The following is a 72,089-nucleotide window of genomic DNA, read 5'->3' as shown; positions in this document are numbered from 1 at the left end:
GGAATGACGAGAATAGTTTTTCTGTTTACAATTAAGGAGGATTGGCTTTGGCGTTTTTTTGGTTGAATCAGTTAAAATGGTGACGATTCCGGTAAATAATTCTAAGCAAACTGTCTAATTGTGGTAAAACTGTTAAAATACACAATGATAGTTCACAGAAATGATTAAGAACGTGTAAGAAACACCTCAAGTACACGTAAATAGATTCTTACTACATTTACTGTCCTATTCAATCAGGGAGGTTTCCAGTGGAAAGCTGTGAAATGAGGAAAATACTGGAAATATTTACAACTCCAGGTACTTCCGGTGGCGTTTTCACGGGACTGTGCTTTGAAATATTAAGAGTTCATGCTTACAGAGCTCAGAGTTGGTGTCTAAAGCCTTGGAATGACGAGAATAGTGTTTATGTTTACAATTAATGAGGATTGGCTTTGGCGTTTTTTTGTGTGAATCAGTTAAAATGGTGACGATTCTGGTAAATACTTCTAAGCAAACTGTCTATTTCTGGTAAAACTGTTAAAATACACAATGTTAGTTCCCAGAAATGATTAAGAACGTGTAAGAAACACCTCAAGTACTCGTAAATACATTCTTACTACATTTACTGTCCTATTCAATCACGGAGGTTTCCAGTGGAAAACTGTGAAATGACGAAAATACTTGTAAAATTTACAATTCTGGGTACTTCCAGTGGCGTTTTCACGGGACTGTGCTTTGAAATATTAAGAGTTCATGCTTACAGGGCTCAGAATTGGTGTCTAAACCATTGGAATGACGAGAATAGTGTTTCTGTTTACAATTAAGGAGGATTGGCTTTGGCGTTTTTTTGTGTGAATCAGTTAAAATGGTGAGGATTCCAATCAATACTTCTAAGCAAACTGTCTAATTGTGGTAAAACTCTTAAAATACACAATGATAGTTCCCAGAAATGATTAAGAACGTGTAAGAAACACCTCAAGTACACGTAAATAGATTCTTACTACATTTACTGTCCTATTCAATCACGGAGGTTTCCAGTGGAAAGCTGTGAAATGACGAAAATACTGGTAATATTTACAACTCCGGGTACTTCCGGTGGCGTTTTCACGGGACTGTGCTTTGAAATATTAAGTGTTCATGCTTACAGAGCTCAGAATTGGTGCCTAAAGCCTTGGAATGATGAGAATAGTTTTTCTGTTTACAATTAAGGAGGATTGGCTTTGGCGTTTTTTTGGTTGAATCAGTTAAAATGGTGACGATTCCGGTAAATAATTCTAAGCAAACTGTCTAATTGTGGTAAAACTGTTAAAATACACAATGATAGTTCACAGAAATGATTAAGAACGTGTAAGAAACACCTCAAGTACACGTAAATAGATTCTTACTACATTTACTGTCCTATTCAATCAGGGAGGTTTCCAGTGGAAAGCTGTGAAATGACGAAAATACTGATAATATTTACAACTCCAGGTACTTCCGGTGGCGTTTTCACGGGACTGTGCTTTGAAATATTAAGAGTTCATGCTTACAGAGCTCAGAATTGGTGTCTAAAGCCTTGGAATGACGAGAATAGTGTTTATGTTTACAATTAATGAGGATTGGCTTTGGCGTTTTTTTGTGTGAATCAGTTAAAATGGTGACGATTCTGGTAAATACTTCTAAGCAAACTGTCTATTTCTGGTAAAACTGTTAAAATACACAATGTTAGTTCCCAGAAATGATTAAGAACGTGTAAGAAACACCTCAAGTACTCGTAAATACATTCTTACTACATTTACTGTCCTATTCAATCACGGAGGTTTCCAGTGGAAAACTGTGAAATGACGAAAATACTTGTAAAATTTACAATTCTGGGTACTTCCAGTGGCGTTTTCACGGGACTGTGCTTTGAAATATTAAGAGTTCATGCTTACAGGGCTCAGAATTGGTGTCTAAACCATTGGAATGACGAGAATAGTGTTTCTGTTTACAATTAAGGAGGATTGGCTTTGGCGTTTTTTTGTGTGAATCAGTTAAAATGGTGAGGATTCCAATCAATACTTCTAAGCAAACTGTCTAATTGTGGTAAAACTGTTAAAATACACAATGATAGTTCCCAGAAATGATTAAGAAAGTGTAAGAAACACCTCAAGTACACGTAAATAGATTCTTACTACATTTACTGTCCTATTCAATCACGGAGGTTTCCAGTGGAAAGCTGTGAAATGACGAAAATACTGGTAATATTTACAACTCCGGGTACTTCCGGTGGCGTTTTCACGGGACTGTGCTTTGAAATATTAAGTGTTCATGCTTACAGAGCTCAGAATTGGTGCCTAAAGCCTTGGAATGACGAGAATAGTTTTTCTGTTTACAATTAAGGAGGATTGGCTTTGGCGTTTTTTTGGTTGAATCAGTTAAAATGGTGACGATTCCGGTAAATAATTCTAAGCAAACTGTCTAATTGTGGTAAAACTGTTAAAATACACAATGATAGTTCACAGAAATGATTAAGAACGTGTAAGAAACACCTCAAGTACACGTAAATAGATTCTTACTACATTTACTGTCCTATTCAATCAGGGAGGTTTCCAGTGGAAAGCTGTGAAATGACGAAAATACTGATAATATTTACAACTCCAGGTACTTCTGGTGGCGTTTTCACGGGACTGTGCTTTGAAATATTAAGAGTTCATGCTTACAGAGCTCAGAATTGGTGTCTAAAGCCTTGGAATGACGAGAATAGTGTTTATGTTTACAATTAATGAGGATTGGCTTTGGCGTTTTTTTGTGTGAATCAGTTAAAATGGTGACGATTCCGGTAAATACTTCTAAGCAAACTGTCTAATTCTGGTAAAACTGTTACAATACACAATGTTAGTTACCAGAAATGATTAAGAACGTGTGAGAAACACCTCAATTACACGTAAATATATTCTTACTACATTTACTGTCGTATTCAATCACGGAGGTTTCCAGAGGAAAACTGTGAAATGACAAAAATACTTGTAACATTTACAACTCTGGGTACTTCCGGTGGCATTTTCACGGGACTGTGCTTTGAAATATTAAGAGTTCATGCTTACAGGGCTCAGAATTGGTGTCTAAACCCTTGGAATGACGAGAATAGTGTTTCTGTTTACAATTAAAGAGGATTGGCTTTGGCGTTTTTTTGTGTGAATCAGTTAAAATTGTGAGGATTCCAATCAATACTTCTAAGCAAACTGTCTAATTGTGGTAAAACTGTTAAAATACACAATGATAGTTCCCAGAAATGATTAAGAAAGTGTAAGAAACACCTCAAGTACACGTAAATAGATTCTTACTACATTTACTGTCCTATTCAATCACGGAGGTTTCCAGTGGAAAGCTGTGAAATGACGCAAATACTGGTAATATTTACAACTCCGGGTACTTCCGGTGGCGTTTTCACGGGACTGTGCTTTGACATCTTTAGCCTTCATGCTTACAGAGCTCAGAATTGGTGCCTAAAGCCTTGGAATGACGAGAATAGTGTTTCTGTTTACAATTAAGGAGGATTGGCTTTGGGGTTTTTTTGTGTGAATCAGTTAAAATGGTGACGATTCCGGTAAATACTTCTAAGCAAACTGTCTAATTCTGGTAAAACTGTTACAATACACAACGTTAGTTACCATAAATGATTAAGAACGTGTGAGAAACACCTCAAGTACACGTAAATATATTCTTACTACATTTACTGTCGTATTCAATCACGGAAGTTTCCAGAGGAAAACTGTGAAATGACAAAAATACTTGTAACATTTACAACTCTGGGTACTTCAGGTGGCATTTTCACGGGACTGTGCTTTGAAATATTAAGAGTTCATTCTTACAGGGCTCAGAATTGGTGTCTAAACCCTTGGAATGACGAGAATAGTATTTCTGTTTACAATTAAGGAGGATTGGCTTTGGCGTTTTTTTGTGTGAATCAGTTAAAATGGTGAGGATTCCAATCAATACTTCTAAGCAAACTGTTTAATTGTGGTAAAACTGTTAAAATACACAATGATATTTCCCAGAAATGATTAAGAACGTGTAAGAAACACCTCAAGTACACGTAAATAGATTCTTACTACATTTACTGTCCTATTCAATCACGGAGGTTTACAGTGGAAAGCAGTGAAATGACGTAAATACTGGTAATATTTACAACTCCGGGTACTTCCGGTGGCGTTTTCACGGGACTGTGCTTTCAAATATTAAGTGTTCATGCGTACAAAGCTCAGAATATGTGTCCAAATCCTTCGAATGACGAGAATATTGTTTCTGTTTACAATTAAGGAGGATTGGCTTTGGCGTTTTTTTGTGTGAATCAGTTAAAATGGTGACGATTCCGGTAAATACTTCTAAGCAAACTGTCTAATTCTGGTAAAACTGTTACAATACACAATGTTAGTTACCAGAAATGATTAAGAACGTGTGAGAAACACCTCAAGTACACGTAAATATATTCTTACTACATTTACTGTCGTATTCAATCACGGAGGTTTCCAGAGGAAAACTGTGAAATGACAAAAATACTTGTAACATTTACAACTCTGGGTACTTCCGGTGGCATTTTCACGGGACTGTGCTTTGAAATATTAAGAGTTCATGCTTACAGGGCTCAGAATTGGTGTCTAAAATCTTGGAATGACGAGAATAGTGTTTCTGTTTACAATTAAAGAGGATTGGCTTTGGCGTTTTTTTGTGTGAATCAGTTAAAATTGTGAGGATTCCAATCAATACTTCTAAGCAAACTGTCTAATTGTGGTAAAACTGTTAAAATACACAATGATAGTTCCCAGAAATGATTAAGAAAGTGTAAGAAACACCTCAAGTACACGTAAATAGATTCTTACTACATTTACTGTCCTATTCAATCACGGAGGTTTCCAGTGGAAAGCTGTGAAATGACGCAAATACTGGTAATATTTACCTCTCCGGGTACTTCCGGTGGCGTTTTCACGGGACTGTGCTTTGACATCTTTAGCCTTCATGCTTACAGAGCTCAGAATTGGTGCCTAAAGCCTTGGAATGACGAGAATAGTGTTTCTGTTTACAATTAAGGAGGATTGGCTTTGGGGTTTTTTTGTGTGAATCAGTTAAAATGGTGACGATTCCGGTAAATACTTCTAAGCAAACTGTCTAATTCTGGTAAAACTGTTACAATACACAACGTTAGTTACCATAAATGATTAAGAACGTGTGAGAAACACCTCAAGTACACGTAAATATATTCTTACTACATTTACTGTCGTATTCAATCACGGAGGTTTCCAGAGGAAAACTGTGAAATGACAAAAATACTTGTAACATTTACAACTCTGGGTACTTCCGGTGGCATTTTCACGGGACTGTGCTTTGAAATATTAAGAGTTCATTCTTACAGGGCTCAGAATTGGTGTCTAAACCCTTGGAATGACGAGAATAGTATTTCTGTTTACAATTAAGGAGGATTGGCTTTGGCGTTTTTTTGTGTGAATCAGTTAAAATGGTGAGGATTCCAATCAATACTTCTAAGCAAACTGTTTAATTGTGGTAAAACTGTTAAAATACACAATGATAGTTCCCAGAAATGATTAAGAACGTGTAAGAAACACCTCAAGTACACGTAAATAGATTCTTACTACATTTACTGTCCTATTCAATCACGGAGGTTTCCAGTGGAAAGCTGTGAAATGACGCAAATACTGGTAATATTTACCTCTCCGGGTACTTCCGGTGGCGTTTTCACGGGACTGTGCTTTCAAATATTAAGAGTTCATGCTTACAGAGCTCAGAATTGGTGTCTAAAGCCTTGGAATGACGAAAATAGTGTTTCTGTTTACAATTAAGGAGGATTGGCTTTGGCGTTTTTTTGTGTGAATCAGTTAAAATGGTGACGATTCTGGTAAATAATTCTAAGCAAACTGTCTAATTCTGGTAAAACTGTTACAATACACAATGTCAGTTCCCAGAAATGATTAAGAACGTGTGAGAAACACCTCAAGTACACGTAAATATATTCTTACTACATTTACTGTCGTATTCAATCACGGAGGTTTCCAGAGGAAAACTGTGAAATGACAAAAATACTTGTAACATTTACAACTCTGGGTACTTCCGGTGGCATTTTCACGGGACTGTGCTTTGAAATATTAAGAGTTCATGCTTACAGGGCTCAGAATTGGTGTCTAAACCCTTGGAATGACGAGAATAGTGTTTCTGTTTACAATTAAGGAGGATTGGCTTTGGCGTTTTTTTGTGTGAATCAGTTAAAATGGTGAGGATTCCAATCAATACTTCTAAGCAAACTGTCTAATTGTGGTAAAACTGTTAAAATACACAATGATAGTTCCCAGAAATGATTAAGAACGTGTAAGAAACACCTCAAGTACACGTAAATAGATTCTTACTACATTTACTGTCCTATTCAATCACGGAGGTTTACAGTGGAAAGCAGTGAAATGACGTAAATACTGGTAATATTTACAACTCCGGGTACTTCCGGTGGCGTTTTCACGGGACTGTGCTTTCAAATATTAAGTGTTCATGCGTACAAAGCTCAGAATATGTGTCCAAATCCTTCGAATGACGAGAATATTGTTTCTGTTTACAATTAAGGAGGATTGGCTTTGGCGTTTTTTTGTGTGAATCAGTTAAAATGGTGACGATTCCGGTAAATACTTCTAAGCAAACTGTCTAATTCTGGTAAAACTGTTACAATACACAATGTTAGTTACCAGAAATGATTAAGAACGTGTGAGAAACACCTCAAGTACACGTAAATATATTCTTACTACATTTACTGTCGTATTCAATCACGGAGGTTTCCAGAGGAAAACTGTGAAATGACAAAAATACTTGTAACATTTACAACTCTGGGTACTTCCGGTGGCATTTTCACGGGACTGTGCTTTGAAATATTAAGAGTTCATGCTTACAGGGCTCAGAATTGGTGTCTAAAATCTTGGAATGACGAGAATAGTGTTTCTGTTTACAATTAAAGAGGATTGGCTTTGGCGTTTTTTTGTGTGAATCAGTTAAAATTGTGAGGATTCCAATCAATACTTCTAAGCAAACTGTCTAATTGTGGTAAAACTGTTAAAATACACAATGATAGTTCCCAGAAATGATTAAGAAAGTGTAAGAAACACCTCAAGTACACGTAAATAGATTCTTACTACATTTACTGTCCTATTCAATCACGGAGGTTTCCAGTGGAAAGCTGTGAAATGACGCAAATACTGGTAATATTTACCTCTCCGGGTACTTCCGGTGGCGTTTTCACGGGACTGTGCTTTGACATCTTTAGCCTTCATGCTTACAGAGCTCAGAATTGGTGCCTAAAGCCTTGGAATGACGAGAATAGTGTTTCTGTTTACAATTAAGGAGGATTGGCTTTGGGGTTTTTTTGTGTGAATCAGTTAAAATGGTGACGATTCCGGTAAATACTTCTAAGCAAACTGTCTAATTCTGGTAAAACTGTTACAATACACAACGTTAGTTACCATAAATGATTAAGAACGTGTGAGAAACACCTCTAGTACACGTAAATATATTCTTACTACATTTACTGTCGTATTCAATCACGGAGGTTTCCAGAGGAAAACTGTGAAATGACAAAAATACTTGTAACATTTACAACTCTGGGTACTTCCGGTGGCATTTTCACGGGACTGTGCTTTGAAATATTAAGAGTTCATTCTTACAGGGCTCAGAATTGGTGTCTAAACCCTTGGAATGACGAGAATAGTATTTCTGTTTACAATTAAGGAGGATTGGCTTTGGCGTTTTTTTGTGTGAATCAGTTAAAATGGTGAGGATTCCAATCAATACTTCTAAGCAAACTGTTTAATTGTGGTAAAACTGTTAAAATACACAATGATAGTTCCCAGAAATGATTAAGAACGTGTAAGAAACACCTCAAGTACACGTAAATAGATTCTTACTACATTTACTGTCCTATTCAATCACGGAGGTTTCCAGTGGAAAGCTGTGAAATGACGCAAATACTGGTAATATTTACCTCTCCGGGTACTTCCGGTGGCGTTTTCACGGGACTGTGCTTTCAAATATTAAGAGTTCATGCTTACAGAGCTCAGAATTGGTGTCTAAAGCCTTGGAATGACGAGAATAGTGTTTCTGTTTACAATTAAGGAGGATTGGCTTTGGCGTTTTTTTGTGTGAATCAGTTAAAATGGTGACGATTCCGGTAAATAATTCTAAGCAAACTGTCTAATTCTGGTAAAACTGTTACAATACACAATGTCAGTTCCCAGAAATGATTAAGAACGTGTGAGAAACACCTCAAGTACACGTAAATATATTCTTACTACATTTACTGTCGTATTCAATCACGGAGGTTTCCAGAGGAAAACTGTGAAATGACAAAAATACTTGTAACATTTACAACTCTGGGTACTTCCGGTGGCATTTTCACGGGACTGTGCTTTGAAATATTAAGAGTTCATGCTTACAGGGCTCAGAATTGGTGTCTAAACCCTTGGAATGACGAGAATAGTGTTTCTGTTTACAATTAAGGAGGATTGGCTTTGGCGTTTTTTTGTGTGAATCAGTTAAAATGGTGAGGATTCCAATCAATACTTCTAAGCAAACTGTCTAATTGTGGTAAAACTGTTAAAATACACAATGATAGTTCCCAGAAATGATTAAGAACGTGTAAGAAACACCTCAAGTACACGTAAATAGATTCTTACTACATTTACTGTCCTATTCAATCACGGAGGTTTCCAGTGGAAAGCAGTGAAATGACGTAAATACTGGTAATATTTACAACTCCGGGTACTTCCGGTGGCGTTTTCACGGGACTGTGCTTTGAAATATTAAGAGTTCATGCTTACAGAGCTCAGAATTGGTGCCTAAAGCCTTGGAATGACGAGAATAGTGTTTCTGTTTACAATTAAGGAGGATTGGCTTTGGGGTTTTTTTGTGTGAATCAGTTAAAATGGTGACGATTCCGGTAAATAATTCTAAGCAAACTGTCTAATTGTGGTAAAACTGTTAAAATACACAATGATAGTTCCCAGAAATGATTAATAACGTGTAATAAACACCTCAAGTACTCGTAAATAGATTCTTACTACATTTACTGTCCTATTCAATCACGGAGGTTTCCAGTGGAAAGCTGTGAAATGACGCAAATACTGGTAATATTTACCTCTCCGGGTACTTCCGGTGGCGTTTTCACGGGACTGTGCTTTGACATCTTTAGCCTTCATGCTTACAGAGCTCAGAATTGTTGTCTAAAGCCTTGGAATGACGAGAATAGTGTTTCTGTTTATAATTAAGGAGGATTGGCTTTGGCGTTTTTTTGTGTGAATCAGTTAAAATGGTGACGATTCTGGTAAATACTTCTAAGCAAACTGTCTATTTCTGGTAAAACTGTTAAAATACACAATGTTAGTTCCCAGAAATGATTAAGAACGTGTAAGAAACACCTCAAGTACTCGTAAATACATTCTTACTACATTTACTGTCCTATTCAATCACGGATGTTTCCAGTAGAAAACTGTGAAATGACGAAAATACTTGTAAAATTTACAATTCTGGGTACTTCCAGTGGCGTTTTCACGGGACTGTGCTTTGAAATATTAAGAGTTCATGCTTACAGGGCTCAGAATTGGTGTCTAAACCATTGGAATGACGAGAATAGTGTTTCTGTTTACAATTAAGGAGGATTGGCTTTGGCATTTTTTTGTGTGAATCAGTTAAAATGGTGAGGATTCCAATCAATACTTCTAAGCAAACTGTCTAATTGTGGTAAAACTGTTAAAATACACAATGATAGTTCCCAGAAATGATTAAGAACGTGTAAGAAACACCTCAAGTACACGTAAATAGATTCTTACTACATTTACTGTCCTATTCAATCACGGAGGTTGCCAGTGGAAAGCTGTGAAATGACGAAAATACTGGTAATATTTGCATCTCCGGGTACTTCCGGTGGCGTTTTCACGGGACTGTGCTTTGACATCTTTAGACTTCATGCTTACAGAGCTCAGAATTGGTGTCTAAAGCCTTGGAATGACGAGAATAGTGTTTCTGTTTACAATTAAGGAGGATTGGCTTTGGCGTTTTTTTGGTTGAATCAGTTAAAATGGTGACGATTCCGGTAAATAATTCTAAGCAAACTGTCTAATTGTGGTAAAACTGTTAAAATACACACTGATAGTTCACAGAAATGATTAAGAACGTGTAAGAAACACCTCAAGTACACGTAAATAGATTCTTACTACATTTACTGTCCTATTCAATCAGGGAGGTTTCCAGTGGAAAGCTGTGAAATGACGAAAATACTGGAAATATTTACAACTCCAGGTACTTCCGGTGGCGTTTTCACGGGACTGTGCTTTGAAATATTAAGAGTTCATGCTTACAGAGCTCAGAGTTGGTGTCTAAAGCCTTGGAATGACGAGAATAGTGTTTATGTTTACAATTAATGAGGATTGGCTTTGGCGTTTTTTTGTGTGAATCAGTTAAAATGGTGACGATTCTGGTAAATACTTCTAAGCAAACTGTCTATTTCTGGTAAAACTGTTAAAATACACAATGTTAGTTCCCAGAAATGATTAAGAACGTGTAAGAAACACCTCAAGTACTCGTAAATACATTCTTACTAAATTTACTGTCTTATTCAATCACGGAGGTTTCCAGTGGAAAACTGTGAAATGACGAAAATACTTGTAAAATTTACAACTCTGGGTACTTCCAGTGGCGTTTTCACGGGACTGTGCTTTGAAATATTAAGAGTTCATGCTTACAGGGCTCAGAATTGGTGTCTAAACCATTGGAATGACGAGAATAGTGTTTCTGTTTACAATTAAGGAGGATTGGCTTTGGCGTTTTTTTGTGTGAATCAGTTAAAATGGTGACGATTCTGGTAAATACTTCTAAGCAAACTGTCTATTTCTGGTAAAACTGTTAAAATACACAATGTTAGTTCCCAGAAATGATTAAGAACGTGTAAGAAACACCTCAAGTACTCGTAAATAGATTCTTACTACATTTACTGTCCTATTCAATCACGGATGTTTCCAGTGGAAAACTGTGAAATGACGAAAATACTTGTAAAATTTACAATTCTGGGTACTTCCAGTGGCGTTTTCACGGGACTGTGCTTTGAAATATTAAGAGTTCATGCTTACAGGGCTCAGAATTGGTGTCTAAACCATTGGAATGACGAGAATAGTGTTTCTGTTTACAATTAAGGAGGATTGGCTTTGGCATTTTTTTGTGTGAATCAGTTAAAATGGTGAGGATTCCAATCAATACTTCTAAGCAAACTGTCTAATTGTGGTAAAACTGTTAAAATACACAATGATAGTTCCCAGAAATGATTAAGAACGTGTAAGAAACACCTCAAGTACACGTAAATAGATTCTTACTACATTTACTGTCCTATTCAATCACGGAGGTTTCCAGTGGAAAGCTGTGAAATGACGAAAATACTGGTAATATTTACATCTCCGGGTACTTCCGGTGGCGTTTTCACGGGACTGTGCTTTGACATCTTTAGACTTCATGCTTACAGAGCTCAGAATTGGTGTCTAAAGCCTTGGAATGACGAGAATAGTGTTTCTGTTTACAATTAAGCAGGATTGGCTTTGGCGTTTTTTTTGGTTGAATCAGTTAAAATGGTGACGATTCCGGTAAATAATTCTAAGCAAACTGTCTAATTGTGGTAAAACTGTTAAAATACACAATGATAGTTCACAGAAATGATTAAGAACGTGTAAGAAACACCTCAAGTACACGTAAATAGATTCTTACTACATTTACTGTCCTATTCAATCAGGGAGGTTTCCAGTGGAAAGCTGTGAAATGACGAAAATACTGGAAATATTTACAACTCCAGGTACTTCCGGTGGCGTTTTCACGGGACTGTGCTTTGAAATATTAAGAGTTCATGCTTACAGAGCTCAGAGTTGGTGTCTAAAGCCTTGGAATGACGAGAATAGTGTTTATGTTTACAATTAATGAGGATTGGCTTTGGCGTTTTTTTGTGTGAATCAGTTAAAATGGTGACGATTCTGGTAAATACTTCTAAGCAAACTGTCTATTTCTGGTAAAACTGTTAAAATACACAATGTTAGTTCCCAGAAATGATTAAGAACGTGTAAGAAACACCTCAAGTACTCGTAAATACATTCTTACTACATTTACTGTCTTATTCAATCACGGAGGTTTCCAGTGGAAAACTGTGAAATGACGAAAATACTTGTAAAATTTACAACTCTGGGTACTTCCAGTGGCGTTTTCACGGGACTGTGCTTTGAAATATTAAGAGTTCATGCTTACAGGGCTCAGAATTGGTGTCTAAACCATTGGAATGACGAGAATAGTGTTTCTGTTTACAATTAAGGAGGATTGGCTTTGGCGTTTTTTTGTGTGAATCAGTTAAAATGGTGAGGATTCCAATCAATACTTCTAAGCAAACTGTCTAATTGTGGTAAAACTGTTAAAATACACAATGATAGTTCCCAGAAATGATTAAGAACGTGTAAGAAACACCTCAAGTACACGTAAATAGATTCTTACTACATTTACTGTCCTATTCAATCACGGAGGTTTCCAGTGGAAAGCTGTGAAATGACAAAAATACTGGTAATATTTACAACTCCGGGTACTTCCGGTGGCGTTTTCACGGGACTGTGCTTTGAAATATTAAGAGTTCATGCTTACAGAGCTCAGAATTGGTGCCTAAAGCCTTGGAATTACGAGAATAATGTTTCTGTTTACAATTACGGAGGATTGGCTTTGGCGTATTTTTGGTTGAATCAGTTATAATGGTGACGATTCCGGTAAATAATTCTAAGCAAACTGTCTAATTGTGGTAAAACTGTTAAAATACACAATGATAGTTCCCAGAAATGATTAAGAACGTGTAAGAAACACCTCAAGTACACGTAAATAGATTCTTACTACATTTACTGTCCTATTCAATCACGGAGGTTTCCAGTGGAAAGCTGTGAAATGACGTAAATACTGGTAATATTTACAACTCCGGGTACTTCCGGTGGCGTTTTCACGGGACTGTGCTTTCAAATATTAAGAGTTCATGCTTACAGAGCTCAGAATTGGTGTCTAAAGCCTTGGAATGATGAGAATAGTGTTTCTGTTTACAATTAAGGAGGATTGGCTTTGGCGTTTTTTTGTGTGAATCAGTTAAAATGGTGACGATTCCGGTAAATAATTCTAAGCAAACTGTCTAATTTTGGTAAAACTGTTACAATACACAATGTTAGTTCCCAGAAATGAGTAAGAACGTGTAAGAAACACCTCAAGTACACGTAAATAGATTCTTACTAAATTTACTGTCGTATTCAATCACGGAGGTTTCCAGTGAAAACTGTGAAATGTTGAAAATACTTGTAAAATTTACAACTCCAGGTACTTCCGGTGGCGTTTTCACGGGACTGTGCTTTGAAATATTAAGAGTTCATGCTTACAGATCTCAGAATTGGTGTCTAAAGCCTTGGAATGACGAGAATAGTGTTTCTGTTTACAATTAAGGAGGATTGGCTTTGGCGTTTTTTTGTGTGAATCAGTTAAAATGGTGACGATTTCGGTAAATACTTCTAAGCAAACTGTCTAATTCTGGTAAAACTGTTACAATACACAATGTTAGTTACCAGAAATGATTAAGAACGTGTGAGAAACACCTCAAGTACAAGTAAATATATTCTTACTACATTTACTGTCGTATTCAATCACGGAGGTTTCCAGAGGAAAACTGTGAAATGACAAAAATACTTGTAACATTTACAACTCTGGGTACTTCCGGTGGCATTTTCACGGGACTGTGCTTTGAAATATTAAGAGTTCATGCTTACAGGGCTCAGAATTGGTGTCTAAACCCTTGGAATGACGAGAATAGTGTTTCTGTTTACAATTAAGGAGGATTGGCTTTGGCGTTTTTTTGTGTGAATCAGTTAAAATGGTGAGGATTCCAATCAATACTTCTAAGCAAACTGTCTAATTGTGGTAAAACTGTTAAAATACACAATGATAGTTCCCAGAAATGATTAAGAACGTGTAAGAAACACCTCAAGTACACGTAAATAGATTCTTACTACATTTACTGTCCTATTCAATCACGGAGGTTTCCAGTGGTAAGCTGTGAATTGACGAAAATACTGGTAATATTTACAACTCCGGGTACTTCCGGTGGCGTTTTCACGGGACTGTGCTTTGAAATATTAAGAGTTCAAGCTTACAGAGCTCAGAATTGGTGCCTAAAGCCTTGGAATGACGAGAATAGTGTTTCTGTTTACAATTAAGGAGGATTGGCTTTGGCGTTTTTTTGTGTGAATCAGTTAAAATGGTGACGATTCCGGTAAATAATTCTAAGCAAACTGTCTAATTGTGGTAAAACTGTTAAAATACACAATGATAGTTCCCGGAAATGATTAATAACATGTAAGAAACACCTCAAGTACTCGTAAATAGATTCTTACTACATTTACTGTCCTATTCAATCACGGAGGTTTCCAGTGGAAAGCTGTGAAATGACGCAAATACTGGAAATATTTACATCTCCGGGTACTTCCGGTGGCGTTTTCACGGGACTGTGCTTTGACATCTTTAGACTTCATGCTTACAGAGCTCAGAATTGGTGTCTAAAGCCTTGGAATGACGAGAATAGTGTTTCTGTTTACAATTAAGGAGGATAGGCTTTGGCGTTTTTTTGTGTGAATCAGTTAAAATGGTGACGATTCCGGTAAATAATTCTAAGCAAACTGTCTAATTGTGGTAAAACTGTTAAAATACACAATGATAGTTCCCAGAAATGATTAAGAACGTGTAAGAAACACCTCAAGTACACGTAAATAGATTCTTACTACATTTACTGTCCTATTCAATCACGGAGGTTTACAGTGGAAAGCAGTGAAATGACGTAAATACTGGTAATATTTACAACTCCGGGTACTTCCGGTGGCGTTTTTACGGGACTGTGCTTTCAAATATTAAGAGTTCATGCGTACAAAGCTCAGAATATGTGTCCAAATCCTTCGAATGACGAGAATATTGTTTCTGTTTACAATTAAGGAGGATTGGCTTTGGCGTTTTTTTGTGTGAATCAGTTAAAATGGTGACGATTCCGGTAAATACTTCTAAGCAAACTGTCTAATTCTGGTAAAACTGTTACAATACACAATGTTAGTTACCAGAAATGATTAAGAACGTGTGAGAAACACCTCAAGTACACGTAAATATATTCTTACTACATTTACTGTCGTATTCAATCACGGAGGTTTCCAGAGGAAAACTGTGAAATGACAAAAATACTTGTAACATTTACAACTCTGGGTACTTACGGTGGCATTTTCACGGGACTGTGCTTTGAAATATTAAGAGTTCATGCTTACAGGGCTCAGAATTGGTGTCTAAACCCTTGGAATGACGAGAATAGTGTTTCTGTTTACAATTAAAGAGGATTGGCTTTGGCGTTTTTTTGTGTGAATCAGTTAAAATTGTGAGGATTCCAATCAATACTTCTAAGCAAACTGTCTAATTGTGGTAAAACTGTTAAAATACACAATGATAGTTCCCAGAAATGATTAAGAAAGTGTAAGAAACACCTCAAGTACACGTAAATAGATTCTTACTACATTTACTGTCCTATTCAATCACGGAGGTTTCCAGTGGAAAGCTGTGAAATGATGAAAATACTGGTAATATTTACATCTCCGGGTACTTCCGGTGGCGTTTTCACGGGACTGTGCTTTGACATCTTATACTTCATGCTTACAGAGCTCAGAATTGGTGTCTAAAGCCTTGGAATGACGAGAATAGTGTTTCTGTTTACAATTAAGGAGGATTGGCTTTGGCGTTTTTTTGTGTGAATCAGTTAAAATGGTGACGATTCCGGTAAATAATTCTAAGCAAACTGTCTAATTGTGGTAAAGCTGTTAAAATACACAATGATAGTTCCCAGAAATGATTAAGAACGTGTAAGAAACACCTCAAGTACACGTAAATAGATTCTTACTACATTTACTGTCCTATTCAATCACGGAGGTTTCCAGTGGAAAGCTGTGAAATGACGTAAATACTGGTAATATTTACAACTCCGGGTACTTCCGGTGGCGTTTTCACGGGACTGTGCTTTCAAATATTAAGAGTTCATGCTTACAGAGCTCAGAATTGGTGTCTAAAGCCTTGGAATGATGAGAATAGTGTTTCTGTTTACAATTAAGGAGGATTGGCTTTGGCGTTTTTTTGTGTGAATCAGTTAAAATGGTGACGATTCCGGTAAATAATTCTAAGCAAACTGTCTAATTGTGGTAAAACTGTTAAAATACACAATGATAGTTCACAGAAATGATTAAGAACGTGTAAGAAACACCTCAAGTACACGTAAATAGATTCTTACTACATTTACTGTCCTATTCAATCAGGGAGGTTTCCAGTGGAAAGCTGTGAAATGACGCAAATACTGGTAATATTTACATCTCTGGGTACTTCCGGTGGCGTTTTCACGGGACTGTGCTTTGACATCTTTAGACTTCATGCTTACAGAGCTCAGAATTGGTGTCTAAAGCCTTGGAATGACGAGAATAGTGTTTCTGTTTACAATTAAGGAGGATAGGCTTTGGCGTTTTTTTGTGTGAATCAGTTAAAATGGTGACGATTCCGGTAAATAATTCTAAGCAAACTGTCTAATTGTGGTAAAACTGTTAAAATACACAATGATAGTTCCCAGAAATGATTAAGAATGTGTAAGAAACACCTCAAGTACACGTAAATAGATTCTTACTACATTTACTGTCCTATTCAATCACGGAGGTTTACAGTGGAAAGCAGTGAAATGACGTAGATACTGGTAATATTTACAACTCCGGGTACTTTCGGTGGCGTTTTCACGGGACTGTGCTTTCAAATATTAAGAGTTCATGCGTACAAAGCTCAGAATATGTGTCCAAATCCTTCGAATGACGAGAATATTGTTTCTGTTTACAATTAAGGAGGATTGGCTTTGGCGTTTTTTTGTGTGAATCAGTTAAAATGGTGACGATTCCGGTAAATACTTCTAAGCAAACTGTCTAATTCTGGTAAAACTGTTACAATACACAATGTTAGTTACTAGAAATGATTAAGAACGTGTGAGAAACACCTCAAGTACACGTAAATATATTCTTACTACATTTACTGTCGTATTCAATCACGGAGGTTTCCAGAGGAAAACTGTGAAATGACAAAAATACTTGTAACATTTACAACTCTGGGTACTTCCGGTGGCATTTTCACGGGACTGTGCTTTGACATATTAAGAGTTCATGCTTACAGGGCTCAGAATTGGTGTCTAAACCCTTGGAATGAGGAGAATAGTGTTTCTGTTTACAATTAAAGAGGATTGGCTTTGGCGTTTTTTTGTGTGAATCAGTTAAAATTGTGAGGATTCCAATCAATACTTCTAAGCAAACTGTCTAATTGTGGTAAAACTGTTAAAATACACAATGATAGTTCCCAGAAATGATTAAGAAAGTGTAAGAAACACCTCAAGTACACGTAAATAGATTCTTACTACATTTACTGTCCTATTCAATCACGGAGGTTTCCAGTGGAAAGCTGTGAAATGATGAAAATACTGGTAATATTTACATCTCCGGGTACTTCCGGTGGCGTTTTCACGGGACTGTGCTTTGACATCTTATACTTCATGCTTACAGAGCTCAGAATTGGTGTCTGAAGCCTTGGAATGACGAGAATAGTGTTTCTGTTTACAATTAAGGAGGATTGGATTTGGCGTTTTTTGTGTGAATCAGTTAAAATGGTGACGATTCCGGTAAATAATTCTAAGCAAACTGTCTAATTGTGGTAAAACTGTTAAAATACACAATGATAGTTCACAGAAATGATTAAGAACGTGTAAGAAACACCTCAAGTACACGTAAATAGATTCTTACTACATTTACTGTCCTATTCAATCAGGGAGGTTTCCAGTGGAAAGCTGTGAAATGACGAAAATACTGGAAATATTTACAACTCCAGGTACTTCCGGTGGCGTTTTCACGGGACTGTGCTTTGAAATATTAAGAGTTCATGCTTACAGAGCTCAGAATTGGTGTCTAAAGCCTTGGAATGACGAGAATAGTGTTTATGTTTACAATTAATGAGGATTGGCTTTGGCGTTTTTTTGTGTGAATCAGTTAAAATGGTGACGATTCCGGTAAATAATTCTAAGCAAACTGTCTAATTGTGGTAAAACTGTTAAAATACACAATGATAGTTCCCAGAAATGATTAAGAACGTGTAAGAAACACCTCAAGTACACGTAAATAGATTCTTACTACATTTACTGTCCTATTCAATCACGGAGGTTTACAGTGGAAAGCAGTGAAATGACGTAAATACTGGTAATATTTACAACTCCGGGTACTTCCGGTGGCGTTTTTACGGGACTGTGCTTTCAAATATTAAGAGTTCATGCGTACAAAGCTCAGAATATGTGTCCAAATCCTTCGAATGACGAGAATATTGTTTCTGTTTACAATTAAGGAGGATTGGCTTTGGCGTTTTTTTGTGTGAATCAGTTAAAATGGTGACGATTCCGGTAAATACTTCTAAGCAAACTGTCTAATTCTGGTAAAACTGTTACAATACACAATGTTAGTTACCAGAAATGATTAAGAACGTGTGAGAAACACCTCAAGTACACGTAAATATATTCTTACTACATTTACTGTCGTATTCAATCACGGAGGTTTCCAGAGGAAAACTGTGAAATGACAAAAATACTTGTAACATTTACAACTCTGGGTACTTCCGGTGGCATTTTCACGGGACTGTGCTTTGAAATATTAAGAGTTCATGCTTACAGGGCTCAGAATTGGTGTCTAAACCCTTGGAATGACGAGAATAGTGTTTCTGTTTACAATTAAAGAGGATTGGCTTTGGCGTTTTTTTGTGTGAATCAGTTAAAATTGTGAGGATTCCAATCAATACTTCTAAGCAAACTGTCTAATTGTGGTAAAACTGTTAAAATACACAATGATAGTTCCCAGAAATGATTAAGAACGTGTAAGAAACACCTCAAGTACACGGAAATAGATTCTTACTACATTTACTGTCCTATTCAATCACGGAGGTTTCCAGTGGAAAGCTGTGAAATGACGAAAATACTGGTAATATTTACATCTCCGGGTACTTCCGGTGGCGTTTTCACGGGACTGTGCTTTGACATCTTATACTTCATGCTTACAGAGCTCAGAATTGGTGTCTAAAGCCTTGGAATGACGAGAATAGTGTTTCTGTTTACAATTAAGGAGGATTGGCTTTGGCGTTTTTTTGTGTGAATCAGTTAAAATGGTGACGATTCCGGTAAATAATTCTAAGCAAACTGTCTAATTGTGGTAAAGCTGTTAAAATACACAATGATAGTTCCCAGAAATGATTAAGAACGTGTAAGAAACACCTCAAGTACACGTCAATAGATTCTTACTACATTTACTGTCCTATTCAATCACGGAGGTTTCCAGTGGAAAGCTGTGAAATGACGAAAATAATGGTAATATTTACAACTCCGGGTACTTCCGGTGGCGTTTTCACAGGACTGTGCTTTCAAATATTAAGTGTTCATGGTTACAGAGCTCAGAATTGGTGTCTAAAGCCTTGGAATGATGAGAATAGTGTTTCTGTTTACAATTAAGCAGGATTGGCTTTGGCGTTTTTTTGTGTGAATCAGTTAAAATGGTGACGATTCCGGTAAATAATTCTAAGCAAACTGTCTAATTGTGGTAAAACTGTTAAAATACACAATGATAGTTCACAGAAATGATTAAGAACGTGTAAGAAACACCTCAAGTACACGTAAATAGATTCTTACGACATTTACTGTCCTATTCAATCAGGGAGGTTTCCAGTGGAAAGCTGTGAAATGACGCAAATACTGGAAATATTTACAACTCCAGGTACTTCCGGTGGCGTTTTCACGGGACTGTGCTTTGAAATATTAAGAGTTCATGCTTACAGAGCTCAGAATTGGTGTCTAAAGCCTTGGAATGACGAGAATAGTGTTTATGTTTACAATTAATGAGGATTGGCTTTGGCGTTTTTTTGTGTGAATCAGTTAAAATGGTGACGATTCTGGTAAATACTTCTAAGCAAACTGTCTATTTCTGGTAAAACTGTTAAAATACACAATGTTAGTTCCCAGAAATGATTAGGAACGTGTAAGAAACACCTCTAGTACACGTAAATAGATTCTTACTACATTTACTGTCCTATTCAATCACGGAGGTTTCCAGTGGAAAACTGTGAAATGACGAAAATACTTGTAAAATTTACAACTCTGGGTACTTCCAGTGGCGTTTTCACGGGACTGTGCTTTGAAATATTAAGAGTTCATGCTTACAGGGCTCAGAATTGGTGTCTAAACCATTGGAATGACGAGAATAGTGTTTCTGTTTACAATTAAGGAGGATTGGCTTTGGCGTTTTTTTGTGTGAATCAGTTAAAATGGTGAGGATTCCAATCAATACTTCTAAGCAAACTGTCTAATTGTGGTAAAACTGTTAAAATACACAATGATAGTTCCCAGAAATGATTAAGAACGTGTAAGAAACACCTCAAGTACACGTAAATAGATTCCTACTAAATTTACTGTCCTATTCAATCACGGAGGTTTCCAGTGGAACGCTGTGAATTGACGAAAATACTGGTAATTTTTACAACTCCGGGTACTTCCGGTGGCGTTTTCACGGGACTGTGCTTTGAAATATTAAGAGTTCATGCTTACAGAGCTCAGAATTGGTGTCTAAAGCTTTGGAATGACGAGAATAGTGTTTCTGTTTACAATTACGGAGGATTGGCTTTGGCGTTTTTTTGTGTGAATCAGTTAAAATGGTGAGGATTCCAATCAATACTTCTAAGCAAACTGTCTAATTGTGGTAAAACTGTTAAAATACACAATGATAGTTCCCAGAAATGATTAAGAACGTGTAAGAAACACCTCAAGTACACGTAAATAGATTCTTACTACATTTACTGTCCTATTCAAGCACGGAGGTTTCCAGTGGAAAGCTGTGAAATGACGAAAATACTGGTAATATTTACAACTCCGGGTACTTCCGGTGGCGTTTTCACGGGACTGTGCTTTGAAATATTAAGTGTTCATGCTTACAGAGCTCAGAATTGGTGCCTAAAGCCTTGGAATGACGAGAATAGTTTTTCTGTTTACAATTAAGGAGGATTGGCTTTGGCGTTTTTTTGGTTGAATCAGTTAAAATGGTGACGATTCCGGTAAATAATTCTAAGCAAACTGTCTAATTGTGGTAAAACTGTTAAAATACACAATGATAGTTCACAGAAATGATTAAGAACGTGTAAGAAACACCTCAAGTACACGTAAATAGATTCTTACTACATTTACTGTCCTATTCAATCAGGGAGGTTTCCAGTGGAAAGCTGTGAAATGACGAAAATACTGGTAATATTTACAACTCCAGGTACTTCCGGTGGCGTTTTCACGTGACTGTGCTTTGAAATATTAAGAGTTCATGCTTACAGAGCTCAGAATTGGTGTCTAAAGCCTTGGAATGACGAGAATAGTGTTTATGTTTACAATTAATGAGGATTGGCTTTGGCGTTTTTTTGGGTGAATCAGTTAAAATGGTGACGATTCTGGTAAATACTTCTAAGCAAACTGTCTATTACTGGTAAAACTGTTAAAATACACAGTGTTAGTTCCCAGAAATGATTAAGAACGTGTAAGAAACACCTCAAGTACTCCTAAATACATTCTTACTACATTTACTGTCTTATTCAATCACGGAGGTTTCCAGTGGAAAACTGTGAAATGACGAAAATACTTGTAAAATTTACAACTCTGGGTACTTCCAGTGGCGTTTTCACGGGACTGTGTTTTGAAATATTAAGAGTTCATGCTTACAGGGCTCAGAATTGGTGTCTAAACCCTTGGAATGACGAGAATAGTGTTTCTGTTTACAATTAAGGAGGATTGGCTTTGGCATTTTTTTGTGTGAATCAGTTAAAATGGTGAGGATTCCAATCAATACTTCTAAGCAAACTGTCTAATTGTGGTAAAACTGTTAAAATACACAATGATAGTTCCCAGAAATGATTAAGAACGTGTAAGAAACACCTCAAGTACACGTAAATAGATTCTTTCTACATTTACTGTCCTATTCAATCACGGAGGTTTCCAGTGGAAAGCTGTGAAATGACGAAAATACTGGTAATATTTACATCTCCGGGTACATCCGGTGGCGTTTTCACGGGACTGTGCTTTGACATCTTTAGACTTCATGCTTACAGAGCTCAGAATTGGTGTCTAAAGCCTTGGAATGACGAGAATAGTGTTTCTGTTTACAATTAAGGAGGATTGGCTTTGGCGTTTTTTTGTGTGAATCAGTTAAAATGGTGACGATTCCAGTAAATAATTCTAAGCAAACTGTCTAATTGTGGTAAAACTGTTAAAATACACAATGATAGTTCCCAGAAATGATTAAGAACGTGTAAGAAACACCTCAAGTACACGTAAATAGATTCTTACTACATTTACTGTCCTATTCAATCACGGAGGTTTACAGTGGAAAGCAGTGAAATGACGTAAATACTGGTAATATTTACAACTCCGGGTACTTCCGGTGGCGTTTTCACGTGACTGTGCTTTGAAATATTAAGAGTTCATGCTTACAGAGCTCAGAATTGGTGTCTAAAGCCTTGGAATGACGAGAATAGTGTTTATGTTTACAATTAATGAGGATTGGCTTTGGCGTTTTTTTGGGTGAATCAGTTAAAATGGTGACGATTCTGGTAAATACTTCTAAGCAAACTGTCTATTACTGGTAAAACTGTTAAAATACACAGTGTTAGTTCCCAGAAATGATTAAGAACGTGTAAGAAACACCTCAAGTACTCCTAAATACATTCTTACTACATTTACTGTCTTATTCAATCACGGAGGTTTCCAGTGGAAAACTGTGAAATGACGAAAATACTTGTAAAATTTACAACTCTGGGTACTTCCAGTGGCGTTTTCACGGGACTGTGTTTTGAAATATTAAGAGTTCATGCTTACAGGGCTCAGAATTGGTGTCTAAACCCTTGGAATGACGAGAATAGTGTTTCTGTTTACAATTAAGGAGGATTGGCTTTGGCATTTTTTTGTGTGAATCAGTTAAAATGGTGAGGATTCCAATCAATACTTCTAAGCAAACTGTCTAATTGTGGTAAAACTGTTAAAATACACAATGATAGTTCCCAGAAATGATTAAGAACGTGTAAGAAACACCTCAAGTACACGTAAATAGATTCTTTCTACATTTACTGTCCTATTCAATCACGGAGGTTTCCAGTGGAAAGCTGTGAAATGACGAAAATACTGGTAATATTTACATCTCCGGGTACATCCGGTGGCGTTTTCACGGGACTGTGCTTTGACATCTTTAGACTTCATGCTTACAGAGCTCAGAATTGGTGTCTAAAGCCTTGGAATGACGAGAATAGTGTTTCTGTTTACAATTAAGGAGGATTGGCTTTGGCGTTTTTTTGTGTGAATCAGTTAAAATGGTGACGATTCCAGTAAATAATTCTAAGCAAACTGTCTAATTGTGGTAAAACTGTTAAAATACACAATGATAGTTCCCAGAAATGATTAAGAACGTGTAAGAAACACCTCAAGTACACGTAAATAGATTCTTACTACATTTACTGTCCTATTCAATCACGGAGGTTTACAGTGGAAAGCAGTGAAATGACGTAAATACTGGTAATATTTACAACTCCGGGTACTTCCGGTGGCGTTTTTACGGGACTGTGCTTTCAAATATTAAGAGTTCATGCGTACAAAGCTCAGAATATGTGTCCAAATCCTTCGAATGACGAGAATATTGTTTCTGTTTACAATTAAGGAGGATTGGCTTTGGCGTTTTTTTGTGTGAATCAGTTAAAATGGTGACGATTCCGGTAAATACTTCTAAGCAAACTGTCTAATTCTGGTAAAACTGTTACAATACACAATGTTAGTTACCAGAAATGATTAAGAACGTGTGAGAAACACCTCAAGTACACGTAAATATATTCTTACTACATTTACTGTCGTATTCAATCACGGAGGTTTCCAGAGGAAAACTGTGAAATGACAAAAATACTTGTAACATTTACAACTCTGGGTACTTCCGGTGGCATTTTCACGGGACTGTGCTTTGAAATATTAAGAGTTCATGCTTACAGGGCTCAGAATTGGTGTCTAAACCCTTGGAATGACGAGAATAGTGTTTCTGTTTACAATTAAAGAGGATTGGCTTTGGCGTTTTTTTGTGTGAATCAGTTAAAATTGTGAGGATTCCAATCAATACTTCTAAGCAAACTGTCTAATTGTGGTAAAACTGTTAAAATACACAATGATAGTTCCCAGAAATGATTAAGAAAGTGTAAGAAACACCTCAAGTACACGTAAATAGATTCTTACTACATTTACTGTCCTATTCAATCAGGGAGGTTTCCAGTGGAAAGCTGTGAAATGACGAAAATACTGGTAATATTTACATCTCCGGGTACTTCCGGTGGCGTTTTCACGGGACTGTGCTTTGACATCTTATACTTCATGCTTACAGAGCTCAGAATTGGTGTCTAAAGCCTTGGAATGACGAGAATAGTGTTTCTGTTTACAATTAAGGAGGATTGGCTTTGGCGTTTTTTTGTGTGAATCAGTTAAAATGGTGACGATTCCGGTAAATAATTCTAAGCAAACTGTCTAATTGTGGTAAAGCTGTTAAAATACACAATGATAGTTCCCAGAAATGATTAAGAACGTGTAAGAAACACCTCAAGTACACGTCAATAGATTCTTACTACATTTACTGTCCTATTCAATCACGGAGGTTTCCAGTGGAAAGCTGTGAAATGACGAAAATAATGGTAATATTTACAACTCCGGGTACTTCCGGTGGCGTTTTCACGGGACTGTGCTTTCAAATATTAAGAGTTCATGCTTACAGAGCTCAGAATTGGTGTCTAAAGCCTTGGAATGATGAGAATAGTGTTTCTGTTTACAATTAAGGAGGATTGGCTTTGGCGTTTTTTTGTGTGAATCAGTTAAAATGGTGACGATTCCGGTAAATAATTCTAAGCAAACTGTCTAATTGTGGTAAAACTGTTAAAATACACAATGATAGTTCACAGAAATGATTAAGAACGTGTAAGAAACACCTCAAGTACACGTAAATAGATTCTTACTACATTTACTGTCCTATTCAATCAGGGAGGTTCCAAGTGGAAAGCTGTGAAATGACGCAAATACTGGTAATATTTACATCTCTGGGTACTTCCGGTGGCGTTTTCACGGGACTGTGCTTTGACATCTTTAGACTTCATGCTTACAGAGCTCAGAATTGGTGTCTAAAGCCTTGGAATGACGAGAATAGTGTTTCTGTTTACAATTAAGGAGGATAGGCTTTGGCGTTTTTTTGTGTGAATCAGTTAAAATGGTGACGATTCCGGTAAATAATTCTAAGCAAACTGTCTAATTGTGGTAAAACTGTTAAAATACACAATGATAGTTCCCAGAAATGATTAAGAACGTGTAAGAAACACCTCAAGTACACGTAAATAGATTCTTACTACATTTACTGTCCTATTCAATCACGGAGGTTTACAGTGGAAAGCAGTGAAATGACGTAGATACTGGTAATATTTACAACTCCGGGTACTTCCGGTGGCGTTTTCACGGGACTGTGCTTTCAAATATTAAGAGTTCATGCGTACAAAGCTCAGAATATGTGTCCAAATCCTTCGAATGACGAGAATATTGTTTCTGTTTACAATTAAGGAGGATTGGCTTTGGCGTTTTTTTGTGTGAATCAGTGAAAATGGTGACGATTCCGGTAAATACTTCTAAGCAAACTGTCTAATTCTGGTAAAACTGTTACAATACACAATGTTAGTTACCAGAAATGATTAAGAACGTGTGAGAAACACCTCAAGTACACGTAAATATATTCTTACTACATTTACTGTCGTATTCAATCACGGAGGTTTCCAGAGGAAAACTGTGAAATGACAAAAATACTTGTAACATTTACAACTCTGGGTACTTCCGGTGGCATTTTCACGGGACTGTGCTTTGACATCTTATACTTCATGCTTACAGAGCTCAGAATTGGTGTCTAAAGCCTTGGAATGACGAGAATAGTGTTTCTGTTTACAATTAAGGAGGATTGGCTTTGGCGTTTTTTTGTGTGAATCAGTTAAAATGGTGAGGATTCCAATCAATACTTCTAAGCAAACTGTCTAATTGTGGTAAAACTGTTAAAATACACAATGATAGTTCCCAGAAATGATTAAGAACGTGTAAGAAACACCTCAAGTACACGTAAATAGATTCCTACTAAATTTACTGTCCTATTCAATCACGGAGGTTTCCAGTGGAACGCTGTGAATTGACGAAAATACTGGTAATTTTTACAACTCCGGGTACTTCCGGTGGCGTTTTCACGGGACTGTGCTTTGAAATATTAAGAGTTCATGCTTACAGAGCTCAGAATTGGTGTCTAAAGCTTTGGAATGACGAGAATAGTGTTTCTGTTTACAATTACGGAGGATTGGCTTTGGCGTTTTTTTGTGTGAATCAGTTAAAATGGTGAGGATTCCAATCAATACTTCTAAGCAAACTGTCTAATTGTGGTAAAACTGCTAAAATACACAATGATAGTTCCCAGAAATGATTAAGAACGTGTAAGAAACACCTCAAGTACACGTAAATAGATTCTTACTACATTTACTGTCCTATTCAAGCACGGAGGTTTCCAGTGGAAAGCTGTGAAATGACGAAAATACTGGTAATATTTACAACTCCGGGTACTTCCGGTGGCGTTTTCACGGGACTGTGCTTTGAAATATTAAGTGTTCATGCTTACAGAGCTCAGAATTGGTGCCTAAAGCCTTGGAATGACGAGAATAGTTTTTCTGTTTACAATTAAGGAGGATTGGCTTTGGCGTTTTTTTGGTTGAATCAGTTAAAATGGTGACGATTCCGGTAAATAATTCTAAGCAAACTGTCTAATTGTGGTAAAACTGTTAAAATACACAATGATAGTTCACAGAAATGATTAAGAAAGTGTAAGAAACACCTCAAGTACACGTAAATAGATTCTTACTACATTTACTGTCCTATTCAATCAGGGAGGTTTCCAGTGGAAAGCTGTGAAATGACGAAAATACTGGTAATATTTACAACTCCAGGTACTTCCGGTGGCGTTTTCACGTGACTGTGCTTTGAAATATTAAGAGTTCATGCTTACAGAGCTCAGAATTGGTGTCTAAAGCCTTGGAATGACGAGAATAGTGTTTATGTTTACAATTAATGAGGATTGGCTTTGGCGTTTTTTTGGGTGAATCAGTTAAAATGGTGACGATTCTGGTAAATACTTCTAAGCAAACTGTCTATTACTGGTAAAACTGTTAAAATACACAGTGTTAGTTCCCAGAAATGATTAAGAACGTGTAAGAAACACCTCAAGTACTCCTAAATACATTCTTACTACATTTACTGTCTTATTCAATCACGGAGGTTTCCAGTGGAAAACTGTGAAATGACGAAAATACTTGTAAAATTTACAACTCTGGGTACTTCCAGTGGCGTTTTCACGGGACTGTGTTTTGAAATATTAAGAGTTCATGCTTACAGGGCTCAGAATTGGTGTCTAAACCCTTGGAATGACGAGAATAGTGTTTCTGTTTACAATTAAGGAGGATTGGCTTTGGCATTTTTTTGTGTGAATCAGTTAAAATGGTGAGGATTCCAATCAATACTTCTAAGCAAACTGTCTAATTGTGGTAAAACTGTTAAAATACACAATGATAGTTCCCAGAAATGATTAAGAACGTGTAAGAAACACCTCAAGTACACGTAAATAGATTCTTTCTACATTTACTGTCCTATTCAATCACGGAGGTTTCCAGTGGAAAGCTGTGAAATGACGAAAATACTGGTAATATTTACATCTCCGGGTACATCCGGTGGCGTTTTCACGGGACTGTGCTTTGACATCTTTAGACTTCATGCTTACAGAGCTCAGAATTGGTGTCTAAAGCCTTGGAATGACGAGAATAGTGTTTCTGTTTACAATTAAGGAGGATTGGCTTTGGCGTTTTTTTGTGTGAATCAGTTAAAATGGTGACGATTCCAGTAAATAATTCTAAGCAAACTGTCTAATTGTGGTAAAACTGTTAAAATACACAATGATAGTTCCCAGAAATGATTAAGAACGTGTAAGAAACACCTCAAGTACACGTAAATAGATTCTTACTACATTTACTGTCCTATTCAATCACGGAGGTTTACAGTGGAAAGCAGTGAAATGACGTAAATACTGGTAATATTTACAACTCCGGGTACTTCCGGTGGCGTTTTTACGGGACTGTGCTTTCAAATATTAAGAGTTCATGCGTACAAAGCTCAGAATATGTGTCCAAATCCTTCGAATGACGAGAATATTGTTTCTGTTTACAATTAAGGAGGATTGGCTTTGGCGTTTTTTTGTGTGAATCAGTTAAAATGGTGACGATTCCGGTAAATACTTCTAAGCAAACTGTCTAATTCTGGTAAAACTGTTACAATACACAATGTTAGTTACCAGAAATGATTAAGAACGTGTGAGAAACACCTCAAGTACACGTAAATATATTCTTACTACATTTACTGTCGTATTCAATCACGGAGGTTTCCAGAGGAAAACTGTGAAATGACAAAAATACTTGTAACATTTACAACTCTGGGTACTTCCGGTGGCATTTTCACGGGACTGTGCTTTGAAATATTAAGAGTTCATGCTTACAGGGCTCAGAATTGGTGTCTAAACCCTTGGAATGACGAGAATAGTGTTTCTGTTTACAATTAAAGAGGATTGGCTTTGGCGTTTTTTTGTGTGAATCAGTTAAAATTGTGAGGATTCCAATCAATACTTCTAAGCAAACTGTCTAATTGTGGTAAAACTGTTAAAATACACAATGATAGTTCCCAGAAATGATTAAGAAAGTGTAAGAAACACCTCAAGTACACGTAAATAGATTCTTACTACATTTACTGTCCTATTCAATCAGGGAGGTTTCCAGTGGAAAGCTGTGAAATGACGAAAATACTGGTAATATTTACATCTCCGGGTACTTCCGGTGGCGTTTTCACGGGACTGTGCTTTGACATCTTATACTTCATGCTTACAGAGCTCAGAATTGGTGTCTAAAGCCTTGGAATGACGAGAATAGTGTTTCTGTTTACAATTAAGGAGGATTGGCTTTGGCGTTTTTTTGTGTGAATCAGTTAAAATGGTGACGATTCCGGTAAATAATTCTAAGCAAACTGTCTAATTGTGGTAAAGCTGTTAAAATACACAATGATAGTTCCCAGAAATGATTAAGAACGTGTAAGAAACACCTCAAGTACACGTCAATAGATTCTTACTACATTTACTGTCCTATTCAATCACGGAGGTTTCCAGTGGAAAGCTGTGAAATGACGAAAATAATGGTAATATTTACAACTCCGGGTACTTCCGGTGGCGTTTTCACGGGACTGTGCTTTCAAATATTAAGAGTTCATGCTTACAGAGCTCAGAATTGGTGTCTAAAGCCTTGGAATGATGAGAATAGTGTTTCTGTTTACAATTAAGGAGGATTGGCTTTGGCGTTTTTTTGTGTGAATCAGTTAAAATGGTGACGATTCCGGTAAATAATTCTAAGCAAACTGTCTAATTGTGGTAAAACTGTTAAAATACACAATGATAGTTCACAGAAATGATTAAGAACGTGTAAGAAACACCTCAAGTACACGTAAATAGATTCTTACTACATTTACTGTCCTATTCAATCAGGGAGGTTTCCAGTGGAAAGCTGTGAAATGACGCAAATACTGGTAATATTTACATCTCTGGGTACTTCCGGTGGCGTTTTCACGGGACTGTGCTTTGACATCTTTAGACTTCATGCTTACAGAGCTCAGAATTGGTGTCTAAAGCCTTGGAATGACGAGAATAGTGTTTCTGTTTACAATTAAGGAGGATAGGCTTTGGCGTTTTTTTGTGTGAATCAGTTAAAATGGTGACGATTCCGGTAAATAATTCTAAGCAAACTGTCTAATTGTGGTAAAACTGTTAAAATACACAATGATAGTTCCCAGAAATGATTAAGAACGTGTAAGAAACACCTCAAGTACACGTAAATAGATTCTTACTACATTTACTGTCCTATTCAATCACGGAGGTTTACAGTGGAAAGCAGTGAAATGACGTAGATACTGGTAATATTTACAACTCCGGGTACTTCCGGTGGCGTTTTCACGGGACTGTGCTTTCAAATATTAAGAGTTCATGCGTACAAAGCTCAGAATATGTGTCCAAATCCTTCGAATGACGAGAATATTGTTTCTGTTTACAATTAAGGAGGATTGGCTTTGGCGTTTTTTTGTGTGAATCAGTGAAAATGGTGACGATTCCGGTAAATACTTCTAAGCAAACTGTCTAATTCTGGTAAAACTGTTACAATACACAATGTTAGTTACCAGAAATGATTAAGAACGTGTGAGAAACACCTCAAGTACACGTAAATATATTCTTACTACATTTACTGTCGTATTCAATCACGGAGGTTTCCAGAGGAAAACTGTGAAATGACAAAAATACTTGTAACATTTACAACTCTGGGTACTTCCGGTGGCATTTTCACGGGACTGTGCTTTGACATCTTATACTTCATGCTTACAGAGCTCAGAATTGGTGTCTAAAGCCTTGGAATGACGAGAATAGTGTTTCTGTTTACAATTAAGGAGGATTGGCTTTGGCGTTTTTTGTGTGAATCAGTTAAAATGGTGACGATTCCGGTAAATAATTCTAAGCAAACTGTCTAATTGTGGTAAAACTGTTAAAATACACAATGATAGTTCACAGAAATGATTAAGAACGTGTAAGAAACACCTCAAGTACACGTAAATAGATTCTTACTACATTTACTGTCCTATTCAATCAGGGAGGTTTCCAGTGGAAAGCTGTGAAATGACGAAAATACTGGAAATATTTACAACTCCAGGTACTTCCGGTGGCGTTTTCACGGGACTGTGCTTTGAAATATTAAGAGTTCATGCTTACAGAGCTCAGAATTGGTGTCTAAAGCCTTGGAATGACGAGAATAGTGTTTATGTTTACAATTAATGAGGATTGGCTTTGGCGTTTTTTTGTGTGAATCAGTTAAAATGGTGACGATTCTGGTAAATACTTCTAAGCAAACTGTCTATTTCTGGTAAAACTGTTAAAATACACAATGTTAGTTCCCAGAAATGATTAAGAACGTGTAAGAAACAACTCAAGTACTCGTAAATACATTCTTAGTACATTTACTGTCCTATTCAATCACGGAGGTTTCCAGTGGAAAACTGTGAAATGACGAAAATACTTGTAAAATTTACAACTCTGGGTACTTCCAGTGGCGTTTTCACGGGACTGTGCTTTGAAATATTAAGAGTTCATGCTTACAGGGCTCAGAATTGGTGTCTAAACCATTGGAATGACGAGAATAGTGTTTCTGTTTACAATTAAGGAGGATTGGCTTTGGCGTTTTTTTGTGTGAATCAGTTAAAATGGTGAGGATTCCAATCAATACTTCTAAGCAAACTGTCTAATTGTGGTAAAACTGTTAAAATACACAATGATAGTTCCCAGAAATGATTAAGAACGTGTAAGAAACACCTCAAGTACACGTAAATAGATTCCTACTAAATTTACTGTCCTATTCAATCACGGAGGTTTCCAGTGGAACGCTGTGAATTGACGAAAATACTGGTAATATTTACAACTCCGGGTACTTCCGGTGGCGTTTTCACGGGACTGTGCTTTGAAATATTAAGAGTTCATGCTTACAGAGCTCAGAATTGGTGTCTAAAGCTTTGGAATGACGAGAATAGTGTTTCTGTTTACAATTACGGAGGATTGGCTTTGGCGTTTTTTTGTGTGAATCAGTTAAAATGGTGAGGATTCCAATCAATACTTCTAAGCAAACTGTCTAATTGTGGTAAAACTGTTAAAATACACAATGAGAGTTCCCAGAAATGATTAAGAACGTGTAAGAAACACCTCAAGTACACGTAAATAGATTCTTACTACATTTACTGTCCTATTCAAGCACGGAGGTTTCCAGTGGAAAGCTGTGAAATGACGAAAATACTGGTAATATTTACAACTCCGGGTACTTCCGGTGGCGTTTTCACGGGACTGTGCTTTGAAATATTAAGTGTTCATGCTTACAGAGCTCAGAATTGGTGCCTAAAGCCTTGGAATGACGAGAATAGTTTTTCTGTTTACAATTAAGGAGGATTGGCTTTGGCGTTTTTTTGGTTGAATCAGTTAAAATGGTGACGATTCCGGTAAATAATTCTAAGCAAACTGTCTAATTGTGGTAAAACTGTTAAAATACACAATGATAGTTCACAGAAATGATTAAGAACGTGTAAGAAACACCTCAAGTACACGTAAATAGATTCTTACTACATTTACTGTCCTATTCAATCAGGGAGGTTTCCAGTGGAAAGCTGTGAAATGACGAAAATACTGGTAATATTTACAACTCCAGGTACTTCCGGTGGCGTTTTCACGTGACTGTGCTTTGAAATATTAAGAGTTCATGCTTACAGAGCTCAGAATTGGTGTCTAAAGCCTTGGAATGACGAGAATAGTGTTTATGTTTACAATTAATGAGGATTGGCTTTGGCGTTTTTTTGGGTGAATCAGTTAAAATGGTGACGATTCTGGTAAATACTTCTAAGCAAACTGTCTATTACTGGTAAAACTGTTAAAATACACAATGTTAGTTCCCAGAAATGATTAAGAACGTGTAAGAAACACCTCAAGTACTCCTAAATACATTCTTACTACATTTACTGTCTTATTCAATCACGGAGGTTTCCAGTGGAAAACTGTGAAATGACGAAAATACTTGTAAAATTTACAACTCTGGGTACTTCCAGTGGCGTTTTCACGGGACTGTGTTTTGAAATATTAAGAGTTCATGCTTACAGGGCTCAGAATTGGTGTCTAAACCCTTGGAATGACGAGAATAGTGTTTCTGTTTACAATTAAGGAGGATTGGCTTTGGCATTTTTTTGTGTGAATCAGTTAAAATGGTGAGGATTCCAATCAATACTTCTAAGCAAACTGTCTAATTGTGGTAAAACTGTTAAAATACACAATGATAGTTCCCAGAAATGATTAAGAACGTGTAAGAAACACCTCAAGTACACGTAAATAGATTCTTTCTACATTTACTGTCCTATTCAATCACGGAGGTTTCCAGTGGAAAGCTGTGAAATGACGAAAATACTGGTAATATTTACATCTCCGGGTACATCCGGTGGCGTTTTCACGGGACTGTGCTTTGACATCTTTAGACTTCATGCTTACAGAGCTCAGAATTGGTGTCTAAAGCCTTGGAATGACGAGAATAGTGTTTCTGTTTACAATTAAGGAGGATTGGCTTTGGCGTTTTTTTGTGTGAATCAGTTAAAATGGTGACGATTCCAGTAAATAATTCTAAGCAAACTGTCTAATTGTGGTAAAACTGTTAAAATACACAATGATAGTTCCCAGAAATGATTAAGAACGTGTAAGAAACAGCTCAAGTACACGTAAATAGATTCTTACTACATTTACTGTCCTATTCAATCACGGAGGTTTCCAGTGGAAAGCTGTGAAATGACAAAAATACTGGTAATATTTACAACTCCGGGTACTTCCGGTGGCGTTTTCACGGGAATGTGCTTTGAAATATTAAGAGTTCATGCTTACAGAGCTCAGAATTTGTGCCTAAAGCCTTCGAATCACGAGAATAATGTTTCTGTTTACAATTAAGGAGGATTGGCTTTGGCGTTTTTTTGGTTGAATCAGTTATAATGGTGACGATTCCGGTAAATAATTCTAAGCAAACTGTCTAATTCTGGTAAAACGGTTAAAATACACAATGATAGTTCCCAGAAATGATTAAGAACGTGTAAGAAACACCTCAAGTACACGTAAATAGATTCTTACTACATTTACTGTCCTATTCAATCACGGAGGTTTCCAGTGGAAAGCTGTGAAATGACGAAAATACTGGTAATATTTACATCTCCGGGTACTTCCGGTGGCGTATTCACGGGACTGTGCTTTGACATCTTTAGACTTCATGCTTAAAGAGCTCAGAATTGGTGTCTAAAGCTTTGGAATGACGAGAATAGTGTTTCTGTTTACAATTACGGAGGATTGGCTTTGGCGTTTTTTTGTGTGAATCAGTTAAAATGGTGAGGATTCCAATCAATACTTCTAAGCAAACTGTCTAATTGTGGTAAAACTGTTAAAATACACAATGATAGTTCCCAGAAATGATTAAGAACGTGTAAGAAACACCTCAAGTACACGTAAATAGATTCTTACTACATTTACTGTCCTATTCAATCACGGAGGTTTCCAGTGGAAAGCTGTGAAATGACGAAAATACTGGAAATATTTACAACTCCAGGTACTTCCGGTGGCGTTTTCACGGTACTGTGCTTTGAAATATTAAGAGTTCATGCTTACAGAGCTCAGAGTTGGTGTCTAAAGCCTTGGAATGACGAGAATAGTGTTTATGTTTACAATTAATGAGGATTGGCTTTGGCGTTTTTTTGTGTGAATCAGTTAAAATGGTGACGATTCTGGTAAATACTTCTAAGCAAACTGTCTATTTCTGGTAAAACTGTTAAAATACACAATGATAGTTCACAGAAATGATTAAGAACGTGTAAGAAACACCTCAAGTACACGTAAATAGATTCTTACTACATTTACTGTCCTATTCAATCAGGGAGATTTCCAGTGGAAAGCTGTGAAATGACGAAAATACTGGAAATATTTACAACTCCAGGTACTTCCGGTGGCGTTTTCACGGGACTGTGCTTTGAAATATTAAGAGTTCATGCTTACAGAGCTCAGAATTGGTGTCTAAAGCCTTGGAATGACGAGAATAGTGTTTCTGTTTACAATTAATGAGGATTGGCTTTGGCGTTTTTTTGTGTGAATCAGTTAAAATGGTGACGATTCTGGTAAATACTTCTAAGCAAACTGTCTATTTCTGGTAAAACTGTTAAAATACACAATGTTAGTTCCCAGAAATGATTAAGAACGTGTAAGAAACAACTCAAGTACTCGTAAATACATTCTTAGTACATTTACTGTCCTATTCAATCACGGAGGTTTCCAGTGGAAAACTGTGAAATGACGAAAATACTTGTAAAATTTACAACTCTGGGTACTTCCAGTGGCGTTTTCACGGGACTATGCTTTGAAATATTAAGAGTTCATGCTTACAGGGCTCAGAATTGGTGTCTAAACCATTGGAATGACGAGAATAGTGTTTCTGTTTACAATTAAGGAGGATTGGCTTTGGCGTTTTTTTGTGTGAATCAGTTAAAATGGTGAGGATTCCAATCAATACTTCTAAGCAAACTGTCTAATTGTGGTAAAACTGTTAAAATACACAATGATAGTTCCCAGAAATGATTAAGAACGTGTAAGAAACACCTCAAGTACACGTAAATAGATTCCTACTAAATTTACTGTCCTATTCAATCACGGAGGTTTCCAGTGGAAAGCTGTGAATTGACGAAAATACTGGTAATATTTACAACTCCGGGTACTTCCGGTGGCGTTTTCACGGGACTGTGCTTTGAAATATTAAGAGTTCATGCTTACAGAGCTCAGAATTGGTGTCTAAAGCTTTGGAATGACGAGAATAGTGTTTCTGTTTACAATTACGGAGGATTGGCTTTGGCGTTTTTTTGTGTGAATCAGTTAAAATGGTGAGGATTCCAATCAATACTTCTAAGCAAACTGTCTAATTGTGGTAAAACTGTTAAAATACACAATGATAGTTCCCAGAAATGATTAAGAACGTGTAAGAAACACCTCAAGTACACGTAAATAGATTCTTACTACATTTACTGTCCTATTCAAGCACGGAGGTTTCCAGTGGAAAGCTGTGAAATGACGAAAATACTGGTAATATTTACAACTCCGGGTACTTCCGGTGGCGTTTTCACGGGACTGTGCTTTGAAATATTAAGTGTTCATGCTTACAGAGCTCAGAATTGGTGCCTAAAGCCTTGGAATGACGAGAATAGTTTTTCTGTTTACAATTAAGGAGGATTGGCTTTGGCGTTTTTTTGGTTGAATCAGTTAAAATGGTGACGATTCCGGTAAATAATTCTAAGCAAACTGTCTAATTGTGGTAAAACTGTTAAAATACACAATGATAGTTCACAGAAATGATTAAGAACGTGTAAGAAACACCTCAAGTACACGTAAATAGATTCTTACTACATTTACTGTCCTATTCAATCAGGGAGGTTTCCAGTGGAAAGCTGTGAAATGACGAAAATACTGGTAATATTTACAACTCCAGGTACTTCCGGTGGCGTTTTCACGGGACTGTGCTTTGAAATATTAAGAGTTCATGCTTACAGAGCTCAGAATTGGTGTCTAAAGCCTTGGAATGACGAGAATAGTGTTTATGTTTACAATTAATGAGGATTGGCTTTGGCGTTTTTTTGGGTGAATCAGTTAAAATGGTGACGATTCTGGTAAATACTTCTAAGCAAACTGTCTATTACTGGTAAAACTGTTAAAATACACAATGTTAGTTCCCAGAAATGATTAAGAACGTGTAAGAAACACCTCAAGTACTCCTAAATACATTCTTACTACATTTACTGTCTTATTCAATCACGGAGGTTTCCAGTGGAAAACTGTGAAATGACGAAAATACTTGTAAAATTTACAACTCTGGGTACTTCCAGTGGCGTTTTCACGGGACTGTGTTTTGAAATATTAAGAGTTCATGCTTACAGGGCTCAGAATTGGTGTCTAAACCCTTGGAATGACGAGAATAGTGTTTCTGTTTACAATTAAGGAGGATTGGCTTTGGCATTTTTTTGTGTGAATCAGTTAAAATGGTGAGGATTCCAATCAATACTTCTAAGCAAACTGTCTAATTGTGGTAAAACTGTTAAAATACACAATGATAGTTCCCAGAAATGATTAAGAACGTGTAAGAAACACCTCAAGTACACGTAAATAGATTCTTTCTACATTTACTGTCCTATTCAATCACGGAGGTTTCCAGTGGAAAGCTGTGAAATGACGAAAATACTGGTAATATTTACATCTCCGGGTACATCCGGTGGCGTTTTCACGGGACTGTGCTTTGACATCTTTAGACTTCATGCTTACAGAGCTCAGAATTGGTGTCTAAAGCCTTGGAATGACGAGAATAGTGTTTCTGTTTACAATTAAGGAGGATTGGCTTTGGCGTTTTTTTGTGTGAATCAGTTAAAATGGTGACGATTCCAGTAAATAATTCTAAGCAAACTGTCTAATTGTGGTAAAACTGTTAAAATACACAATGATAGTTCCCAGAAATGATTAAGAACGTGTAAGAAACAGCTCAAGTACACGTAAATAGATTCTTACTACATTTACTGTCCTATTCAATCACGGAGGTTTCCAGTGGAAAGCTGTGAAATGACAAAAATACTGGTAATATTTACAACTCCGGGTACTTCCGGTGGCGTTTTCACGGGAATGTGCTTTGAAATATTAAGAGTTCATGCTTACAGAGCTCAGAATTCGTGCCTAAAGCCTTCGAATCACGAGAATAATGTTTCTGTTTACAATTAAGGAGGATTGGCTTTGGCGTTTTTTTGGTTGAATCAGTTATAATGGTGACGATTCCGGTAAATAATTCTAAGCAAACTGTCTAATTCTGGTAAAACGGTTAAAATACACAATGATAGTTCCCAGAAATGATTAAGAACGTGTAAGAAACACCTCAAGTACACGTAAATAGATTCTTACTACATTTACTGTCCTATTCAATCACGGAGGTTTCCAGTGGAAAGCTGTGAAATGACGAAAATACTGGTAATATTTACATCTCCGGGTACTTCCGGTGGCGTATTCACGGGACTGTGCTTTGACATCTTTAGACTTCATGCTTAAAGAGCTCAGAATTGGTGTCTAAAGCTTTGGAATGACGAGAATAGTGTTTCTGTTTACAATTAAGGAGGATTGGCTTTGGCGTTTTTTTGTGTGAATCAGTTAAAATGGTGAGGATTCCAATCAATACTTCTAAGCAAACTGTCTAATTGTGGTAAAACTGTTAAAATACACAATGATAGTTCCCAGAAATGATTAAGAACGTGTAAGAAACACCTCAAGTACACGTAAATAGATTCTTACTACATTTACTGTCCTATTCAATCACGGAGGTTTCCAGTGGAAAGCTGTGAAATGACGAAAATACTGGAAATATTTACAACTCCAGGTACTTCCGGTGGCGTTTTCACGGGACTGTGCTTTGAAATATTAAGAGTTCATGCTTACAGAGCTCAGAGTTGGTGTCTAAAGCCTTGGAATGACGAGAATAGTGTTTATGTTTACAATTAATGAGGATTGGCTTTGGCGTTTTTTTGTGTGAATCAGTTAAAATGGTGACGATTCTGGTAAATACTTCTAAGCAAACTGTCTATTTCTGGTAAAACTGTTAAAATACACAATGATAGTTCACAGAAATGATTAAGAACGTGTAAGAAACACCTCAAGTACACGTAAATAGATTCTTACTACATTTACTGTCCTATTCAATCAGGGAGATTTCCAGTGGAAAGCTGTGAAATGACGAAAATACTGGAAATATTTACAACTCCAGGTACTTCCGGTGGCGTTTTCACGGGACTGTGCTTTGAAATATTAAGAGTTCATGCTTACAGAGCTCAGAATTGGTGTCTAAAGCCTTGGAATGACGAGAATAGTGTTTCTGTTTACAATTAATGAGGATTGGCTTTGGCGTTTTTTTGTGTGAATCAGTTAAAATGGTGACGATTCTGGTAAATACTTCTAAGCAAACTGTCTATTTCTGGTAAAACTGTTAAAATACACAATGTTAGTTCCCAGAAATGATTAAGAACGTGTAAGAAACAACTCAAGTACTCGTAAATACATTCTTAGTACATTTACTGTCCTATTCAATCACGGAGGTTTCCAGTGGAAAACTGTGAAATGACGAAAATACTTGTAAAATTTACAACTCTGGGTACCTCCAGTGGCGTTTTCACGGGACTATGCTTTGAAATATTAAGAGTTCATGCTTACAGGGCTCAGAATTGGTGTCTAAACCATTGGAATGACGAGAATAGTGTTTCTGTTTACAATTAAGGAGGATTGGCTTTGGCGTTTTTTTGTGTGAATCAGTTAAAATGGTGAGGATTCCAATCAATACTTCTAAGCAAACTGTCTAATTGTGGTAAAACTGTTAAAATACACAATGATAGTTCCCAGAAATGATTAAGAACGTGTAAGAAACACCTCAAGTACACGTAAATAGATTCCTACTAAATTTACTGTCCTATTCAATCACGGAGGTTTCCAGTGGAAAGCTGTGAATTGACGAAAATACTGGTAATATTTACAACTCCGGGTACTTCCGGTGGCGTTTTCACGGGACTGTGCTTTGAAATATTAAGAGTTCATGCTTACAGAGCTCAGAATTGGTGTCTAAAGCTTTGGAATGACGAGAATAGTGTTTCTGTTTACAATTACGGAGGATTGGCTTTGGCGTTTTTTTGTGTGAATCAGTTAAAATGGTGAGGATTCCAATCAATACTTCTAAGCAAACTGTCTAATTGTGGTAAAACTGTTAAAATACACAATGATAGTTCCCAGAAATGATTAAGAACGTGTAAGAAACACCTCAAGTACACGTAAATAGATTCTTACTACATTTACTGTCCTATTCAAGCACGGAGGTTTCCAGTGGAAAGCTGTGAAATGACGAAAATACTGGTAATATTTACAACTCCGGGTACTTCCGGTGGCGTTTTCACGGGACTGTGCTTTGAAATATTAAGTGTTCATGCTTACAGAGCTCAGAATTGGTGCCTAAAGCCTTGGAATGACGAGAATAGTTTTTCTGTTTACAATTAAGGAGGATTGGCTTTGGCGTTTTTTTGGTTGAATCAGTTAAAATGGTGACGATTCCGGTAAATAATTCTAAGCAAACTGTCTAATTGTGGTAAAACTGTTAAAATACACAATGATAGTTCACAGAAATGATTAAGAACGTGTAAGAAACACCTCAAGTACACGTAAATAGATTCTTACTACATTTACTGTCCTATTCAATCAGGGAGGTTTCCAGTGGAAAGCTGTGAAATGACGAAAATACTGGTAATATTTACAACTCCAGGTACTTCCAGTGGCGTTTTCACGGGACTGTGCTTTGAAATATTAAGAGTTCATGCTTACAGAGCTCAGAATTGGTGTCTAAAGCCTTGGAATGACGAGAATAGTGTTTATGTTTACAATTAATGAGGATTGGCTTTGGCGTTTTTTTGGGTGAATCAGTTAAAATGGTGACGATTCTGGTAAATACTTCTAAGCAAACTGTCTATTACTGGTAAAACTGTTAAAATACACAATGTTAGTTCCCAGAAATGATTAAGAACGTGTAAGAAACACCTCAAGTACTCCTAAATACATTCTTACTACATTTACTGTCCTATTCAATCACGGAGGTTTCCAGTGGAAAACTGTGAAATGACGAAAATACTTGTAAAATTTACAAATCTGGGTACTTCCAGTGGCGTTTTCACGGGACTGTGCTTTGAAATATTAAGAGTTCATGCTTACAGGGCTCAGAATTGGTGTCTAAACCCTTGGAATGACGAGAATAGTGTTTCTGTTTAAAATTAAGGAGGATTGGCTTTGGCATTTTTTTGTGTGAATCAGTTAAAATGGTGAGGATTCCAATCAATACTTCTAAGCAAACTGTCTAATTGTGGTAAAGCTGTTAAAATACACAATGATAGTTCCCAGAAATGATTAAGAACGTGTAAGAAACACCTCAAGTACACGTCAATAGATTCTTACTACATTTACTGTCCTATTCAATCACGGAGGTTTCCAGTGGAAAGCTGTGAAATGACGAAAATAATGGTAATATTTACAACTCCGGGTACTTCCGGTGGCGTTTTCACGGGACTGTGCTTTCAAATATTAAGAGTTCATGCTTACAGAGCTCAGAATTGGTGTCTAAAGCCTTGGAATGATGAGAATAGTGTTTCTGTTTACAATTAAGGAGGATTGGCTTTGGCGTTTTTTTGTGTGAATCAGTTAAAATGGTGACGATTCCGGTAAATAATTCTAAGCAAACTGTCTAATTGTGGTAAAACTGTTAAAATACACAATGATAGTTCACAGAAATGATTAAGAACGTGTAAGAAACACCTCAAGTACACGTAAATAGATTCTTACTACATTTACTGTCCTATTCAATCAGGGAGGTTTCCAGTGGAAAGCTGTGAAATGACGCAAATACTGGTAATATTTACATCTCTGGGTACTTCCGGTGGCGTTTTCACGGGACTGTGCTTTGACATCTTTAGACTTCATGCTTACAGAGCTCAGAATTGGTGTCTAAAGCCTTGGAATGACGAGAATAGTGTTTCTGTTTACAATTAAGGAGGATAGGCTTTGGCGTTTTTTTGTGTGAATCAGTTAAAATGGTGACGATTCCGGTAAATAATTCTAAGCAAACTGTCTAATTGTGGTAAAACTGTTAAAATACACAATGATAGTTCCCAGAAATGATTAAGAACGTGTAAGAAACACCTCAAGTACACGTAAATAGATTCTTACTACATTTACTGTCCTATTCAATCACGGAGGTTTACAGTGGAAAGCAGTGAAATGACGTAGATACTGGTAATATTTACAACTCCGGGTACTTCCGGTGGCGTTTTCACGGGACTGTGCTTTCAAATATTAAGAGTTCATGCGTACAATGCTCAGAATATGTGTCCAAATCCTTCGAATGACGAGAATATTGTTTCTGTTTACAATTAAGGAGGATTGGCTTTGGCGTTTTTTTGTGTGAATCAGTTAAAATGGTGACGATTCCGGTAAATACTTCTAAGCAAACTGTCTAATTCTGGTAAAACTGTTACAATACACAATGTTAGTTACCAGAAATGATTAAGAACGTGTGAGAAACACCTCAAGTACACGTAAATATATTCTTACTACATTTACTGTCGTATTCAATCACGGAGGTTTCCAGAGGAAAACTGTGAAATGACAAAAATACTTGTAACATTTACAACTCTGGGTACTTCCGGTGGCATTTTCACGGGACTGTGCTTTGACATCTTATACTTCATGCTTACAGAGCTCAGAATTGGTGTCTAAAGCCTTGGAATGACGAGAATAGTGTTTCTGTTTACAATTAAGGAGGATTGGCTTTGGCGTTTTTTGTGTGAATCAGTTAAAATGGTGACGATTCCGGTAAATAATTCTAAGCAAACTGTCTAATTGTGGTAAAACTGTTAAAATACACAATGATAGTTCACAGAAATGATTAAGAACGTGTAAGAAACACCTCAAGTACACGTAAATAGATTCTTACTACATTTACTGTCCTATTCAATCAGGGAGGTTTCCAGTGGAAAGCTGTGAAATGACGAAAATACTGGAAATATTTACAACTCCAGGTACTTCCGGTGGCGTTTTCACGGGACTGTGCTTTGAAATATTAAGAGTTCATGCTTACAGAGCTCAGAATTGGTGTCTAAAGCCTTGGAATGACGAGAATAGTGTTTATGTTTACAATTAATGAGGATTGGCTTTGGCGTTTTTTTGGGTGAATCAGTTAAAATGGTGACGATTCTGGTAAATACTTCTAAGCAAACTGTCTATTTCTGGTAAAACTGTTAAAATACACAATGTTAGTTCCCAGAAATGATTAAGAACGTGTAAGAAACAACTCAAGTACTCGTAAATACATTCTTAGTACATTTACTGTCCTATTCAATCACGGAGGTTTCCAGTGGAAAACTGTGAAATGACGAAAATACTTGTAAAATTTACAACTCTGGGTACTTCCAGTGGCGTTTTCACGGGACTGTGCTTTGAAATATTAAGAGTTCATGCTTACAGGGCTCAGAATTGGTGTCTAAACCATTGGAATGACGAGAATAGTGTTTCTGTTTACAATTAAGGAGGATTGGCTTTGGCGTTTTTTTGTGTGAATCAGTTAAAATGGTGAGGATTCCAATCAATACTTCTAAGCAAACTGTCTAATTGTGGTAAAACTGTTAAAATACACAATGATAGTTCCCAGAAATGATTAAGAACGTGTAAGAAACACCTCAAGTACACGTAAATAGATTCCTACTAAATTTACTGTCCTATTCAATCACGGAGGTTTCCAGTGGAACGCTGTGAATTGACGAAAATACTGGTAATATTTACAACTCCGGGTACTTCCGGTGGCGTTTTCACGGGACTGTGCTTTGAAATATTAAGAGTTCATGCTTACAGAGCTCAGAATTGGTGTCTAAAGCTTTGGAATGACGAGAATAGTGTTTCTGTTTACAATTACGGAGGATTGGCTTTGGCGTTTTTTTGTGTGAATCAGTTAAAATGGTGAGGATTCCAATCAATACTTCTAAGCAAACTGTCTAATTGTGGTAAAACTGTTAAAATACACAATGATAGTTCCCAGAAATGATTAAGAACGTGTAAGAAACACCTCAAGTACACGTAAATAGATTCTTACTACATTTACTGTCCTATTCAAGCACGGAGGTTTCCAGTGGAAAGCTGTGAAATGACGAAAATACTGGTAATATTTACAACTCCGGGTACTTCCGGTGGCGTTTTCACGGGACTGTGCTTTGAAATATTAAGTGTTCATGCTTACAGAGCTCAGAATTGGTGCCTAAAGCCTTGGAATGACGAGAATAGTTTTTCTGTTTACAATTAAGGAGGATTGGCTTTGGCGTTTTTTTGGTTGAATCAGTTAAAATGGTGACGATTCCGGTAAATAATTCTAAGCAAACTGTCTAATTGTGGTAAAACTGTTAAAATACACAATGATAGTTCACAGAAATGATTAAGAACGTGTAAGAAACACCTCAAGTACACGTAAATAGATTCTTACTACATTTACTGTCCTATTCAATCAGGGAGGTTTCCAGTGGAAAGCTGTGAAATGACGAAAATACTGGTAATATTTACAACTCCAGGTACTTCCGGTGGCGTTTTCACGTGACTGTGCTTTGAAATATTAAGAGTTCATGCTTACAGAGCTCAGAATTGGTGTCTAAAGCCTTGGAATGACGAGAATAGTGTTTATGTTTACAATTAATGAGGATTGGCTTTGGCGTTTTTTTGGGTGAATCAGTTAAAATGGTGACGATTCTGGTAAATACTTCTAAGCAAACTGTCTATTACTGGTAAAACTGTTAAAATACACAATGTTAGTTCCCAGAAATGATTAAGAACGTGTAAGAAACACCTCAAGTACTCCTAAATACATTCTTACTACATTTACTGTCCTATTCAATCACGGAGGTTTCCAGTGGAAAACTGTGAAATGACGAAAATACTTGTAAAATTTACAACTCTGGGTACTTCCAGTGGCGTTTTCACGGGACTGTGTTTTGAAATATTAAGAGTTCATGCTTACAGGGCTCAGAATTGGTGTCTAAACCCTTGGAATGACGAGAATAGTGTTTCTGTTTACAATTAAGGAGGATTGGCTTTGGCATTTTTTTGTGTGAATCAGTTAAAATGGTGAGGATTCCAATCAATACTTCTAAGCAAACTGTCTAATTGTGGTAAAACTGTTAAAATACACAATGATAGTTCCCAGAAATGATTAAGAACGTGTAAGAAACACCTCAAGTACACGTAAATAGATTCTTACTACATTTACTGTCCTATTCAATCACGGAGGTTTCCAGTGGAAAGCTGTGAAATGACGAAAATACTGGTAATATTTACATCGCCGGGTACATCCGGTGGCGTTTTCACGGGACTGTGCTTTGACATCTTTAGACTTCATGCTTACAGAGCTCAGAATTGGTGTCTAAAGCCTTGGAATGACGAGAATAGTGTTTCTGTTTACAATTAAGGAGGATTGGCTTTGGCGTTTTTTTGTGTGAATCAGTTAAAATGGTGACGATTCCAGTAAATAATTCTAAGCAAACTGTCTAATTGTGGTAAAACTGTTAAAATACACAATGATAGTTCCCAGAAATGATTAAGAACGTGTAAGAAACAGCTCAAGTACACGTAAATAGATTCTTACTACATTTACTGTCCTATTCAATCACGGAGGTTTCCAGTGGAAAGCTGTGAAATGACGAAAATACTGGTAATATTTACATCTCCGGGTACTTCCGGTGGCGTATTCACGGGACTGTGCTTTGACATCTTTAGACTTCATGCTTAAAGAGCTCAGAATTGGTGTCTAAAGCTTTGGAATGACGAGAATAGTGTTTCTGTTTACAATTACGGAGGATTGGCTTTGGCGTTTTTTTGTGTGAATCAGTTAAAATGGTGAGGATTCCAATCAATACTTCTAAGCAAACTGTCTAATTGTGGTAAAACTGTTAAAATACACAATGATAGTTCCCAGAAATGATTAAGAACGTGTAAGAAACACCTCAAGTACACGTAAATAGATTCTTACTACATTTACTGTCCTATTCAATCACGGAGGTTTCCAGTGGAAAGCTGTGAAATGACGAAAATACTGGAAATATTTACAACTCCAGGTACTTCCGGTGGCGTTTTCACGGGACTGTGCTTTGAAATATTAAGAGTTCATGCTTACAGAGCTCAGAGTTGGTGTCTAAAGCCTTGGAATGACGAGAATAGTGTTTATGTTTACAATTAATGAGGATTGGCTTTGGCGTTTTTTTGTGTGAATCAGTTAAAATGGTGACGATTCTGGTAAATACTTCTAAGCAAACTGTCTATTTCTGGTAAAACTGTTAAAATACACAATGATAGTTCACAGAAATGATTAAGAACGTGTAAGAAACACCTCAAGTACACGTAAATAGATTCTTACTACATTTACTGTCCTATTCAATCAGGGAGATTTCCAGTGGAAAGCTGTGAAATGACGAAAATACTGGAAATATTTACAACTCCAGGTACTTCCGGTGGCGTTTTCACGGGACTGTGCTTTGAAATATTAAGAGTTCATGCTTACAGAGCTCAGAATTGGTGTCTAAAGCCTTGGAATGACGAGAATAGTGTTTCTGTTTACAATTAATGAGGATTGGCTTTGGCGTTTTTTTGTGTGAATCAGTTAAAATGGTGACGATTCTGGTAAATACTTCTAAGCAAACTGTCTATTTCTGGTAAAACTGTTAAAATACACAATGTTAGTTCCCAGAAATGATTAAGAACGTGTAAGAAACAACTCAAGTACTCGTAAATACATTCTTAGTACATTGACTGTCCTATTCAATCACGGAGGTTTCCAGTGGAAAGCTGTGAAATGACGAAAATACTGGTAATATTTACATCTCCGGGTACATCCGGTGGCGTTTTCACGGGACTGTGCTTTGACATCTTTAGACTTCATGCTTACAGAGCTCAGAATTGGTGTCTAAAGCCTTGGAATGACGAGAATAGTGTTTCTGTTTACAATTAAGGAGGATTGGCTTTGGCGTTTTTTTGTGTGAATCAGTTAAAATGGTGACGATTCCAGTAAATAATTCTAAGCAAACTGTCTAATTGTGGTAAAACTGTTAAAATACACAATGATAGTTCCCAGAAATGATTAAGAACGTGTAAGAAACACCTCAAGTACACGTAAATAGATTCTTACTACATTTACTGTCCTATTCAATCACGGAGGTTTCCAGTGGAAAGCTGTGAAATGACGAAAATACTGGTAATATTTACATCTCCGGGTACATCCGGTGGCGTTTTCACGGGACTGTGCTTTGACATCTTTAGACTTCATGCTTACAGAGCTCAGAATTGGTGTCTAAAGCCTTGGAATGACGAGAATAGTGTTTCTGTTTACAATTAAGGAGGATTGGCTTTGGCGTTTTTTTGTGTGAATCAGTTAAAATGGTGACGATTCCAGTAAATAATTCTAAGCAAACTGTCTAATTGTGGTAAAACTGTTAAAATACACAATGATAGTTCCCAGAAATGATTAAGAACGTGTAAGAAACAGCTCAAGTACACGTAAATAGATTCTTACTACATTTACTGTCCTATTCAATCACGGAGGTTTCCAGTGGAAAGCTGTGAAATGACAAAAATACTGGTAATATTTACAACTCCGGGTACTTCCGGTGGCGTTTTCACGGGAATGTGCTTTGAAATATTAAGAGTTCATGCTTACAGAGCTCAGAATTGGTGTCTAAAGCCTTGGAATGACGAGAATAGTGTTTCTGTTTACAATTAATGAGGATTGGCTTTGGCGTTTTTTTGTGTGAATCAGTTAAAATGGTGACGATTCTGGTAAATACTTCTAAGCAAACTGTCTATTTCTGGTAAAACTGTTAAAATACACAATGTTAGTTCCCAGAAATGATTAAGAACGTGTAAGAAACAACTCAAGTACTCGTAAATACATTCTTAGTACATTGACTGTCCTATTCAATCACGGAGGTTTCCAGTGGAAAGCTGTGAAATGACGAAAATACTGGTAATATTTACATCTCCGGGTACATCCGGTGGCGTTTTCACGGGACTGTGCTTTGACATCTTTAGACTTCATGCTTACAGAGCTCAGAATTGGTGTCTAAAGCCTTGGAATGACGAGAATAGTGTTTCTGTTTACAATTAAGGAGGATTGGCTTTGGCGTTTTTTTGTGTGAATCAGTTAAAATGGTGACGATTCCAGTAAATAATTCTAAGCAAACTGTCTAATTGTGGTAAAACTGTTAAAATACACAATGATAGTTCCCAGAAATGATTAAGAACGTGTAAGAAACACCTCAAGTACACGTAAATAGATTCTTACTACATTTACTGTCCTATTCAATCACGGAGGTTTCCAGTGGAAAGCTGTGAAATGACGAAAATACTGGTAATATTTACATCTCCGGGTACATCCGGTGGCGTTTTCACGGGACTGTGCTTTGACATCTTTAGACTTCATGCTTACAGAGCTCAGAATTGGTGTCTAAAGCCTTGGAATGACGAGAATAGTGTTTCTGTTTACAATTAAGGAGGATTGGCTTTGGCGTTTTTTTGTGTGAATCAGTTAAAATGGTGACGATTCCAGTAAATAATTCTAAGCAAACTGTCTAATTGTGGTAAAACTGTTAAAATACACAATGATAGTTCCCAGAAATGATTAAGAACGTGTAAGAAACAGCTCAAGTACACGTAAATAGATTCTTACTACATTTACTGTCCTATTCAATCACGGAGGTTTCCAGTGGAAAGCTGTGAAATGACAAAAATACTGGTAATATTTACAACTCCGGGTACTTCCGGTGGCGTTTTCACGGGAATGTGCTTTGAAATATTAAGAGTTCATGCTTACAGAGCTCAGAATTCGTGCCTAAAGCCTTCGAATCACGAGAATAATGTTTCTGTTTACAATTAAGGAGGATTGGCTTTGGCGTTTTTTTGGTTGAATCAGTTATAATGGTGACGATTCCGGTAAATAATTCTAAGCAAACTGTCTAATTCTGGTAAAACGGTTAAAATACACAATGATAGTTCCCAGAAATGATTAAGAACGTGTAAGAAACACCTCAAGTACACGTAAATAGATTCTTACTACATTTACTGTCCTATTCAATCACGGAGTTTTCCAGTGGAAAGCTGTGAAATGACGAAAATACTGGTAATATTTACATCTCCGGGTACTTCCGGTGGCGTATTCACGGGACTGTGCTTTGACATCTTTAGACTTCATGCTTAAAGAGCTCAGAATTGGTGTCTAAAGCTTTGGAATGACGAGAATAGTGTTTCTGTTTACAATTACGGAGGATTGGCTTTGGCGTTTTTTTGTGTGAATCAGTTAAAATGGTGAGGATTCCAATCAATACTTCTAAGCAAACTGTCTAATTGTGGTAAAACTGTTAAAATACACAATGATAGTTCCCAGAAATGATTAAGAACGTGTAAGAAACACCTCAAGTACACGTAAATAGATTCTTACTACATTTACTGTCCTATTCAATCACGGAGGTTTCCAGTGGAAAGCTGTGAAATGACGAAAATACTGGAAATATTTACAACTCCAGGTACTTCCGGTGGCGTTTTCACGGGACTGTGCTTTGAAATATTAAGAGTTCATGCTTACAGAGCTCAGAGTTGGTGTCTAAAGCCTTGGAATGACGAGAATAGTGTTTATGTTTACAATTAATGAGGATTGGCTTTGGCGTTTTTTTGTGTGAATCAGTTAAAATGGTGACGATTCCGGTAAATACTTCTAAGCAAACTGTCTATTTCTGGTAAAACTGTTAAAATACACAATGATAGTTCACAGAAATGATTAAGAACGTGTAAGAAACACCTCAAGTACACGTAAATAGATTCTTACTACATTTACTGTCCTATTCAATCAGGGAGATTTCCAGTGGAAAGCTATGAAATGACGAAAATACTGGAAATATTTACAACTCCAGGTACTTCCGGTGGCGTTTTCACGGGACTGTGCTTTGAAATATTAAGAGTTCATGCTTACAGAGCTCAGAATTGGTGTCTAAAGCCTTGGAATGACGAGAATAGTGTTTCTGTTTACAATTAATGAGGATTGGCTTTGGCGTTTTTTTGTGTGAATCAGTTAAAATGGTGACGATTCTGGTAAATACTTCTAAGCAAACTGTCTATTTCTGGTAAAACTGTTAAAATACACAATGTTAGTTCCCAGAAATGATTAAGAACGTGTAAGAAACAACTCAAGTACTCGTAAATACATTCTTAGTACATTTACTGTCCTATTCAATCACGGAGGTTTCCAGTGGAAAACTGTGAAATGACGAAAATACTTGTAAAATTTACAACTCTGGGTACTTCCAGTGGCGTTTTCACGGGACTATGCTTTGAAATATTAAGAGTTCATGCTTACAGGGCTCAGAATTGGTGTCTAAACCATTGGAATGACGAGAATAGTGTTTCTGTTTACAATTAAGGAGGATTGGCTTTGGCGTTTTTTTGTGTGAATCAGTTAAAATGGTGAGGATTCCAATCAATACTTCTAAGCAAACTGTCTAATTGTGGTAAAACTGTTAAAATACACAATGATAGTTCCCAGAAATGATTAAGAACGTGTAAGAAACACCTCAAGTACACGTAAATAGATTCCTACTAAATTTACTGTCCTATTCAATCACGGAGGTTTCCAGTGGAAAGCTGTGAATTGACGAAAATACTGGTAATATTTACAACTCCGGGTACTTCCGGTGGCGTTTTCACGGGACTGTGCTTTGAAATATTAAGAGTTCATGCTTACAGAGCTCAGAATTGGTGTCTAAAGCTTTGGAATGACGAGAATAGTGTTTCTGTTTACAATTACGGAGGATTGGCTTTGGCGTTTTTTTGTGTGAATCAGTTAAAATGGTGAGGATTCCAATCAATACTTCTAAGCAAACTGTCTAATTGTGGTAAAACTGTTAAAATACACAATGATAGTTCCCAGAAATGATTAAGAACGTGTAAGAAACACCTCAAGTACACGTAAATAGATTCTTACTACATTTACTGTCCTATTCAAGCACGGAGGTTTCCAGTGGAAAGCTGTGAAATGACGAAAATACTGGTAATATTTACAACTCCGGGTACTTCCGGTGGCGTTTTTCACGGGACTGTGCTTTGAAATATTAAGTGTTCATGCTTACAGAGCTCAGAATTGGTGCCTAAAGCCTTGGAATGACGAGAATAGTTTTTCTGTTTACAATTAAGGAGGATTGGCTTTGGCGTTTTTTTGGTTGAATCAGTTAAAATGGTGACGATTCCGGTAAATAATTCTAAGCAAACTGTCTAATTGTGGTAAAACTGTTAAAATACACAATGATAGTTCACAGAAATGATTAAGAACGTGTAAGAAACACCTCAAGTACACGTAAATAGATTCTTACTACATTTACTGTCCTATTCAATCAGGGAGGTTTCCAGTGGAAAGCTGTGAAATGACGAAAATACTGGTAATATTTACAACTCCAGGTACTTCCGGTGGCGTTTTCACGGGACTGTGCTTTGAAATATTAAGAGTTCATGCTTACAGAGCTCAGAATTGGTGTCTAAAGCCTTGGAATGACGAGAATAGTGTTTATGTTTACAATTAATGAGGATTGGCTTTGGCGTTTTTTTGGGTGAATCAGTTAAAATGGTGACGATTCTGGTAAATACTTCTAAGCAAACTGTCTATTACTGGTAAAACTGTTAAAATACACAATGTTAGTTCCCAGAAATGATTAAGAACGTGTAAGAAACACCTCAAGTACTCCTAAATACATTCTTACTACATTTACTGTCCTATTCAATCACGGAGGTTTCCAGTGGAAAACTGTGAAATGACGAAAATACTTGTAAAATTTACAACTCTGGGTACTTCCAGTGGCGTTTTCACGGGACTGTGCTTTGAAATATTAAGAGTTCATGCTTACAGGGCTCAGAATTGGTGTCTAAACCCTTGGAATGACGAGAATAGTGTTTCTGTTTACAATTAAGGAGGATTGGCTTTGGCATTTTTTTGTGTGAATCAGTTAAAATGGTGAGGATTCCAATCAATACTTCTAAGCAAACTGTCTAATTGTGGTAAAACTGTTAAAATACACAATGATAGTTCCCAGAAATGATTAAGAACGTGTAAGAAACACCTCAAGTACACGTAAATAGATTCTTACTACATTTACTGTCCTATTCAATCACGGAGGTTTCCAGTGGAAAGCTGTGAAATGACGCAAATACTGGTAATATTTACCTCTCCGGGTACTTCCGGTGGCGTTTTCACGGGACTGTGCTTTCAAATATTAAGAGTTCATGCTTACAGAGCTCAGAATTGGTGTCTAAAGCCTTGGAATGACGAGAATAGTGTTTCTGTTTACAATTAAGGAGGATTGGCTTTGGCGTTTTTTTGTGTGAATCAGTTAAAATGGTGACGATTCCGGTAAATAATTCTAAGCAAACTGTCTAATTCTGGTAAAACTGTTACAATACACAATGTCAGTTCCCAGAAATGATTAAGAACGTGTGAGAAACACCTCAAGTACACGTAAATATATTCTTACTACATTTACTGTCGTATTCAATCACGGAGGTTTCCAGAGGAAAACTGTGAAATGACAAAAATACTTGTAACATTTACAACTCTGGGTACTTCCGGTGGCATTTTCACGGGACTGTGCTTTGAAATATTAAGAGTTCATGCTTACAGGGCTCAGAATTGGTGTCTAAACCCTTGGAATGACGAGAATAGTGTTTCTGTTTACAATTAAGGAGGATTGGCTTTGGCGTTTTTTTGTGTGAATCAGTTAAAATGGTGAGGATTCCAATCAATACTTCTAAGCAAACTGTCTAATTGTGGTAAAACTGTTAAAATACACAATGATAGTTCCCAGAAATGATTAAGAACGTGTAAGAAACACCTCAAGTACACGTAAATAGATTCTTACTACATTTACTGTCCTATTCAATCACGGAGGTTTCCAGTGGAAAGCAGTGAAATGACGTAAATACTGGTAATATTTACAACTCCGGGTACTTCCGGTGGCGTTTTCACGGGACTGTGCTTTGACATCTTTAGCCTTCATGCTTACAGAGCTCAGAATTGGTGCCTAAAGCCTTGGAATGACGAGAATAGTGTTTCTGTTTACAATTAAGGAGGATTGGCTATGGGGTTTTTTTGTGTGAATCAGTTAAAATGGTGACGATTCCGGTAAATACTTCTAAGCAAACTGTCTAATTCTGGTAAAACTGTTACAATACACAACGTTAGTTACCATAAATGATTAAGAACGTGTGAGAAACACCTCAAGTACACGTAAATATATTCTTACTACATTTACTGTCGTATTCAATCACGGAGGTTTCCAGAGGAAAACTGTGAAATGACAAAAATACTTGTAACATTTACAACTCTGGGTACTTCCGGTGGCATTTTCACGGGACTGTGCTTTGAAATATTAAGAGTTCATTCTTACAGGGCTCAGAATTGGTGTCTAAACCCTTGGAATGACGAGAATAGTATTTCTGTTTACAATTAAGGAGGATTGGCTTTGGCGTTTTTTTGTGTGAATCAGTTAAAATGGTGAGGATTCCAATCAATACTTCTAAGCAAACTGTTTAATTGTGGTAAAACTGTTAAAATACACAATGATAGTTCCCAGAAATGATTAAGAACGTGTAAGAAACACCTCAAGTACACGTAAATAGATTCTTACTACATTTACTGTCCTATTCAGTCACGGAGGTTTACAGTGGAAAGCAGTGAAATGACGTAAATACTGGTAATATTTACAACTCCGGGTACTTCCGGTGGCGTTTTCACGGGACTGTGCTTTCAAATATTAAGTGTTCATGCGTACAAAGCTCAGAATATGTGTCCAAATCCTTCGAATGACGAGAATATTGTTTCTGTTTACAATTAAGGAGGATTGGCTTTGGCGTTTTTTTGTGTGAATCAGTTAAAATGGTGACGATTCCGGTAAATACTTCTAAGCAAACTGTCTAATTCTGGTAAAACTGTTACAATACACAATGTTAGTTACCAGAAATGATTAAGAACGTGTGAGAAACACCTCAAGTACACGTAAATATATTCTTACTACATTTACTGTCGTATTCAATCACGGAGGTTTCCAGAGGAAAACTGTGAAATGACAAAAATACTTGTAACATTTACAACTCTGGGTACTTCCGGTGGCATTTTCACGGGACTGTGCTTTGAAATATTAAGAGTTCATGCTTACAGGGCTCAGAATTGGTGTCTAAACCCTTGGAATGACGAGAATAGTGTTTCTGTTTACAATTAAAGAGGATTGGCTTTGGCGTTTTTTTGTGTGAATCAGTTAAAATTGTGAGGATTCCAATCAATACTTCTAAGCAAACTGTCTAATTGTGGTAAAACTGTTAAAATACACAATGATAGTTCCCAGAAATGATTAAGATAGTGTAAGAAACACCTCAAGTACACGTAAATAGATTCTTACTACATTTACTGTCCTATTCAATCACGGAGGTTTCCAGTGGAAAGCTGTGAAATGACGCAAATACTGGTAATATTTACCTCTCCGGGTACTTCCGGTGGCGTTTTCACGGGACTGTGCTTTGACATCTTTAGCCTTCATGCTTACAGAGCTCAGAATTGGTGCCTAAAGCCTTGGAATGACGAGAATAGTGTTTCTGTTTACAATTAAGGAGGATTGGCTTTGGGGTTTTTTTGTGTGAATCAGTTAAAATGGTGACGATTCCGGTAAATACTTCTAAGCAAACTGTCTAATTCTGGTAAAACTGTTACAATACACAACGTTAGTTACCATAAATGATTAAGAACGTGTGAGAAACACCTCAAGTACACGTAAATATATTCTTACTACATTTACTGTCGTATTCAATCACGGAGGTTTCCAGAGGAAAACTGTGAAATGACAAAAATACTTGTAACATTTACAACTCTGGGTACTTCCGGTGGCATTTTCACGGGACTGTGCTTTGAAATATTAAGAGTTCATTCTTACAGGGCTCAGAATTGGTGTCTAAACCCTTGGAATGACGAGAATAGTATTTCTGTTTACAATTAAGGAGGATTGGCTTTGGCGTTTTTTTGTGTGAATCAGTTAAAATGGTGAGGATTCCAATCAATACTTCTAAGCAAACTGTTTAATTGTGGTAAAACTGTTAAAATACACAATGATAGTTCCCAGAAATGATTAAGAACGTGTAAGAAACACCTCAAGTACACGTAAATAGATTCTTACTACATTTACTGTCCTATTCAATTACGGAGGTTTACAGTGGAAAGCAGTGAAATGACGTAAATACTGGTAATATTTACAACTCCGGGTACTTCCGGTGGCGTTTTCACGGGACTGTGCTTTCAAATATTAAGAGTTCATGCGTACAAAGCTCAGAAGATGTGTCCAAATCCTTCGAATGACGAGAATATTGTTTCTGTTTACAATTAAGGAGGATTGGCTTTGGCGTTTTTTTGTGTGAATCAGTTAAAATGGTGACGATTCCGGTAAATACTTCTAAGCAAACTGTCTAATTCTGGTAAAACTGTTACAATACACAATGTTAGTTACCAGAAATGATTAAGAACGTGTGAGAAACACCTCAAGTACACGTAAATATATTCTTACTACATTTACTGTCATATTCAATCACGGAGGTTTCCAGAGGAAAACTGTGAAATGACAAAAATACTTGTAACATTTACAACTCTGGGTACTTCCGGTGGCATTTTCACGGGACTGTGCTTTGAAATATTAAGAGTTCATGCTTACAGGGCTCAGAATTGGTGTCTAAACCCTTGGAATGACGAGAATAGTGTTTCTGTTTACAATTAAAGAGGATTGGCTTTGGCGTTTTTTTGTGTGAATCAGTTAAAATTGTGAGGATTCCAATCAATACTTCTAAGCAAACTGTCTAATTGTGGTAAAACTGTTAAAATACACAATGATAGTTCCCAGAAATGATTAATAAAGTGTAAGAAACACCTCAAGTACACGTAAATAGATTCTTACTACATTTACTGTCCTATTCAATCACGGAGGTTTCCAGTGGAAAGCTGTGAAATGACGCAAATACTGGTAATATTTACCTCTCCGGGTACTTCCGGTGGCGTTTTCACGGGACTGTGCTTTCAAATATTAAGAGTTCATGCTTACAGAGCTCAGAATTGGTGTCTAAAGCCTTGGAATGACGAGAATAGTGTTTCTGTTTACAATTAAGGAGGATTGGCTTTGGCGTTTTTTTGTGTGAATCAGTTAAAATGGTGACGATTCCGGTAAATAATTCTAAGCAAACTGTCTAATTCTGGTAAAACTGTTACAATACACAATGTCAGTTCCCAGAAATGATTAAGAACGTGTGAGAAACACCTCAAGTACACGTAAATATATTCTTACTACATTTACTGTCGTATTCAATCACGGAGGTTTCCAGAGGAAAACTGTGAAATGACAAAAATACTTGTAACATTTACAACTCTGGGTACTTCCGGTGGCATTTTCACGGGACTGTGCTTTGAAATATTAAGAGTTCATGCTTACAGGGCTCAGAATTGGTGTCTAAACCCTTGGAATGACGAGAATAGTGTTTCTGTTTACAATTAAGGAGGATTGGCTTTGGCGTTTTTTTGTGTGAATCAGTTAAAATGGTGAGGATTCCAATCAATACTTCTAAGCAAACTGTCTAATTGTGGTAAAACTGTTAAAATACACAATGATAGTTCCCAGAAATGATTAAGAACGTGTAAGAAACACCTCAAGTACACGTAAATAGATTCTTACTACATTTACTGTCCTATTCAATCACGGAGGTTTCCAGTGGAAAGCAGTGAAATGACGTAAATACTGGTAATATTTACAACTCCGGGTACTTCCGGTGGCGTTTTCACGGGACTGTGCTTTGACATCTTTAGCCTTCATGCTTACAGAGCTCAGAATTGGTGCCTAAAGCCTTGGAATGACGAGAATAGTGTTTCTGTTTACAATTAAGGAGGATTGGCTTTGGGGTTTTTTTGTGTGAATCAGTTAAAATGGTGACGATTCCGGTAAATACTTCTAAGCAAACTGTCTAATTCTGGTAAAACTGTTACAATACACAACGTTAGTTACCATAAATGATTAAGAACGTGTGAGAAACACCTCAAGTACACGTAAATATATTCTTACTACATTTACTGTCGTATTCAATCACGGAGGTTTCCAGAGGAAAACTGTGAAATGACAAAAATACTTGTAACATTTACAACTCTGGGTACTTCCGGTGGCATTTTCACGGGACTGTGCTTTGAAATATTAAGAGTTCATTCTTACAGGGCTCAGAATTGGTGTCTAAACCCTTGGAATGACGAGAATAGTATTTCTGTTTACAATTAAAGAGGATTGGCTTTGGCGTTTTTTTGTGTGAATCAGTTAAAATGGTGAGGATTCCAATCAATACTTCTAAGCAAACTGTTTAATTGTGGTAAAACTGTTAAAATACACAATGATAGTTCCCAGAAATGATTAAGAACGTGTAAGAAACACCTCAAGTACACGTAAATAGATTCTTACTACATTTACTGTCCTATTCAATCACGGAGGTTTCCAGTGGAAAGCTGTGAAATGACGAAAATAATGGTAATATTTTCAACTCCGGGTACTTCCGGTGGCGTTTTCACGGGACTGTGCTTTGAAATATTAAGAGTTCATGCTTTCAGAGCTCAGAATTGGTGCCTAAAGCCTTGGAATGACGAGAATAGTGTTTCTGTTTACAATTAAGGAGGATTGGCTTTGGCGTTTTTTTGTGTGAATCAGTTAAAATGGTGACGATTCCGGTAAATAATTCTAAGCAAACTGTCTAATTGTGGTAAAACTGTTAAAATACACAATGATAGTTCACAGAAATGATTAAGAACGTGTAAGAAACACCTCAAGTACACGTAAATAGATTCTTACTACATTTACTGTCCTATTCAATCAGGGAGGTTTCCAGTGGAAAGCTGTGAAATGACGAAAATACTGATAATATTTACAACTCCAGGTACTTCCGGTGGCGTTTTCACGGGACTGTGCTTTGAAATATTAAGAGTTCATGCTTACAGAGCTCAGAATTGGTGTCTAAAGCCTTGGAATGACGAGAATAGTGTTTATGTTTACAATTAATGAGGATTGGCTTTGGCGTTTTTTTGTGTGAATCAGTTAAAATGGTGACGATTCCGGTAAATACTTCTAAGCAAACTGTCTAATTCTGGTAAAACTGTTACAATACACAATGTTAGTTACCAGAAATGATTAAGAACGTGTGAGAAACACCTCAAGTACACGTAAATATATTCTTACTACATTTACTGTCGTATTCAATCACGGAGGTTTCCAGAGGAAAACTGTGAAATGACAAAAATACTTGTAACATTTACAACTCTGGGTACTTCCGGTGGCATTTTCACGGGACTGTGCTTTGAAATATTAAGAGTTCAAGCTTACGGGGCTCAGAATTGGCGTCTAAACCCTTGGAATGACGAGAATAGTGTTTCTGTTTACAATTAAAGAGGATTGGCTTTGGCGTTTTTTTGTGTGAATCAGTTAAAATTGTGAGGATTCCAATCAATACTTCTAAGCAAACTGTCTAATTGTGGTAAAACTGTTAAAATACACAATGATAGTTCCCAGAAATGATTAAGAAAGTGTAAGAAACACCTCAAGTACACGTAAATAGATTCTTACTACATTTACTGTCCTATTCAATCACGGAGGTTTCCAGTGGAAAGCTGTGAAATGACGGAAATACTGGTAATATTTACCTCTCCGGGTACTTCCGGTGGCGTTTTCACGGGACTGTGCTTTCAAATATTAAGAGTTCATGCTTACAGAGCTCAGAATTGGTGTCTAAAGCCTTGGAATGACGAGAATAGTGTTTCTGTTTACAATTAAGGAGGATTGGCTTTGGCGTTTTTTTGTGTGAATCAGGTAAAATGGTGACGATTCCGGTAAATAATTCTAAGCAAACTGTCTAATTCTGGTAAAACTGTTACAATACACAATGTCAGTTCCCAGAAATGATTAAGAACGTGTGAGAAACACCTCAAGTACACGTAAATATATTCTTACTACATTTACTGTCGTATTCAATCACGGAGGTTTCCAGAGGAAAACTGTGAAATGACAAAAATACTTGTAACATTTACAACTCTGGGTACTTCCGGTGGCATTTTCACGGGACTGTGCTTTGAAATATTAAGAGTTCATGCTTACAGGGCTCAGAATTGGTGTCTAAACCCTTGGAATGACGAGAATAGTGTTTCTGTTTACAATTAAGGAGGATTGGCTTTGGCGTTTTTTTGTGTGAATCAGTTAAAATGGTGAGGATTCCAATCAATACTTCTAAGCAAACTGTCTAATTGTGGTAAAACTGTTAAAATACACAATGATAGTTCCCAGAAATGATTAAGAACGTGTAAGAATCACCTCAAGTACACGTAAATAGATTCTTACTACATTTACTGTCCTATTCAATCACGGAGGTTTCCAGTGGAAAGCAGTGAAATGACGTAAATACTGGTAATATTTACAACTCCGGGTACTTCCGGTGGCGTTTTCACGGGGACTGTGCTTTGACATCTTTAGCCTTCATGCTTACAGAGCTCAGAATTGGTGCCTAAAGCCTTGGAATGACGAGAATAGTGTTTCTGTTTACAATTAAGGAGGATTGGCTTTGGGGTTTTTTTGTGTGAATCAGTTAAAATGGTGACGATTCCGGTAAATACTTCTAAGCAAACTGTCTAATTCTGGTAAAACTGTTACAATACACAACGTTAGTTACCATAAATGATTAAGAACGTGTGAGAAACACCTCAAGTACACGTAAATATATTCTTACTACATTTACTGTCGTATTCAATCACGGAGGTTTCCAGAGGAAAACTGTGAAATGACAAAAATACTTGTAACATTTACAACTCTGGGTACTTCCGGTGGCATTTTCACGGGACTGTGCTTTGAAATATTAAGAGTTCATTCTTACAGGGCTCAGAATTGGTGTCTAAACCCTTGGAATGACGAGAATAGTATTTCTGTTTACAATTAAGGAGGATTGGCTTTGGCGTTTTTTTGTGTGAATCAGTTAAAATGGTGAGGATTCCAATCAATACTTCTAAGCAAACTGTTTAATTGTGGTAAAACTGTTAAAATACACAATGATAGTTCCCAGAAATGATTAAGAACGTGTAAGAAACACCTCAAGTACACGTAAATAGATTCTTACTACATTTACTGTCCTATTCAATCACGGAGGTTTACAGTGGAAAGCAGTGAAATGACGTAAATACTGGTAATATTTACAACTCCAGGTACTTCCGGTGGTGTTTTCACGGGACTGTGCTTTCAAATATTAAGTGTTCATGCGTACAAAGCTCAGAATATGTGTCCAAATCCTTCGAATGACGAGAATATTGTTTCTGTTTACAATTAAGGAGGATTGGCTTTGGCGTTTTTTTGTGTGAATCAGTTAAAATGGTGACGATTCCGGTAAATACTTCTAAGCAAACTGTCTAATTCTGGTAAAACTGTTACAATACACAACGTTAGTTACCAGAAATGATTAAGAACGTGTGAGAAACACCTAAAGTACACGTAAATAGATTCTTACTACATTTACTGTCGTATTCAATCACGGAGTTTTCCAGAGGAAAACTGTGAAATGACAAAAATACTTGTAACATTTACAACTCTGGGTACTTCCGGTGGCATTTTCACGGGACTGTGCTTTGAAATATTAAGAGTTCATGCTCACAGGGCTCAGAATTGGTGTCTAAACCCTTGGAATGACGAGAATAGTGTTTCTGTTTACAATTAAAGAGGATTGGCTTTGGCGTTTTTTTGTGTGAATCAGTTAAAATTGTGAGGATTCCAATCAATACTTCTAAGCAAACTGTCTAATTGTGGTAAAACTGTTAAAATACACAATGATAGTTCCCAGAAATGATTAAGAAAGTGTAAGAAACACCTCAAGTACACGTAAATAGATTCTTACTACATTTACTGTCCTATTCAATCACGGAGGTTTCCAGTGGAAAGCTGTGAAATGACGGAAATACTGGTAATATTTACCTCTCCTGGTACTTCCGGTGGCGTTTTCACGGGACTGTGCTTTGACATCTTTAGCCTTCATGCTTACAGAGCTCAGAATTGGTGCCTAAAGCCTTGGAATGACGAGAATAGTGTTTCTGTTTACAATTAAGGAGGATTGGCTTTGGGGTTTTTTTGTGTGAATCAGTTAAAATGGTGACGATTCCGGTAAATACTTCTAAGCAAACTGTCTAATTCTGGTAAAACTGTTACAATACACAACGTTAGTTACCATAAATGATTAAGAACGTGTGAGAAACACCTCAAGTACACGTAAATATATTCTTACTACATTTACTGTCGTATTCAATCACGGAGGTTTCCAGAGGAAAACTGTGAAATGACAAAAATACTTGTAACATTTACAACTCTGGGTACTTCCGGTGGCATTTTCACGGGACTGTGCTTTGAAATATTAAGAGTTCATTCTTACAGGGCTCAGAATTGGTGTCTAAACCCTTGGAATGACGAGAATAGTATTTCTGTTTACAATTAAAGAGGATTGGCTTTGGCGTTTTTTTGTGTGAATCAGTTAAAATGGTGAGGATTCCAATCAATACTTCTAAGCAAACTGTTTAATTGTGGTAAAACTGTTAAAATACACAATGATAGTTCCCAGAAATGATTAAGAACGTGTAAGAAACACCTCAAGTACACGTAAATAGATTCTTACTACATTTACTGTCCTATTCAATCACGGAGGTTTCCAGTGGAAAGCTGTGAAATGACGAAAATAATGGTAATATTTACAACTCCGGGTACTTCCGGTGGCGTTTTCACGGGACTGTGCTTTGACATCTTTAGCCTTCATGCTTACAGAGCTCAGAATTGGTGCCTAAAGCCTTGGAATGACGAGAATAGTGTTTCTGTTTACAATTAAGGAGGATTGGCTTTGGGGTTTTTTTGTGTGAATCAGTTAAAATGGTGACGATTCCGGTAAATACTTCTAAGCAAACTGTCTAATTCTGGTAAAACTGTTACAATACACAACGTTAGTTACCATAAATGATTAAGAACGTGTGAGAAACACCTCAAGTACACGTAAATATATTCTTACTACATTTACTGTCGTATTCAATCACGGAGGTTTCCAGAGGAAAACTGTGAAATGACAAAAATACTTGTAACATTTACAACTCTGGGTACTTCCGGTGGCATTTTCACGGGACTGTGCTTTGAAATATTAAGAGTTCATTCTTACAGGGCTCAGAATTGGTGTCTAAACCCTTGGAATGACGAGAATAGTATTTCTGTTTACAATTAAAGAGGATTGGCTTTGGCGTTTTTTTGTGTGAATCAGTTAAAATGGTGAGGATTCCAATCAATACTTCTAAGCAAACTGTTTAATTGTGGTAAAACTGTTAAAATACACAATGATAGTTCCCAGAAATGATTAAGAACGTGTAAGAAACACCTCAAGTACACGTAAATAGATTCTTACTACATTTACTGTCCTATTCAATCAGGGAGGTTTCCAGTGGAAAGCTGTGAAATGACGAAAATACTGATAATATTTACAACTCCAGGTACTTCCGGTGGCGTTTTCACGGGACTGTGCTTTGAAATATTAAGAGTTCATGCTTACAGAGCTCAGAATTGGTGTCTAAAGCCTTGGAATGACGAGAATAGTGTTTATGTTTACAATTAATGAGGATTGGCTTTGGCGTTTTTTTGTGTGAATCAGTTAAAATGGTGACGATTCCGGTAAATACTTCTAAGCAAACTGTCTAATTCTGGTAAAACTGTTACAATACACAATGTTAGTTACCAGAAATGATTAAGAACGTGTGAGAAACACCTCAAGTACACGTAAATATATTCTTACTACATTTACTGTCGTATTCAATCACGGAGGTTTCCAGAGGAAAACTGTGAAATGACAAAAATACTTGTAACATTTACAACTCTGGGTACTTCCGGTGGCATTTTCACGGGACTGTGCTTTGAAATATTAAGAGTTCAAGCTTACGGGGCTCAGAATTGGCGTCTAAACCCTTGGAATGACGAGAATAGTGTTTCTGTTTACAATTAAAGAGGATTGGCTTTGGCGTTTTTTTGTGTGAATCAGTTAAAATTGTGAGGATTCCAATCAATACTTCTAAGCAAACTGTCTAATTGTGGTAAAACTGTTAAAATACACAATGATAGTTCCCAGAAATGATTAAGAAAGTGTAAGAAACACCTCAAGTACACGTAAATAGATTCTTACTACATTTACTGTCCTATTCAATCACGGAGGTTTCCAGTGGAAAGCTGTGAAATGACGGAAATACTGGTAATATTTACCTCTCCGGGTACTTCCGGTGGCGTTTTCACGGGACTGTGCTTTCAAATATTAAGAGTTCATGCTTACAGAGCTCAGAATTGGTGTCTAAAGCCTTGGAATGACGAGAATAGTGTTTCTGTTTACAATTAAGGAGGATTGGCTTTGGCGTTTTTTTGTGTGAATCAGGTAAAATGGTGACGATTCCGGTAAATAATTCTAAGCAAACTGTCTAATTCTGGTAAAACTGTTACAATACACAATGTCAGTTCCCAGAAATGATTAAGAACGTGTGAGAAACACCTCAAGTACACGTAAATATATTCTTACTACATTTACTGTCGTATTCAATCACGGAGGTTTCCAGAGGAAAACTGTGAAATGACAAAAATACTTGTAACATTTACAACTCTGGGTACTTCCGGTGGCATTTTCACGGGACTGTGCTTTGAAATATTAAGAGTTCATGCTTACAGGGCTCAGAATTGGTGTCTAAACCCTTGGAATGACGAGAATAGTGTTTCTGTTTACAATTAAGGAGGATTGGCTTTGGCGTTTTTTTGTGTGAATCAGTTAAAATGGTGAGGATTCCAATCAATACTTCTAAGCAAACTGTCTAATTGTGGTAAAACTGTTAAAATACACAATGATAGTTCCCAGAAATGATTAAGAACGTGTAAGAATCACCTCAAGTACACGTAAATAGATTCTTACTACATTTACTGTCCTATTCAATCACGGAGGTTTCCAGTGGAAAGCAGTGAAATGACGTAAATACTGGTAATATTTACAACTCCGGGTACTTCCGGTGGCGTTTTCACGGGGACTGTGCTTTGACATCTTTAGCCTTCATGCTTACAGAGCTCAGAATTGGTGCCTAAAGCCTTGGAATGACGAGAATAGTGTTTCTGTTTACAATTAAGGAGGATTGGCTTTGGGGTTTTTTTGTGTGAATCAGTTAAAATGGTGACGATTCCGGTAAATACTTCTAAGCAAACTGTCTAATTCTGGTAAAACTGTTACAATACACAACGTTAGTTACCATAAATGATTAAGAACGTGTGAGAAACACCTCAAGTACACGTAAATATATTCTTACTACATTTACTGTCGTATTCAATCACGGAGGTTTCCAGAGGAAAACTGTGAAATGACAAAAATACTTGTAACATTTACAACTCTGGGTACTTCCGGTGGCATTTTCACGGGACTGTGCTTTGAAATATTAAGAGTTCATTCTTACAGGGCTCAGAATTGGTGTCTAAACCCTTGGAATGACGAGAATAGTATTTCTGTTTACAATTAAGGAGGATTGGCTTTGGCGTTTTTTTGTGTGAATCAGTTAAAATGGTGAGGATTCCAATCAATACTTCTAAGCAAACTGTTTAATTGTGGTAAAACTGTTAAAATACACAATGATAGTTCCCAGAAATGATTAAGAACGTGTAAGAAACACCTCAAGTACACGTAAATAGATTCTTACTACATTTACTGTCCTATTCAATCACGGAGGTTTACAGTGGAAAGCAGTGAAATGACGTAAATACTGGTAATATTTACAACTCCAGGTACTTCCGGTGGTGTTTTCACGGGACTGTGCTTTCAAATATTAAGTGTTCATGCGTACAAAGCTCAGAATATGTGTCCAAATCCTTCGAATGACGAGAATATTGTTTCTGTTTACAATTAAGGAGGATTGGCTTTGGCGTTTTTTTGTGTGAATCAGTTAAAATGGTGACGATTCCGGTAAATACTTCTAAGCAAACTGTCTAATTCTGGTAAAACTGTTACAATACACAACGTTAGTTACCAGAAATGATTAAGAACGTGTGAGAAACACCTAAAGTACACGTAAATAGATTCTTACTACATTTACTGTCGTATTCAATCACGGAGTTTTCCAGAGGAAAACTGTGAAATGACAAAAATACTTGTAACATTTACAACTCTGGGTACTTCCGGTGGCATTTTCACGGGACTGTGCTTTGAAATATTAAGAGTTCATGCTCACAGGGCTCAGAATTGGTGTCTAAACCCTTGGAATGACGAGAATAGTGTTTCTGTTTACAATTAAAGAGGATTGGCTTTGGCGTTTTTTTGTGTGAATCAGTTAAAATTGTGAGGATTCCAATCAATACTTCTAAGCAAACTGTCTAATTGTGGTAAAACTGTTAAAATACACAATGATAGTTCCCAGAAATGATTAAGAAAGTGTAAGAAACACCTCAAGTACACGTAAATAGATTCTTACTACATTTACTGTCCTATTCAATCACGGAGGTTTCCAGTGGAAAGCTGTGAAATGACGGAAATACTGGTAATATTTACCTCTCCTGGTACTTCCGGTGGCGTTTTCACGGGACTGTGCTTTGACATCTTTAGCCTTCATGCTTACAGAGCTCAGAATTGGTGCCTAAAGCCTTGGAATGACGAGAATAGTGTTTCTGTTTACAATTAAGGAGGATTGGCTTTGGGGTTTTTTTGTGTGAATCAGTTAAAATGGTGACGATTCCGGTAAATACTTCTAAGCAAACTGTCTAATTCTGGTAAAACTGTTACAATACACAACGTTAGTTACCATAAATGATTAAGAACGTGTGAGAAACACCTCAAGTACACGTAAATATATTCTTACTACATTTACTGTCGTATTCAATCACGGAGGTTTCCAGAGGAAAACTGTGAAATGACAAAAATACTTGTAACATTTACAACTCTGGGTACTTCCGGTGGCATTTTCACGGGACTGTGCTTTGAAATATTAAGAGTTCATTCTTACAGGGCTCAGAATTGGTGTCTAAACCCTTGGAATGACGAGAATAGTATTTCTGTTTACAATTAAAGAGGATTGGCTTTGGCGTTTTTTTGTGTGAATCAGTTAAAATGGTGAGGATTCCAATCAATACTTCTAAGCAAACTGTTTAATTGTGGTAAAACTGTTAAAATACACAATGATAGTTCCCAGAAATGATTAAGAACGTGTAAGAAACACCTCAAGTACACGTAAATAGATTCTTACTACATTTACTGTCCTATTCAATCACGGAGGTTTCCAGTGGAAAGCTGTGAAATGACGAAAATAATGGTAATATTTACAACTCCGGGTACTTCCGGTGGCGTTTTCACGGGACTGTGCTTTGACATCTTTAGCCTTCATGCTTACAGAGCTCAGAATTGGTGCCTAAAGCCTTGGAATGACGAGAATAGTGTTTCTGTTTACAATTAAGGAGGATTGGCTTTGGGGTTTTTTTGTGTGAATCAGTTAAAATGGTGACGATTCCGGTAAATACTTCTAAGCAAACTGTCTAATTCTGGTAAAACTGTTACAATACACAACGTTAGTTACCATAAATGATTAAGAACGTGTGAGAAACACCTCAAGTACACGTAAATATATTCTTACTACATTTACTGTCGTATTCAATCACGGAGGTTTCCAGAGGAAAACTGTGAAATGACAAAAATACTTGTAACATTTACAACTCTGGGTACTTCCGGTGGCATTTTCACGGGACTGTGCTTTGAAATATTAAGAGTTCATTCTTACAGGGCTCAGAATTGGTGTCTAAACCCTTGGAATGACGAGAATAGTATTTCTGTTTACAATTAAAGAGGATTGGCTTTGGCGTTTTTTTGTGTGAATCAGTTAAAATGGTGAGGATTCCAATCAATACTTCTAAGCAAACTGTTTAATTGTGGTAAAACTGTTAAAATACACAATGATAGTTCCCAGAAATGATTAAGAACGTGTAAGAAACACCTCAAGTACACGTAAATAGATTCTTACTACATTTACTGTCCTATTCAATCACGGAGGTTTCCAGTGGAAAGCTGTGAAATGACGAAAATAATGGTAATATTTTCAACTCCGGGTACTTCCGGTGGCGTTTTCACGGGACTGTGCTTTGAAATATTAAGAGTTCATGCTTTCAGAGCTCAGAATTGGTGCCTAAAGCCTTGGAATGACGAGAATAGTGTTTCTGTTTACAATTAAGGAGGATTGGCTTTGGCGTTTTTTTGTGTGAATCAGTTAAAATGGTGACGATTCCGGTAAATAATTCTAAGCAAACTGTCTAATTGTGGTAAAACTGTTAAAATACACAATGATAGTTCACAGAAATGATTAAGAACGTGTAAGAAACACCTCAAGTACACGTAAATAGATTCTTACTACATTTACTGTCCTATTCAATCAGGGAGGTTTCCAGTGGAAAGCTGTGAAATGACGAAAATACTGATAATATTTACAACTCCAGGTACTTCCGGTGGCGTTTTCACGGGACTGTGCTTTGAAATATTAAGAGTTCATGCTTACAGAGCTCAGAATTGGTGTCTAAAGCCTTGGAATGACGAGAATAGTGTTTATGTTTACAATTAATGAGGATTGGCTTTGGCGTTTTTTTGTGTGAATCAGTTAAAATGGTGACGATTCCGGTAAATACTTCTAAGCAAACTGTCTAATTCTGGTAAAACTGTTACAATACACAATGTTAGTTACCAGAAATGATTAAGAACGTGTGAGAAACACCTCAAGTACACGTAAATATATTCTTACTACATTTACTGTCGTATTCAATCACGGAGGTTTCCAGAGGAAAACTGTGAAATGACAAAAATACTTGTAACATTTACAACTCTGGGTACTTCCGGTGGCATTTTCACGGGACTGTGCTTTGAAATATTAAGAGTTCAAGCTTACGGGGCTCAGAATTGGCGTCTAAACCCTTGGAATGACGAGAATAGTGTTTCTGTTTACAATTAAAGAGGATTGGCTTTGGCGTTTTTTTGTGTGAATCAGTTAAAATTGTGAGGATTCCAATCAATACTTCTAAGCAAACTGTCTAATTGTGGTAAAACTGTTAAAATACACAATGATAGTTCCCAGAAATGATTAAGAAAGTGTAAGAAACACCTCAAGTACACGTAAATAGATTCTTACTACATTTACTGTCCTATTCAATCACGGAGGTTTCCAGTGGAAAGCTGTGAAATGACGGAAATACTGGTAATATTTACCTCTCCGGGTACTTCCGGTGGCGTTTTCACGGGACTGTGCTTTCAAATATTAAGAGTTCATGCTTACAGAGCTCAGAATTGGTGTCTAAAGCCTTGGAATGACGAGAATAGTGTTTCTGTTTACAATTAAGGAGGATTGGCTTTGGCGTTTTTTTGTGTGAATCAGGTAAAATGGTGACGATTCCGGTAAATAATTCTAAGCAAACTGTCTAATTCTGGTAAAACTGTTACAATACACAATGTCAGTTCCCAGAAATGATTAAGAACGTGTGAGAAACACCTCAAGTACACGTAAATATATTCTTACTACATTTACTGTCGTATTCAATCACGGAGGTTTCCAGAGGAAAACTGTGAAATGACAAAAATACTTGTAACATTTACAACTCTGGGTACTTCCGGTGGCATTTTCACGGGACTGTGCTTTGAAATATTAAGAGTTCATGCTTACAGGGCTCAGAATTGGTGTCTAAACCCTTGGAATGACGAGAATAGTGTTTCTGTTTACAATTAAGGAGGATTGGCTTTGGCGTTTTTTTGTGTGAATCAGTTAAAATGGTGAGGATTCCAATCAATACTTCTAAGCAAACTGTCTAATTGTGGTAAAACTGTTAAAATACACAATGATAGTTCCCAGAAATGATTAAGAACGTGTAAGAATCACCTCAAGTACACGTAAATAGATTCTTACTACATTTACTGTCCTATTCAATCACGGAGGTTTCCAGTGGAAAGCAGTGAAATGACGTAAATACTGGTAATATTTACAACTCCGGGTACTTCCGGTGGCGTTTTCACGGGGACTGTGCTTTGACATCTTTAGCCTTCATGCTTACAGAGCTCAGAATTGGTGCCTAAAGCCTTGGAATGACGAGAATAGTGTTTCTGTTTACAATTAAGGAGGATTGGCTTTGGGGTTTTTTTGTGTGAATCAGTTAAAATGGTGACGATTCCGGTAAATACTTCTAAGCAAACTGTCTAATTCTGGTAAAACTGTTACAATACACAACGTTAGTTACCATAAATGATTAAGAACGTGTGAGAAACACCTCAAGTACACGTAAATATATTCTTACTACATTTACTGTCGTATTCAATCACGGAGGTTTCCAGAGGAAAACTGTGAAATGACAAAAATACTTGTAACATTTACAACTCTGGGTACTTCCGGTGGCATTTTCACGGGACTGTGCTTTGAAATATTAAGAGTTCATTCTTACAGGGCTCAGAATTGGTGTCTAAACCCTTGGAATGACGAGAATAGTATTTCTGTTTACAATTAAGGAGGATTGGCTTTGGCGTTTTTTTGTGTGAATCAGTTAAAATGGTGAGGATTCCAATCAATACTTCTAAGCAAACTGTTTAATTGTGGTAAAACTGTTAAAATACACAATGATAGTTCCCAGAAATGATTAAGAACGTGTAAGAAACACCTCAAGTACACGTAAATAGATTCTTACTACATTTACTGTCCTATTCAATCACGGAGGTTTACAGTGGAAAGCAGTGAAATGACGTAAATACTGGTAATATTTACAACTCCAGGTACTTCCGGTGGTGTTTTCACGGGACTGTGCTTTCAAATATTAAGTGTTCATGCGTACAAAGCTCAGAATATGTGTCCAAATCCTTCGAATGACGAGAATATTGTTTCTGTTTACAATTAAGGAGGATTGGCTTTGGCGTTTTTTTGTGTGAATCAGTTAAAATGGTGACGATTCCGGTAAATACTTCTAAGCAAACTGTCTAATTCTGGTAAAACTGTTACAATACACAACGTTAGTTACCAGAAATGATTAAGAACGTGTGAGAAACACCTAAAGTACACGTAAATAGATTCTTACTACATTTACTGTCGTATTCAATCACGGAGTTTTCCAGAGGAAAACTGTGAAATGACAAAAATACTTGTAACATTTACAACTCTGGGTACTTCCGGTGGCATTTTCACGGGACTGTGCTTTGAAATATTAAGAGTTCATGCTCACAGGGCTCAGAATTGGTGTCTAAACCCTTGGAATGACGAGAATAGTGTTTCTGTTTACAATTAAAGAGGATTGGCTTTGGCGTTTTTTTGTGTGAATCAGTTAAAATTGTGAGGATTCCAATCAATACTTCTAAGCAAACTGTCTAATTGTGGTAAAACTGTTAAAATACACAATGATAGTTCCCAGAAATGATTAAGAAAGTGTAAGAAACACCTCAAGTACACGTAAATAGATTCTTACTACATTTACTGTCCTATTCAATCACGGAGGTTTCCAGTGGAAAGCTGTGAAATGACGGAAATACTGGTAATATTTACCTCTCCTGGTACTTCCGGTGGCGTTTTCACGGGACTGTGCTTTGACATCTTTAGCCTTCATGCTTACAGAGCTCAGAATTGGTGCCTAAAGCCTTGGAATGACGAGAATAGTGTTTCTGTTTACAATTAAGGAGGATTGGCTTTGGGGTTTTTTTGTGTGAATCAGTTAAAATGGTGACGATTCCGGTAAATACTTCTAAGCAAACTGTCTAATTCTGGTAAAACTGTTACAATACACAACGTTAGTTACCATAAATGATTAAGAACGTGTGAGAAACACCTCAAGTACACGTAAATATATTCTTACTACATTTACTGTCGTATTCAATCACGGAGGTTTCCAGAGGAAAACTGTGAAATGACAAAAATACTTGTAACATTTACAACTCTGGGTACTTCCGGTGGCATTTTCACGGGACTGTGCTTTGAAATATTAAGAGTTCATTCTTACAGGGCTCAGAATTGGTGTCTAAACCCTTGGAATGACGAGAATAGTATTTCTGTTTACAATTAAAGAGGATTGGCTTTGGCGTTTTTTTGTGTGAATCAGTTAAAATGGTGAGGATTCCAATCAATACTTCTAAGCAAACTGTTTAATTGTGGTAAAACTGTTAAAATACACAATGATAGTTCCCAGAAATGATTAAGAACGTGTAAGAAACACCTCAAGTACACGTAAATAGATTCTTACTACATTTACTGTCCTATTCAATCACGGAGGTTTCCAGTGGAAAGCTGTGAAATGACGAAAATAATGGTAATATTTACAACTCCGGGTACTTCCGGTGGCGTTTTCACGGGACTGTGCTTTGAAATATTAAGAGTTCATGCTTACAGAGCTCAGAATTGGTGCCTAAAGCCTTGGAATGACGAGAATAGTGTTTCTGTTTACAATTAAGGAGGATTGGCTTTGGCGTTTTTTTGTGTGAATCAGTTAAAATGGTGACGATTCCGGTAAATAATTCTAAGCAAACTGTCTAATTGTGGTAAAACTGTTAAAATACACAATGATAGTTCCCAGAAATGATTAATAACGTGTAATAAACACCTCAGGTACTCGTAAATAGTTTCTTACTACATTTACTGTCCTATTCAATCACGGAGGTTTCCAGTGGAAAGCTGTGAAATGACGCAAATACTGGTAATATTTACCTCTCCGGGTACTTCCGGTGGCGTTTTCACGGGACTGTGCTTTGACATCTTTAGCCTTCATGCTTACAGAGCTCAGAATTGGTGTCTAAAGCCTTGGAATGACGAGAATAGTGTTTCTGTTTACAATTAAGGAGGATTGGCTTTGGCGTTTTTTTGTGTGAATCAGTTAAAATGGTGACGATTCCGGTAAATACTTCTAAGCAAACTGTCTAATTCTGGTAAAACTGTTACAATACACAATGTTAGTTACCAGAAATGATTAAGAACGTGTGAGAAACACCTAAAGTACACGTAAATAGATTCTTACTACATTTACCTTCGTATTCAATCACGGAGTTTTCCAGAGGAAAACTGTGAAATGACAAAAATACTTGTAACATTTACAACTCTGGGTACTTCCGGTGGCATTTTCGCGGGACTGTGCTTTGAAATATTAAGAGTTCATGCTTACAGGGCTCAGAATTGGTGTCTAAACCCTTGGAATGACGAGAATAGTGTTTCTGTTTACAATTAAAGAGGATTGGCTTTGGCGTTTTTTTGTGTGAATCAGTTAAAATTGTGAGGATTCCAATCAATACTTCTAAGCAAACTGTCTAATTGTGGTAAAACTGTTAAAATACACAATGATAGTTCCCAGAAATGATTAAGAAAGTGTAAGAAACACCTCAAGTACACGTAAATAGATTCTTACTACATTTACTGTCCTATTCAATCACGGAGGTTTCCAGTGGAAAGCTGTGAAATGACGCAAATACTGGTAATATTTA

Source organism: Myotis daubentonii, chromosome 10 (assembly GCF_963259705.1).
Source record: "Myotis daubentonii chromosome 10, mMyoDau2.1, whole genome shotgun sequence".
NCBI classification, from domain to species: Eukaryota; Metazoa; Chordata; class Mammalia; order Chiroptera; family Vespertilionidae; genus Myotis; species Myotis daubentonii.
This window is presented reverse-complemented; position numbering follows the sequence as displayed.